Source organism: Amborella trichopoda, chromosome 1, assembly GCF_054954075.1.
Source record: "Amborella trichopoda isolate Santa Cruz 75 chromosome 1, AtrichopodaSantaCruz75HAP2 v2.0, whole genome shotgun sequence".
In the NCBI taxonomy this organism is placed as follows: domain Eukaryota; kingdom Viridiplantae; phylum Streptophyta; class Magnoliopsida; order Amborellales; family Amborellaceae; genus Amborella; species Amborella trichopoda.
Window position 1 is genome coordinate 58,046,535 of NC_142336.1, and position 57,381 is coordinate 58,103,915.

The 57,381-nt window shown below is 35.3% G+C and overlaps 3 protein-coding genes across 6 annotated transcripts; 2 read left to right on the plus strand and 1 right to left on the minus strand.

The window, feature by feature from the left end:
• Window positions 1-16,960: 16,960 nt before the first annotated feature.
• On the plus strand, window positions 16,961-28,169 carry VHA-A (vacuolar ATP synthase subunit A). Its single transcript, XM_006850850.4, has 20 exons — window positions 16,961-17,262; window positions 18,652-18,778; window positions 19,113-19,168; window positions 19,292-19,348; window positions 19,645-19,756; window positions 19,912-19,949; window positions 20,033-20,134; window positions 20,303-20,359; window positions 20,459-20,530; window positions 20,660-20,761; window positions 20,848-20,910; window positions 21,013-21,145; window positions 22,473-22,579; window positions 23,087-23,281; window positions 23,381-23,467; window positions 24,872-24,976; window positions 25,158-25,255; window positions 25,531-25,609; window positions 25,878-25,966; window positions 27,702-28,169. The coding sequence occupies exons 1-20, from the start codon at window positions 17,185-17,187 to the stop codon at window positions 27,814-27,816; spliced, it is 1,872 nt and encodes a 623-aa protein (XP_006850913.1). The 5' UTR covers window positions 16,961-17,184; the 3' UTR covers window positions 27,817-28,169.
• An 8,676-nt stretch (window positions 28,170-36,845) lies between these two features.
• On the plus strand, window positions 36,846-43,918 carry LOC18440711 (glycosyltransferase BC10). 4 transcript variants are annotated; one of them, XR_016042013.1, is made up of 11 exons: window positions 36,846-36,970; window positions 38,424-38,925; window positions 39,135-39,242; window positions 40,099-40,199; window positions 40,300-40,376; window positions 40,624-40,714; window positions 42,244-42,324; window positions 42,598-42,657; window positions 42,779-42,901; window positions 43,057-43,095; window positions 43,384-43,918. XR_016042013.1 is itself a non-coding variant. In XM_006850849.4 (11 exons), the coding sequence occupies exons 2-11, from the start codon at window positions 38,542-38,544 to the stop codon at window positions 43,510-43,512; spliced, it is 1,188 nt and encodes a 395-aa protein (XP_006850912.2). In that variant the 5' UTR covers window positions 36,846-36,970; window positions 38,424-38,541; the 3' UTR covers window positions 43,513-43,918. The 4 variants fall into 4 exon arrangements, 3 of the variants coding, with proteins under 3 accessions (XP_006850912.2, XP_088704915.1, XP_088704911.1); XM_006850849.4 differs by having other exon boundaries at window positions 40,300-40,371; XM_088848789.1 differs by lacking the exons at window positions 36,846-36,970; window positions 38,424-38,925 and having other exon boundaries at window positions 40,084-40,199; window positions 40,300-40,371.
• Window positions 43,919-52,576: 8,658 nt separating this feature from the next.
• On the minus strand, window positions 52,577-56,776 carry LOC18440710 (Pentatricopeptide repeat (PPR) superfamily protein). The gene has a single exon (XM_006850848.4). It carries the CDS (start codon window positions 56,630-56,632, stop codon window positions 53,357-53,359), a length of 3,276 nt encoding a protein of 1,091 aa, XP_006850911.2. The 5' UTR covers window positions 56,633-56,776; the 3' UTR covers window positions 52,577-53,356.
• Window positions 56,777-57,381: the final 605 nt, after the last annotated feature.

Below are 57,381 nucleotides of genomic sequence, written 5' to 3' on the forward strand. Positions count from 1 at the left end.
TCCTATAAAGATCGCGTATTTTTACTGATCTATTCAAAAAGTCACAGATTAAATCGTTTTTTAAAAAAGCGCTGATTTTTTTGAAAAAGTTGTGATTAAATCGGTGACTTGCTAACTATGAGCCAGACCCCAAAACCGGCCAAAACCAGATCGGCCAATGCCAGGTTCAGATTTGGCCAACTGGTTCCAAGTTAGACCGACCGAGTTTGCGAACAATGCTTTTCACTTAACAAAGATCAAACGGATATCTATTCTAAATTCATCGGTTTAGGACTTTATTGAAAGATGATTTGCTTTTGATGGTTAATGAGGTTTTAGAGATGGATGTTTTGAATAGAAAGATTAATTCGACGTTTATTGCTTTAATCCCAAAAAGATCTTCTATTTCGGCGATTAGTGACATTCGTCTTATTAGTTTGTTGGCCAGCATCTAGAAAATCATTTCTAAGGTGTTAGCTAAAGATTAAAAAAGGTTCTACATTTGTTGGTTTTGGGAACTCAATCAATCATAAGTGGGAGGATGATTATGGATGAGGTCTTAATTGCTCAAGAATGTATTCACGCTAGGAAATAAAGTTTTGATTCATGTATTCTTATTAAGCTAGATATGGAGAAGGAGTATGATTGAGTAGAGTGGAAAGTGTTGGATGAAATTTTAAGACAGATGGGTTTTGGGATCTTATGATGAAAATTGGTCGTTGGTTGTTTGTGACAAGGTGACATTCTTTCCCCCTTTCGTTTTACTCTAGTGAGGGAAGCTTTTAGTCTCATGGTTAGAAATGTGGAAAATATGAATTGGTTTTGTGGCTATCAGTTTAATTCAGAAAGCATGCTTATATCACATTTACAATATGTTGATAACACTATTATTTTTTGTGGGGCTCAGTTGAATCAAATTGTATACATCATGAGGTTTTGAGATGTTGTGGAGTGACTTTGGGTCTGAAAGTTAATTTTGGGACGACTTCAATTATCGGGGTGGCACGTGATTCCCACTTAGTGAACTATTTCGTTGGGGTTATGAATTGTAGAGTGGAGTCGTTCTCTTTCCCGTATTTGAGTATGCCTATTTCATATTCTAGATTGACAAAGGAGGTGTGGGACCTGTCATTAAGCGAGCAAATGTGAAGTTTGATTTGTGTATGGCTAAGAATCTGTCTCTGGGGTGGAGAATCACTCTGATAAAATCTTTACTTTCTAATTTACATGTTTATGAGATGTCTTTATTGTTGATGCATGCAGCTGTTATTAAAAAGATTGAGCAATTAATGAGGAATTTTTTATGGGAGTCAAATGGCAACAATAGAAAGTGTCATCTAGTAAGCTGGAACATGGTGTGGTGTGTACACCTAAGAGGGAGGTGGTCTAGGCATTCATAGGCTTAAGTTGTCAACCAGGCACTTATAGTTAAATGGTGGTGGCGAGCTTTAGAACCGGAGGAGCATTTATGGAAACAAATAGTGGCTGCAAAATATGGAACTGATCCACTTAACAATTTGATTTGCAGAGGCAGAGGTGAATCGCGGCAGTCACATGTGGAAATCGATGAGCTTTATGTGGTGAGTTACACGAGGTGGTCTGTAGGGAAAGGTGAGGAGATTCTTTTTAGGCATCAGAAGTGAAGTGGGCTTCAAATTGACATATCCAGACCTATTCCAAAGTGGGCTAAGGTTAAGCATATTGGGGAGTTGAATGGAGGAAAAGCTTTTTGAACGTCATACAAAGATTCTGCCTGTGGTCTACGACCAATTAACTGATTTGTTCAAAGTGCTTGCTTTCAAATGTAGCAGTTGACGAAGGTATTTGGAAGTTTGAGGCTGATGGGGTGGGTGTATTTGCTCAAAGTTTTTTGGAACATCATTTGTCACAGTATACAAGGATTCTTGCAAGAATGATAAAGAAACCTGCGCTCATCTAGTTTTGTTCTGCCCATTTGGCATTGGACGATGGATAAAATTTGAAGTGAAAATGGTTATGCCAGGCTCTTTGATTTAAAATTTTGCTTCAACCTTCTCAAAAGTGGGAGGGATGATAAAGGATATATTTAGAGGAGTGACTTTTGATGGAGTTTTGGTGGAGATTCAAGGATTTCGAAATAAAATATTGCATATTCTTTGGAGTTGGTTCCGTGGTGGATTATGGAGTTTTTGAAGTAGAATTTTTCCCACAATTTGGCAAATATCATATCTTACAGGGCGTTAAAAGTAAGAGCAAAATTCAGATGGCAGCCTCTTCTTGGGCGATGTTTAAAGATAGTTCTTCTTATGGCAACTCATGGAATGCAGGAGTGGGAGGGGTCTGTAGAGGTTCTAAGGGTTTGATCGTCTTTTGCTATGCTTGACCGTGTGGAGCTGTCCCCTCCAGTCATGCTAAATTGGGTGTTGTGTTGCGAGGCTTGTTTGTATGAAGGGAAGGAGGTACGGGGATATTTTAATCATTGAAGGAGATTCGATGAATGTTATCGATTAGTATTCACAAATTTGTAACTCCCACTTAGATCTGTGGTTACAGCTGATGGAGTTAATTTTTTCCATGGTGGTTAGCTTTAATCATGTATATGTCATTTCAAATGATTTGGCTAAGACATGGGTTCTTTAGTTGTTGCTTCTAACTTGTTTTGAGCTATGTATCTTTATGCTTTATCATGGAATAAAAAGTAAGTACTCTATGTCAAAAAATTAAAATAAACGAGGCCGTCATTCTTAACCTCCTACATTTCAAAATTGAAAAAGTACAATGTGCCCGAAAGATAAAACATAAGAAATGCAAATAGTATATGGTCCCTTAGGAGTAATTTGTATATTTGTTTCCTCCGTGGCCAAGAGTATTTTTAGATCCCCAAATTTTGGGGATGCGACGAACTCAATCTAGCAATTAACCTATCTTCTTACTAAAGAATTAGAAGAACTCAAATTTGCCCTTAGATCTGCCTAATAAAAATCATGCCCTAGGATTATACAGTGACAGTCCACTTTACTCGGACTGTCAGATCTAGGTATTCAGACACTCGAGATATTTTTTTAAAAAATACCTTCAATAAGAACCCCCAATCTGCCTAATAAAAATTATATCATAGGACTATTATACAGGCTATCTAATTTCTTGGATTGTTAGATCTAGGCATTTAGGTGCCCAACCCAAGATCTTTAAAAAAAAAACATTAATATCATTATTCTAAGGAAAAAGTTTATATAAAGATGCAATCTTATAATGTAGATTTACGGATGCACCTCAGAATTCCATCAGAAAAGGTAGTTTTAATGTTAAAAAACCTTTTGATTGATCATCTCGACATTGAGATGTATGGGCATGAAAAATAAAAAGATTTTAAGTATCAGAAATAGTGCATTTTACAACATATTATCTACACCGTCCATTTTCAAGATTTTCATATATTTATAGATTTACTTGATTTTAGTCATTTTTGAAATTTAAAAATTGATAATTAGATATAAAAATAGATTTTAAGATAATCATAAAAACATTTTACATCAAAATTATATACCATGATAAAATTTGAAGGTGCACCTTACCTCTACACCTACGGATGCATCCTTAGGCATACTGCACTTATAATATATATTGTATACTTTCTCTTTTTGAAGGTTGAAGGTCATTTGTCTTTGGAAAAAGTTCATAATAAACAACTTATATTATACTATAGAAGTAAATTTCACCTCAAATACCACCAAAAACAAAAAGAAGGAAAAAGATTGTTTTGATGTTGGAAGGCCTACTAATTGATCATCTCAACCTAAAGATGTATAGATATGAAATGAGGATTTTAAGTTTCAAAAATTAATGTATGTTGTAATATACTATTTGGACCGTTCATTTTTAAGATTCGGTATTCACTCTATTTTTTGAATATTAAATTCTATAATTAGGAATCAAAATAGATTTTCAAGTCATTGTAAGATTTTTTATACCGAAATTGTATCTTCCAACAAAGTTTAGAGACGTGCTTTACTGTGATTATTTACAGTGACCACCTTAGAGAACCCCTCCACCCATTTCCTTTTCATGCTCAATGTGGATAATAAGCATGCCAATTCCAGAGGGTAGCCTAGTCTTGCACCATTAGTTTTTGACAGATTAGGGCTATGACTTTGTGGGTTGAGCCCCAGTCAGGGTTATTTTTAGTGGACCTGATATGGCCTGTTCATCTCCCCATTCCCCGGGGGAGCACACTGTCGATTACTCCCTCAGACATAACTCAAATTGTGGACTTGAACATATAATTTCCCAAGATGGAATAGAGACTGTCCAATTTTTGAAGGGCAAGATCTAAGTGTTAAAAAACTCAAATTTCTAAATCTTTCTTTTGAATATAACTATTTAATTATTTTTACATGATTCCTAAATTTCAGATAAAAAAAAATCTTCTCAAGTTAGTCTTCTGACTGAGGGAGTAAGCTCACAGTGTTACTCCTGCAAGAGCATGGTACATTTCGCTTTATATATTTAGTGGACGAAATCTAGGCACTTGTCTCTCTCTAACACACACCTGCATAAGCAAGACACAGCAAGCATCACGTGTTCTTGCGTGTGACTCCCTCGGTCGCACACTACCATTTACTAACCGCCGAGTCCCTTTCATGTCCCACTTAAATATTAACATTTTTCTATGCATCATTTTAGGAAGGTTCATGGATAATACCATCTAAGTATTGACAACGATTGTTTATATATAAGAAGTGCAACCTTTCTATATTTTCCTTAATGTATGGTGATTATCCTGAGATGTGAATGAACGGCTGACCAATTATAATGTCATGCTTCTACATTGTTTTATTTTTAATTTTTTCTACAAGCGTCCACTTCTCTCTTAAACTCACACCAGAAAAAATATAAAAAAATATTCTCGATAAAATAAAATAACCAAAATACCTTTTAAAGTTTCGATTGTATTTTGGTTATTTTATCTATTGAAAATATATTTATATATATTTTTAATAAAATTCATAGAATAAAAGCTAAAAATAAAATATTCAGAAACGTCAAATCTAAATGAAACGATAAATATCTTATTTGATCTAAATTAGACTGCTGGATTGGGGGGAGGGGGGGTTATACAACTTAACCTTTCCCATATAAGAAGCCATAATATTGCAAAATCGTTTATTCTTAGCTCTCTTGTAATATGTATACTAGTGAAAAGGGACGAAGTTCACACTTCGGAAAATATCATACCAGTTAGGTGGAATATGTGCTTGGACTAAATGCCACAACTCAAGCGTGATCTCTCCTTTTATTAATTAAATGCCAAGACACAAACATGATCTCTCTCTCTCTCTCTCTAATAACATGTTTATAATTCCATTCATGGGAATGTAGAAGAGAGTCTATATAACGTGGTTGGTTAAAAAACATTTTAGGTAAGGTGTCAATTCTACACTATAAAAGGAAGTGCACTTAAAAAACTCATAAAAAGATTGTTTTTATGATACTCGGACCTCTAATTGATCACCTTAACCTTGAGATGTATAGGGATGCTAAAATTCACCTTAATTTCCTTTTCTATTGCCACCAGTGGATTTAACCTATAATTAAAAATACCAAATAAATTATATGCTCCCACAAGAGCATATAGTACACTCAACCCTCGGCTAAAATCCTATTTAGGACGAAGTTTTTGACGTAAAATTTTGGGGATGTAGCCTCAGCCAAGACAAACCTCCGGGTCCATTTGCAACAATAGTGTATTAAGATTTAACATAGGCTGTTCAATATTTGGATTGACAAATAAAAGCCTTTATCTTCAGATACTCGATCAAGATTCTAATACATATCAAGAAAACTCTCCTAAATAGGTTTTCTGCCAAAGGGAATGAGTCTCTATTTTGCTAAAATGTCATGCAATCCAATGTAATCAAAATCAAATTGGCTATAGCCCCATGGTGAGATCTCTCAGTCCATTCTCATCAAAGGGTAGGAGCTCAAATCCCTACTGACTTACCACTTTTTGATAATGGCCTAGGGTCTTGGTAGTAGTATTGTTGAGTCCCATGGTGAGATATATGACTCCATTTTCTCATCAAAGGGTAGGGACCCAAATCCCATTACCACTTTTTTACTTAACCAGAAAAAAAAAACCATGCTAGCCACCAAATAAACAAGGTCTAATACAATTAAAACTAGTCCAATTGTTGGTCGAATCAATTGGATCTGATCTTTAAAAGAGAAAATATCTAAGAGCCCAAAGCCCCTTACAAGATCATTAAAGAGGTCAAAATATCCAAGTAACATGAGATGATTTACTTTTTAATTTGAGTTTCACTTGAGCACCTCATCAAAAGGTATCATAAAAAATTGCAAATTGTTCACGGTAGAATCCTTAAAACTATTTGCTGAGTGAGGGAGATGACCCCATTTACAAATAAGTGGTTCTTAATGAATAAGAATCAATGCAAATTTGAATCAAGAATCAATGCAAATTTGAATCCACGACCCCTCTTCTCGTGATCTAGGGCCGCCCTTGCCGAGATATGGAACCAAGTTAACTGGCCATGTTTAATCATTCAACGAGAAGAGTGTTTTCTTTCATTTTTTTGGTAAATAATCACTACGGGTTAGACTCTATAGAATTTAATGAATCATTTTTTTTTTTCGTTAGGGGAAAACTGAACAAAAAATTCTTTCATCATCATCAATCAAATCTCTGTTGGTGATCCATGATTCTATTTTCTTACCAATCCAATTGTGACTCACATTTTCTTTTTTCATCAATAAAGAAAATCTATAATATGGAAGCAAAGTGCAATGATTTATTGATGACTTAGGATGCATGAGAAAATTTTATCAAGTGACCCAAAGGGGACCCATTCTTACTCGAGGCGAGCGAGAAGAACGTCTACTGTATCCAATAAGTATTTGGTAGGGGCCAGTTTCGACGTTCTATGGATTCTTTAATAGGCCTTCTTTTTTAAGAAAAAAATATAAAAAGGCTTTTTATTTATGGTACAAGGAGGTCATAATTATATTTGTCTGTTGTAATTCAAATTGCGTGAATGATACAAGGAGGTCACAATAACACTTGTCCATCGTATTTCAATTACGTTGTTGAAATAATATCATTGATTATTCTCAAAGTTCAAAAAATATTTTTTGAAACTTTGTGACACACTCAAAACCATCCAATTTAACTTTTAATGGTTAGGATTGAGTGTGACCTCCTTGTAATAGTGATAAATGGTCTCAAAATATGCAATCTCTCTTTTAAATTAACTAGTTCATGAATACGTTTTATACTATGCACTTTATGCATACTTTTTATGGCACTGCTTGATGAGGTCCTGCTATTATTTATTTATTTATTTATTTTTTAAACTTAGGTCCGGCTATGCATTACCCAATCCCAATTTTTCTTCCCCCTCTAATGTAAAATGCAGTTGAATGTTACCATGCTGATATGAGACAGAGAGAGAAAGAGAGAGAGAATGGAAAATGAAGTAGAATGGTATGACGCTGATGATAGTGAGAAATGGAGAGCATATTCTCTTATTCAATAATAAAATGCTGAGGTTCGTATAATGTGTAAACTTATATTATTGAAGTGAGCGCACCTCAAAACTATGATGAAAGATGTAGTTTTGGTTCTGGAAACCCTTGTTATATCATGAATTTTTTTTGTCACCATTGGTTATGAAATTTAAAGTTTTAAAATGACGTAGATAGAGAAGATCTACAAACAATTAAAAATTTTGAAAATGGATGTACTAGATGATGTGTGATAAGATTTACAATTTCCATAACTTAAAATACCCATCAATTTAAGAGTTTTTTAGCATCAGAACAACCTTTTCCAATGGTTTTTTGAGATGTGCCTTATTTCAATAGTATAAGGTCAGCATTTTATAAAAATAAATAAAATTCATCAATAAAATTGAAAATGAACCTAGGGATATTCAGGGCCTGTTTGATAACATGAACTGTAAATTAAAAGTTCCTCTTTGTTAGGAAGAAAGAAATTACTATAAGAAGTTCTGGGTTTTTGTGTTTGATAATTTGCTGAAACGTTAAAAAAGTTCTGGGTTTCTATGTTTGATAACCTCATAGAATGTTACGTTGATATAAATAGATAGTGCTCATAACGGACAAAAACTAAATTGATACAAATAGATGGTGCTCATAACAGACAAACTAAATTGATATAAATAAATGATAATCTCAACTTTGGTATTTTTCTTATGTGAAACTTAAAATTGAGCATAACTGACTCAAACTAAATATTTTCGGCTATAAGATTGCGATAATGGGAATCATGCCTCAAAAGTGTTGTTGACCAAAATTTATAAGATATCAGCTAGCTAGCAAGTCAGCATCCATGATCAAATATATAATCTAAAGACATTCCCAATATACCTTTAAGAATCTAATGGACATGATTACAATAAAGCATATAAAAATGAAGAAACTAATGAAAATGCATCAATGAAGAGATCTCATCTTATACATTAAAACGGTCAACTTTAATGACTAGCACACATAGGCCGCCCCTTGAAAACGTATGGCAGATTTAGTTAATGAATGCAAAAATACAACATTTTTTTTTGTCAATTCTCGCTCAAAATAAGAATTATAATGATGGATAACCTTGCCACATTGCCGCTAAAAAAAAAATTAAAACACCTTCTCCTCATTATTATGGCTCTAAATTATAACCAAATAATTTGCCCCAATTCATATAAGTAAATAATTTCTCCCCTTCCAATTTGTGTAAAATAATGCGAATATAGATATCAAAATCAATTAATAAATCATCTTTTGCAGTAAATACATAATCAATGATGAATCAATAAACAAACAAAAGTCAGAATTCCCCTTCACGGTGATGACTAAGCTTCAAGTTCTTTATTTTTCATATAAGTAGCAGTAGCTCCAATAATGCCCATAAGCCATAAAAATTCAATTTTATTACATAAAATTTCCTATCACTACTACGATACCCTATCACCTCCCACTATATTGAATCAACACCATCAATTGTCAAACTAGGGTTTTTTCTCGAAGCGCAGAAGTTATCAGCAATGAAAAAAATAAAAAATTCAAACAGATCATGCACAATTGCATTTGGGAAATTTCTCAGTGAAAAATATTTGCCAGAGTAGACAGAACGAAATGGTAGTAACGCACGACAAGTAAAAACCAGAGGTTAGATATTTTATGAAGGCCAACAATTCAATTAAAAGAAGAAAGCCATAAAATGATGCATCTAAATTAGAGCTATAGGTAAGTCAGATAAAGCAAGTACATGTGAATCGCTACCTCTAAAGCTTGAAGCTTTCAGATGATTTTGCCCAAAATATGGAATAGAAAGCTCCAAGTTTCAATGTATGACGTGATCACTCTCTCTCTCTCTACAAATGAAATGTAATCTCACCGGAAACCGGAGCTCATCAATGTACTAGCAAACCTTCCACCATCAAAAAGTTGCTGCTGGGTGTTGCAGGAAGGATGAAGAAAGGCTGGTTGTTGCAAGCGAGGAAGGAAAAAGAGAGGTTGACTGTTGCAGGCCAGAGGCTGGCTGGCTGTTGCCAAGAGAGGGGTGAAGTTCTTAAGGCAAAGGGCGGAATATTTTATCGGGGGAAGAAGAAATAACAACTTCCATTTTCAAGTTCTGTGGTTTATCATCTAACTTTTTATAAGAATAAAAGTGGAACATGAATAGTAAAATGAAGTTATCTTTGTATCTTGTCTTTCCTTTTTTTTTATCAAACACCCAATATGAATAGTAGCAGTTAAAGTTCCATCTTCCGAGAACCACCTTCATGTTATCAAACGCACCTTCATGTCACATCAACTTGGCCAAGAGACCGAAAATATTAAAAGATGGTTGATGGGTACCTTCAAAACTAATGTCAACGATTCAACATTTTCGATAGATTTTTGAAGTGCATATGTGATTCTACATTTTTTAATGTTGTAACCTTCTACAAACTTTTCTCTTCATGGGTGCGGTTTCTACAGGATGCAGCTTTAAACAATCCAATCAAGGCGCACCTTAAAAAATTCTTTGTATTATCTTAAAATCTACTTTCATACCTAATTACAAAATTTTAAATTTCAAAAATGGTTAAAATCAAGTATATCTATAAATATATATGAAAATCTTGAAAATGGACGGTCTAGATAATGTGTTGCAAGATGTACTATTTTCGGGACTCAATTTTTTTTTTTTTTTTTTTATATTCATACATCTCAATGTCGGGATGATCGATTAAAAAGTTTTTCCAACATTAAAACAACATTTACGATAGATTTTTGAGGTGCATAAGTGATTCTACATTTTAAGGTTGCAACCTTATATAAACTTTTCCCTTCAATAAATTTGGATAGATGATACGGAATGTTTGTTTGGCGCGAAATAACTATTTGAGAAAGTTCTTTCCCTTTAGATTATCGCTTTCTCATGTTTGTTTCAGTAGGGTAATTATTAGATACTGAAGTGGTCGGCAAAGACAATTCCTAGCGTTTTCAGTGTGCAGTACATTTTTGTGAGAAAGCTGCTACCTACCTCTCTATCTATGAAAGGGCTTTCGTAGGTGATAGAAAGCTATCTTCAGGAGCAAACCTTCCCATGGCCTATGAAAGAGCTTTCTGATAAAACGAATGCCACCTTCGTAAATGTATTTCACGTGAAATAACTCCCTCATGTGATTAGGTGCGAAAGTTTTTTCACACCAATGGATCTCAACCATAGTTAAGAAATTGCCATTTAATTGGTGATTTTTTAAAAAATTATGTGTTTTTATGGAAACAGTTTTAAATGGCGACTTTTTTAAATGGTAAGCAAAAAATTGTGTGATTTTCATAAACCCGTTTAAAACGGGTTTTTTCATAATACGATTTAAATTAGGGAAAAAAAATCGTATCCTTTTTTACTCATATTTTTTTTTGAAAAATATTTTTTTTCCTGTTTTGTCTATTGCATCCATTGCTACTTTCATGCTTTAAAAAAAAAAAAGTACTTAAAAAAAAAAACTGAAATATAAACTTTTATCCTCACTGTGTTCTTCAAAGCCAGAGTTGCAGATTTACGATATGAACTTTTTTTAAAACTTAATCGAATAGATGCAAATTTCAGTTGTCTTTCTGGAAAATCATTGTGTAAATGAAATATTGTTTATAGCAAATCATCTTGTAAAGCAAAATCATTGTGTAAAGAAATCGTATACAGGCATATTGTTGTGATAATTGTTTTTATGAAAATACTGTTCAAGCTCAAAGCATAATTTTTCCACTGATGAAGCAGAGAGTGTGACTACAGGACCAAGTAATCAATATTTTGTTTTTGATTGTGTAAACTATAAACTTCCAAGAGCAAGCAATTTTCCTAAATCAGCATCATATCTTCCTTTTTTCTCTCTAAAAATCAGTTAGCGCCTCTTCTATGAGGGTTCTTCCTTCTCTCTCTAAAAATCAGTTAGGGCCCATTCCATTAGGGTTTGTGAAAACCATTTTCTTCTTCCGTCTTCTCTCCATAAACCCCAATGGATATGAGTCGAGCCATGTTTTCTTCTCTCTTCTCTCTTTTTTTCTAATCTTCTTCCTTCTTTTATCGTTCTTCCTTCTCTCTCTACACAGTAAACACATGTAAAACCCAAATTTTTACGAACTTCTTTTCAACTAAAGAATTTTATAAAACTTTAACCATAGTTATGGAGTGACCATATCATAGTTAAATAATTATAATGAGAAAACAAAATCATATATTTATTTTTTGGTACCAGCTAAGTAGGAGTTATGTTTAAGTATTTAATAAATAAATTTATAGTATACTTGTCACCATACCATATTTAAAGTACTTTAATGAATAAATTTATATAATATATTTGTTTTTGTATGTAGTAAGTAGGTGTGATGTTTCTTAAAGTATTTAATGGGTAGATTTATATGGTACTTTTTTTTATATATACTAAATAATGATATATTTAATATTGGATGAGAGTTGCGAGACATCTAAATTAATTGACTTAATTATATTAATCTAGTAAAGTTTTTATAGATGAATTAATAATTGATGGCTTTGACATAAATTTTATTTTTTTAGAATTTCAAAATTTCTAATATTATAAATTTATCCAATTTTTTGAGCCTAATCCGATACATTAGTGATTTCTTTGTATGAAGTATTTTTTATCCAATTTTTTAAAATAAAAACGATTTGTTTCCGATTTTATGGTGAGCCGATTTATTGATAGTCCCCGACTTGCTAACTATGGTCCCATCGCCTTTTTTCACGCCAATTGGGAGCCACCTGGTGCGAAGAAATTCTCACACTTAATTACATGGCAGAGTTCTTTCGTGTGAAAATACTTTCACTTAAGTATTTTCATATATTCCAAAAGTGCCCATGTATTGAGTTTTCTTGTACGTATTCATAAATATGTAGGTTCATGCATCGATTTACTTGGAATGAATGGATTCATTTATAAATCAATGGTTCGCTTCAAACGGGGTCTTAAAGTTGAAAGTTGAAATTTGATTTTGGCATGTTTTGTAAGATTGAGACAATTTTGAATATTGATTTATACCTTTTTTTGTATAATACATGCATTAAATAATTACATAAGTTTTTATGAGTCCGTTACAAATTCATGCATGTTTTCAAGGATTTTAAGACCCGAAGCACATCCCAAATCTCTATAAATTAATTTCTGCCTCAAATCTAGGAATTTGGAGCTCCATTGTGTGGACAGTGGACCTGATGACCTTTGAATAATTCATAATAAACGGTCCAAAAAAAATCGTAATTCATAATCACTCTTGTCTTTTAGATTTCAAATTGAGTAGTTATAAGCATGTTATTGACTAAACTCCAAGTTTAAGAAAAAAATTCTCAAACTTTGTGATGACATTGATAGGTGCATTCAGAGATGCATGTGGTTTGTATGAGGTTGAAGCCATAGACAATCAAAGCAAGGCACACATTCAAACCGTGTCAAAGATGTCGTTTCAACACTAAAAATCATTATGATGCCTGCAAATTTATTTTTATCTCTAATTATAAAATTTGAAGCTTAAAAAATAGTGTACATCAAGCATATCTATGAACACTTGAAAATCTTAAAAATTGACGATCTAGATAATGCATCACAAGATGTAATATTTACAAAATTTCAAGTCCATTTTTTTCTACGTCCATATATCTCAAGGTCGAGATGATTGGATTTGAGGGGTTTACAGCAGCGAAACAACTTTTTCCTGTGAATTTTTGATGTTCACCTTGGTTTGATTGTTTAAGGCTTATATAAACTATTTCCTTCAGGGATACAACACAAAAAGGCTTGTACTTAGATTGAAAATTTTGAGGCTTCAGCTTTGTTTGGAGGCATACCATGAATGCAGTCCTGATTATGGAGACCTTTCTATTTGAGCCTTCTTGCCCAATGCATTGCACCGGGCCCTCTCTCTCTACAACCGTTAACACTAAAGACGTTACTTTCTTCTCCCAGTCTCTTTCTTTTTATCCTAATGCTATTCTACTTTAATCCCAATATCTCTCTCTCTTTATTTTAGTCTCTCTCTCAAATACATGTCTCTCTCTTCCTCTTCAAATTTTGTCCTTCTCATTCTCTCTTCACTTTTTTTTTTTGGCTCACTATCTCCCTCCAAATTTTGTCTCTTTGCTTCCCTCAAATGCATCTTACTTCTTAATCTATTCTCTTGTGCCATCTTAGACATATATACATTCTCTCTCACTCACTTTTCAAAAAAAATTTTTATTGAATCTTTTTTTTTTTTCTTCTAATTCACTATAAGTCTTATATTAAGAAAAAAGAAAAAGTTTATGTAAGATTGAGGCCCTAAACAATCAAACTAAGGCATACCTCAAAATTTTGTTAGAAAATGTTGCTTCAATGTCGAAAAAACTTCATATTGATCATCTCGACCTAGAGATGTACAAACATGAAAAAAAAAAAAAAAGGATTTCAAGTATCGGAAATAGTGCATGTTACAATATATTATCTTGACTATCAATTTTAATTTTTTTTCAGGCATTTACTTCTTTTGCTCGATTGGCACCATTTAGTGGGCTTTTAAGTTTTCATAATTAGAAATCATGCCCTTAAAAAAAATAAAGCTTTGTTTTTTTTTTCAAAAAAAGTAGACCATCAATTTTAATTTTTTTTTCGAGTATATACTTGTTTTGCTCAATTGGAACCATTTTTTGGGCTTTTAAGTTTTCATAATTAGAAATCACACCCTTAAAAAAATAAAGTTTTTTTTAAAAAAAAAAAAGATAAGTAGCCTTGTTAAAAATCAAACAACAATCTCTTCTAGGCTATTATTAATAATTGATTGCATGCATGTTGCCAGCATTGGACGAGAAATCATTCATATAATATAAATTAAAATACTAAAAGAGCATATTTTAGTAGGGGGAGTGGATTCTGTCAGCCTACAAGCTGATTGCTACAGTGTCAGCCAATGACCCAGATTTAATGTGGGCTGATCTAACGGTTACAATCTCATTTCGTATTTGAATTTTCATTTTTTTTCTACGATTCCAAATCATTTGAACTTTTAGGCATTCGTTCTTCTCATCAAGGAGCACCTAATAAAAATATAAAAAAACATTATTCATAAATATAAATTGATCAAAATACCCTCCAAATGTTTCGAAGGTATTTTTATCAATTTATATTTTGTAAATTATTACTTTTTTATATTTTTTATATTCTTTTATTTTTTAAAAATAAAAGCTTCAAATTTCAAGTAATTTGGATTTGTAAAAAAAAAGAAAAGAAATTCAAACATAAAATGATATCGTGACCGTCAGATCGGTCCAGATTCAATATGGACCATTGACTGACATTACAGCTATCAGCCCGTGACCTGACGTGATCTTTTCGCTTTAGTCAGTTATCAAGTATCTTAGACATAGTCACCTCTCTCTCTTTCATTAATAGATAGACATAGTCACCTCTCTCTCTTTCATTAATAGATTGAGCAAGTTCAGGCATGCAAAAATGTCTCATAAACTTCTATTGAGTCGGATACACCTAGCTTTGAGTGAGGGAGGTCAAGAGTTTTTATATTTAGATATTTTTTAGTATTTAGAAAATTGGAATGGGCCTCTACCCAGTACGTATCTAATACTGACTCTGCCGGTCAGTCTAACAATTCTAAATTGTACTTAGCGACAATTTACTAAGGAAATTAAACCAATAGAACCACAATGATTTTGCGGAGTCTTATCTTGAATATTCCACTTCATAATTCCAATATGACTCGGCCGGTTCCACATCAAATTGGTGATTTTTGAATCACTAGCTAGGGTTCAAACAGTGGGCACTAGTATAGGGCGGGCTAGGGCCAGCCTTGGCCCTAGCTTGATTCTGATCCCCAAGGGATTGGCCCAACCCGACCAAACAGGCCTTGGTCCTCTCAAGGCCAAGCCGACCCAAAGGGAAAAAAAAAAAAAAAAAGATAAATGAAAGGGCCAGGCTGGCTCGTTTTGGCCGGGAACAACCCGGCTGAGCCCTTCCCTTGCACCACATTTTATCCTTGCACCACATTTTGGGCCCGACCACCAGGCCCATTGTCACCCCTGCACTAGTGTTGCTATGTTAAGAGAGAGACTAAGATCATTTTTGACATTTGAGCAAAAGCCGTGAGCACAATGAACCTGCAACAAAAAATGCGATACTGCGATGTTATGTTAAGTGGTAAAAATTTCTTATTAAATATCTATTTTTACAAGTTTTGTAAGAGAGAAATTCGATAAATTTATTTGTAACCAACCGATATAATTTTCTATCTATATTTTTAATTATTTTATCATGGGAGTCATGTGCGTTTACTCGAGGAGACACGTGATCTCCAAAAATATAAAAATATATCAGGCCTACCACAATCATTATTATGAAAAAAAGTTAATTTTGAGCTTACAAATATCTATTTTGAACTTTTTAACATCAATATTAAAACTTCAAATATCACAAGTTTTACATTGTTTTTCAAACCCCAACAAAAAATTTATATTTTTGAAGAAGAAAAGCAATTGTTTGGTTTTAAAACTTTTTGTTTTTGAAGTTCAAACTCTATGTCACACCCCAAGCCATCTAATTTAACAACTAATGACTATGAATAATTGTAATATCCTCGTAACAAAGATAATTGATCTCGTACCACTCAATCCGTAGTTGCTCACAAAGTCTAGGACATATGTGTCGTCTCCAATAAAATGGAAAAAGATAAAGAGTTGTTTGGTGTTGCACTTATTCAATTATTCATTTCAAAAACTCGGATTTTGGATCTAAAGTTTTATAAATGAATAATGTCTAGCGCCACCACAATCATGAATAAAAAAATTAAAATATATCGTTTTAAAAATTGCTTATGGACCTTTTGTTTTAGTTATTTAAAATAAGTTATTTTAAATTTTAAAACCTGTTATTTTTATGAAATTTATTACAAATTTGTAAATTAAATCCAAACTTCTTTTTTAAGATGGATATTAGAAAAGGGACCACATTTAATCTTTTTTTAGAATAATATGGAATGAGGCATTTTTCCAGCAAACAATTTATAAGAGGGAAAACTTGTGTGTCGTTACTGAAAAACGCAAGGGTGTATTTTCTCAAAAAAACTGAAAATGGAAAATAAATAAATAATAAGAAAAATGTTTTACTGGCTACACCGTATTTCTATAAAAAACGGTCCAAAGGTATAAAAACATCATTATTAAGGATGGACTCAAATAGGTGGTCCATTTAAAAACAGGCTTAACTAACTGTCTAAGTATTTCTTAATTCAATTATTATTTCTAGTTTTTATTTTTCACCATAGTAAAAGATTACATATTCCCTAAAAGTTAGGATTAAAGTATATTTAAAAAATATATTTATTGCGAAGCACGCATTTTGCTGGCCGCATAGAAACCGTATATGCAAAGTCCAAAACGGTAATAAATGAGAACATAAGTAGGCAGTAATAACCTGGTTTCACCCTCGACTACATAAGGGCACTTCGAGCCCTCTTTCGCCCTCTTCTCCCCCACATTCTCTCTCTCTACAGATTTTCTTTCTCTCTCTGATCTAACCTAATTTTGATTGGATTTTTCTCATATTGGGGCTTTGATATCTACTCATTTCCCTCCATTAAATCCCATTTTTTGGGGTTTTTTTTTCTCGTTATTTAAGCCTCAATTTTCTGGTTTTTAAGCAATTTTTCACAATGCCTTCTGCATATGGAGACCGAATGACCACCTTCGAGGACTCAGAGCGGGAGAGCGAATATGGATATGTTCGCAAGGTATGATTTTGTATTTTTTAAGATGTTTATTTCTTGTGTTTTCTGGTTTTTGTGTTATTATTCAAAATTTTGCGGTGAATTTGCATTTTTGGAGATTAAAATTTGGGAGAATTTGGTGTACTTGCACTACTTGAGGTAGATCGGTGCCCATTCCTGCTGTTCCACTGATTTAATTTTTGCAAGTGAAAGAGCTCGTCAAGATATATATTTTTTTATTTTTTTTATTTTTTTTATTTTTATCATTATCATTACTATTGTAATTTTTGTTTTTTTGAGGTGCAGGGTCATGTTTTTCAGTTCAGGACTTTTTGTTTTATATTTAATTTTTTTGATAGTTTGGGATTAATTTTTACTGTATTATTGATCTATTTTATGGTTTAAAATTTAAAGTATGAAGCTTTTAGTATACCACTGGTTACATTTTTTTTGTGTTCTTTATTTGTCAAATTGACACTGATGATTCTGTAAATCTGTTTTTGTTTTTTGCTTCTGTTTTTTTTTTTTGATCTTTCCTGCATTTTGCTAGTGTTTATTGATTAAATTGGGTAAAATGAACAAATGTTTTTTTTTTTTTTTTTTCTTATTTTCATTTTGTTGATTTTGGGTATGATGCATCTGCTAAGTTGTTCCTTTCATCTATGGGTAGTGCATGGGTGGATGGTTTTGATTGTTTCATCCAAACATGTATTTTAGAAACTTAATCATCCATTCCACAGTGGTGGTACTGTATTTTAGTTATGTAATTAATGTGTCTCATGCAATTGGGTCTTTGGATTTAAGTTTGTGAGAATGCCCCCGTGTTTTAATAGTTTATGTTCTTTTTTCTAATTCCTTTTAAATAAACTTTATTTATAAGTTATGATTTCGCAACGAAAGGATTTTGAAGTAAATCCATTTGCTTCCCCTTAGACACATGTTATTCTTCAAACCTGAATTACTTTTTTTTTGAGATGTTATTTCTCTAAACTAAGTTCATTTGGTTGCACATGTTATTGCTCCAGACCGAGTTTATTTTTTCCCTTTAAACACATGTTATTTCTCGTAACTATCTGTAAACTGATTTCTATTGGGATTTTCTTGACAAAGTTTTTATAGTTTGAAATTTCCAAAGTTGAAAATCTGAATTTTATTTTTTAAAATGAGATTTAAATGCCAATGATATCAAGGGTTTAGTACGAACTTGGATTGGGAAACAACCCATTGATGAAAGGCAAGTGGGAAGATCATTATGCATTCTATTTTAGACTTAACCTTTTTTTTTTTGAACTTTAATTGAAAGAATACTATACTTGAAATGATCCTTGCCTTTCAATCCCAAGTTACTTGTTATTACATAATGATAGATGATCTTTCTCCTTCTTTAGCACTAACAGGTGCATTATTTTACAGGTGTCAGGTCCTGTTGTGGTCGCTGATGGAATGGCCGGAGCTGCTATGTATGAGCTTGTTCGTGTGGGTCACGACAAGCTCATAGGGGAAATCATTCGACTTGAAGGAAACTCTGCTACAATTCAAGGTGCTTGATTGGTTTCCAACTTACCCATGAGCTGCATTTTCCTTTTGTTTGATTCACAGGCCTATCTTTCTTGTTATTTATCTAGAGGATGAAATCATTTCTGATAGGCTTCTTACTTTGCTTAGTTGGTCATTTTGATTTTCTTTTTCTTCACTTCCCCTTTCCCTCCAAGTGCTGTAACTGGAGTGGATGCTTTCATCTTGTTGAGATTAGCTGTTATATGTTTTATACCCTTAACTATCCTTGTTATGGTTTGCTTTTTTCTTTTTGATTTGTATCCTTGATATCCATGGTCAGTATCCTTGATATGGTTTTGCTGCTTCTATTTTTGCAGTCTACGAGGAAACTGCGGGGTTAATGGTGAATGATCCTGTCCTGCGTACACGCAAGGTATAGGGTCAAATTCTCCACATTCTGTCTTAATGCTTGAGTGGAAATTGTTGCTCTGAGAAATGGAGGAAATTTTACTGGTCTTTTAATTTATGTTAATGAGAAAATGTGTTCCTCTTGCAGCCTCTCTCTGTGGAGCTAGGACCTGGCATCCTGGGGAACATCTTTGATGGAATTCAGGTTTTATGATGATCTTAGTTGTTACCCATTTTCAATTTCCATGATTAGATATTTCAGCTCAGTTACCGTTTGAATGTAGTCTTGTAGTATAGTTCTCTATCTACTTGCAATTGCTGTCTCTGTTAAAGCATAAACCGCATCCTGTACTCCTCTTATAGATTACTAGTATGATCGAGATCTTTGTGCAACTCTTTTGTTCTATATATATGCATTGCTTAATGACTCAATTCATTGCATACAAGTGGTGGTTTAATTATTTACTTTGTTTTGATGTTCGTTTCTCTATTTGACTGCAGAGGCCTCTTAAAACTATTGCCAAAATATCTGGTGATGTCTATATACCCCGTGGTGTGTCCGTTCCAGCCCTTGACAAGGATGTCTTGTGGGAGTTCCAGCCCAAGAATTTTGGTATATTTTACTAAAAGTTGAAGAATTTAACTCTAATATATGCAAGTGACATGCTTTGGTATTTGTGCAATTGGAAAAGTAGTTACTATCCAGATGGTTGTTTTGCTAGTGCCTGCTCCTTGGCCATTGATTGGTGATCTTTATACTTGTTGCAGCTGTTGGGGATCTTCTTACTGGTGGTGATTTATATGCTGTAAGTTTGTAACATTTGCTCTTCTCATGTTGTCTTCATTTCCATTCTGGGCATGACCTTATTGTTTCTTTACTTCTTTGCAGACCGTCTTTGAAAACAGTTTGATGCAGCACCATGTTGCTCTTCCCCCTGGTGCAATGGGCAAGATATCTTATGTTGCTCCAGCTGGTCAATACTCACTCAAGGTTGTATGATGATTTACTTGTTATACAAGCTGTTTGGGCACCATGACAAATGACTTAATCTTTTCATGTATAAGGGTTTATTCTACTGGTATTCTCTGTAAAGGACTCTTGTTAAATACGTTTTACCCTCCTCTGGGAAAAGCTAACACCTTTGTTCTCTGTTGATAGGATATCGTGTTGGAACTGGAGTTTCAAGGTGTAAAGAAGGAATTCACTATGCTCCAGGTAAATTGCGTACTTGCTCTAATTGGTGTTTGAAGGTATGTTTGGTCATATGGAATGGAATGTTTATTTGTCACTGATTTGTTGTTAATACTGCTATAGACTTGGCCTGTTCGTACGCCAAGACCTGTTGCTGCCAAGCTTCCTGCTGATACACCCCTCTTGACTGGACAGGTGATAGCTGGCTTACCCTACAGACACACATAAGAAATATTGATTTATGGCACCCTATCTGCTATTTTTTTTGTTTGTTCAAAATTTTCATTGCAATATTCATATGTTTTTTTCCTTTATTGGCTGCAGCGTGTACTTGATGCTCTTTTCCCCTCGGTCCTTGGGGGAACCTGTGCTATTCCAGGTGCATTTGGCTGTGGCAAAACAGTCATTAGTCAAGCGCTTTCAAAGGTAAGAGTGGTCTCTTATGTTTGATCTATAAATATCTGAATGCTGAAAGATTCTGAAGTTGTTGATTATGATATCTTTGTTTGCAGTACTCTAATTCAGACACTGTGGTCTATGTTGGTTGTGGGGAACGAGGAAATGAGATGGCAGAAGTATGTATTTTACCGTGCTTATCTTTTTGTCATTTAATATGCTTATATTTCTCTGATTTGAAAATTTGAATCGTGGATTGACATGATTATAAAATCATTCAGGTGCTTATGGATTTTCCCCAATTGACAATGACATTACCTGATGGGAGGGAAGAATCTGTCATGAAGCGTACAACACTTGTGGCTAACACTTCAAATATGCCTGTCGCAGCTAGAGAGGCATCCATCTACACTGGTAGGCCATCTAAACTATATATATATATATATACACACACACACACACACAAATAGAAGAGACTAAAAAATTCCTATTGGCAAAAATGAACAGAGTTTTCGCCCATAGGCTTGGTGCCGTCCGATTTTTTGGATGGCGTGGATTAAAGACCGTCACAGACTTAGCATGTCCATGGCGGTCTGTCACGGACATAGCAAGTCCATGATGGGATTTTTTTCACGCAAATTTGAAGCAAAAAATATGGGGAGACCGCCACAGCTCCTGTAGGTCAGTGGCGGTTTTTAGGCAAAACAGTCACGGACATAGCATGTCCGTGAAGGGGGCAAAACACTGTAGCACTTCACCTATAGGCATTTTTAAGACTTTTCCTATATTTCTATATATCTAGAAGCTTAAAAATAGTCTAGGTTTTCTTTCCCACTGACGCATTCGAAAGCCGCTAATTATTTCTAAATAAAAAAACGGGTTGGGGCCTGTATTCCCCACTGATCTACGCAAAAAAAATGTGAAGTAACATTCTTATTTCAAGCAGAATGCTGCTTTGTGGCTATAAAAAATGTATATGTTTGGTTGCCTTTATTAGGGATAGACTCTCATGATAATGAATTATCTCAAGAATTTCTAGTCATGTTGACTGGATAAAAGTTGATGCAGCACATATTTTCTCCATGGTGAGCATTGGAATATAATTGAGGATGTTGTGAGGGATTTCTTTTGGAAATTATTTTATTTTATATTTTTTTATATGTTTTTGAAGTTAGTTTTATTCAGAACTATTGTCTAGTGCCTCTTTCTAGCAGTGCCAAGCGATTTGTTTCAACATTTTGGTATTTTGTTTGAGACTTGTTCTTTCCCTACACAAGCCATGTGTAATGATATTTTATCTGAAGTCTCCTTGTCATCCTTGTACTCAGTTATGAGGGCTTTATATCCAAATCTTTGGGTATTCAATCATTTCCTTTTTTGTTACATTGTTGCAATTGTTGGGGTTAGATATTATCGACCAATTCAAATAGTATGGCCTTTCGCTGATCATTAATGAATGTCACTTTGTGATTGCTCAGTACTCTTAAGGAGAAATAATTCAGTGTGAATGTACTGGATGTGTGCATCTTTTAATGTAGAAGATTGGATACTATCCAAGTAGATGTATACTGTGGAAGTAATGGCAATGCTCTCCTCATGGGCCAGACATGACTTTCTTTTTCTGGACTTGTACATGAGATGGAAATTTGAGTTTTCTCCTGTCTGCGTTATTTTACCTTTTCCTCTTAAGCTTCTAGATCTTTTTTCTATTTAAACATAAAAATTCTCTGTTATTTTTCAGGTATCACCATAGCAGAATACTTCAGAGACATGGGATATAATGTTAGTATGATGGCAGATTCAACCTCTCGTTGGGCAGAAGCCTTGCGTGAAATATCTGGCCGTCTGGTGATTATCTCTTTCATACATAATCCTTTATTGATAGAATTGATTCATTATATTCTCACAATCTGCGTCATCATCAAGGACAGTAATGTGCATCTGCCATTCTTTTGGAGTCAATTTCTAGCTCAAGTTCAATTTCTTATTCTTTTCCTTTCCTTTTCTGCTTGGAATATACATGTGTGTGTGTGCTGGTGTGCATGCACATGTGTGTTCGTTTTTTAGGCCTCCAAGACTGAAGGTTATTTGTTTCAATTTTTTTCTGATAATTCCCAGCAGTTTTAGATTTATAGAATAAAAAGGAAGGGGTGTTATACTGTTCATTATTCAATTTATCCTCTAGGTTCAAGTGAATCAGGATCCTTCCAAATTGAGTGATTGATATTCCTCCTTGTGCGATCCATATAACAATCATAACACATGATGTAGCAGACCCTGATGCAGGATTTAATTTCATTTGGAAATTGTGTTCTCCCTTTCTAAATTTTAATTATGTTTTCTGTTTCTTTTTAGGCTGAAATGCCTGCTGACAGTGGGTACCCAGCTTACCTTGCAGCACGTTTGGCTTCATTTTATGAGCGTGCTGGTAAGGTGAAATGTCTCGGTCGACCAGATCGTACTGGTAGTGTGACCATTGTCGGTGCTGTTTCGCCTCCTGGAGGAGACTTCTCAGACCCTGTTACTTCTGCGACTCTTGGTATTGTTCAGGTTAGCCAAATTCCTTGCTGGGTCTTTTATGTAGTTTGTGAATAAAACGCATGATTTTCGTAGTAAGCACCATTTAAATTTGTACATGCGAATGCACAGGTTTTCTGGGGTCTAGACAAGAAACTTGCTCAGAGAAAACATTTTCCTTCTGTGAACTGGCTGATTTCATACTCGAAGTACACCAAGGTGTGTTCTAACTTTCATTTATGTGCTGAGGGTTCTGTATTTTTTAAGTACTGAAAATGATATTTAGTACAGTTCTTGAAAAAGGGAAAAGTCCTACTTATTTTCTAGGGCTCTGTTCAAGTTTGTAATTGTTCTGTAACCCAGTGTTCGCAAAACCGGCCGATCTAACCGCTAACCGGCCGGTTAGATCGGAACCGGCCAGCGACCGGTTCCGGTTTTGGCCGGTTTTGGTGGTCACCCAGTATTTTAAACTTTAAATAGAATAATACTTCACATTCATATCAAATATGTTGGAATGGTGTATTGGTTAGCTTTGACGAGTGGTGTTTATATTATTCGGGGTTCAAATCCCACCAACAGTATTTTAAAAACCCATGAATTAGCCAGCAATTAAAAACCCATGAATTAATTGGTTCAAAAACCATATGCTTTTTTTCTTTTAAAAAACCATGAATTGGTTAAAAAACCATATGCCATTTATTACTTGATCACCATTTGATAAAAATAAGGGTTTATATTATATATAATATAATTTTTTCTTCATTTTTTTTAAGAAAAAAATATCATTTTCTTGAAAAAAAGATCATTTTCTTTAAAAAAAAAAGATAAAAAAAGAAAGATCATTTTCTTTAAAAAAAAATAGTTGGTCAAGTCGATTTTTTTAAAACTATTTTAATATTCTTTACATTATGGTAAACATTAAAAAATATTTTGATCATTGATACTCACTTTTATATTTTCCTAACTTTTCAGAAATTTTTTAAAATACCCCTTGGCACAAATTGACTCGTTAAAATCTATTTTTTCATTAATTTACAACTTCATTTGAGTGTGTTTTGTTTTAATCACTTTCTTTATATGTTTTTCATATTTTAGTAGATTTTTTTTTCTTTTTTATTTTTTAACATTTTTTTAATCGTTCCGGACTTGCCCGGTTAGAGCGGTTGAATCGGCCGGTTTACCGGTTAGGCCGGTTAAATCGCTTGTAGGCCCATGTCTAGTTAACCGTTCCGGTTCGATTTTGCGAACACTGCTGTAACCTGATATTTTTTAAAAAATTGGGGAATGGGGATGTAGCTCTGAATGTATTAAGAAATATAGTTACCAACCAAGGAAACAACCTTATTAAGAAATCCCATTATCTTTTTGACATGAAGTTAAACCATTCATATGTTGTTCCCAATAGTACTAATGCCATGCCATACTGATTGAGTATGGAAGTTGGGGATACGTGCTGTTTACATTGTGTCCCATGTTCACTGAGACAAGACTCCCACTTCACGGTAGCCTAGGCATCTGAAGTTGTGCATAAATTTTATAACTATTATTGGTCTTAATTTTATCTTATTTTAAATTATTTTGGATTTCAAGATTTTTTTAATTGTCATGTTATTCATGCTGCAGGCTTTGGAGTCTTTCTATGAGCGGTTTGACCGGGATTTTATATCTATTAGGACCAAAGCCCGTGAGGTGCTCCAGAGAGAAGATGATCTGAATGAGATTGTTCAGGTACTTACTTTTTCTAGCTTTAAGTGGTATTTTTCTTCTGGCTTTGTTTCAGCATCTGCTTTCATTTGTATTTCTCAGTGATCCTCTACATCTATTAACTGTCTTTTCGTGATTACGAGATTCTATCGGTTATGAGGTTCTTGACGCTACAACCATTTGAAACTTCTGCTCAATGTTTCAGCTTGTTGGTAAAGATGCCTTAGCAGAGACTGATAAGATTACACTGGAGACTGCAAAGCTTCTAAGGGAAGATTATCTTGCCCAAAACGCTTTCACACCGTAAGTTTAAGCTGAAACATCGGTTGTAGCAAGATCTGTCTGGTATATCATGTTTTATTTTCACTGGGTCCTGCGCATGTCTTGATTGTGACCTGTTGGAAAATGAACTAGGAAGTTCAACCTATTGGAAGATGAACTAGGAGCGTTCACTTAAAATAGATGAGATAAAATGTTATGAAGATTGTGGTCTTTGTATGTTAGTTTATTACATATATATTGTATACTAAAAGAATAATGCACTGGGCACCCTAATTTCTTTTGTTTGTTTTATGCAGATATGACAGGTACTGTCCGTTCTACAAGTCTGTTTGGATGATGCGGAATATTGTCCATTTTAACACATTAGCCAATCAGGTAATTCTATCTGCTGATTTGTCCTAGTTGTAATTCTTATTTCTAGTTGCCTTATAATTTGTAGTTAAAAAGTTTTTGCCCTTCTCTTGCCACATGCTTGGAATAGGTTTCGGAAAAAAAAAACGTGGACATACACATGCAAGCACAAAGAGAGAGAGAGAGAGAGAGAGAGAGAGAGAGAGAGAGAGAGAGTGGAATGTTCCTATTCCATTTGCTTTTTCATTCGTTCTTCGTGATAATGAACACTCACAATAGTACTCTTTTGCAGGCTGTGGAGAGAGGAGCTGGTCCTGATGGCCAGAAGATCACATATGGCATAGTCAAACAACGTTTGGGTGACCTCTTCTATCGATTAGTGTAAGTAATATACATTGCTTTGTCTTGCTTAAGAAAAATTTCTAGACTTTCCTGATAGGAAATTGGGGAACTTAGGATTCCACATTTGGTCTGATAGCAACCCAGTTTAGACCACTTATAGTGTGCTTCCCTAGGAGCACACCATGCACTGACTCCCTCGAGCAAACGAGCTACTTAGGAGGACTTTTTCCATCTGAAATTTGGGGATCCACTTCAGAATAACCAGATGTTTTAAAAAGAAAAAAAGTTGGACTTTGAGTTTCCAAACACCGATCTGATTGTCCAAAAATTGGATAGTGTCTTTTCAATTTTGGAATGTTATGTTTTCAGGCACATATAGTGTGTATGATTTTGTTTTATTATATTATTTATTTTTTAAGTTCATTATTCCGGTTGGTAGCTTGGTTGAGGAGATTAAGTGCCAAAACTCAGGGTTCCTAATAATATACCTTTGCTGAGTGTAAGTGAAGTGGAGGAGTAGGAGAGAGATCTTTCATGATGTACATCTAGGGCTTTACCTGAGGAAGTCAATGGGCAATATGCTCCTGCAGGAGTATATATTCTTTTGGCTTAGTTGATGATGAGTATACCATAAAGGAGGAAGTATATATATTAACATAGCTCGTTTATGGGACATGGCGGTATCCACCATCAAGTCTCAACAATGAACAGTGGAGATTAAGGGTGAACTCCCTCCATAAAGTACCATTAGTCCCCACTCTGTTGTTGAGAATGAGCGAGGATCCAGCAATTTTTTACCATATACCATACAGAAGCTGTGTACTGATACTCCCCTTCCAAATAATTGTTTAAAAGTCCTGGGTATTGATAATATGACTACTATAGGAGTTATCTCAAAAAGCTGCTCTTTATATCTTGAAAAACATTGTCATTCTTCTTCATCAAAGCTCAAAAAAGAAAAAAGGCTCAAGGAAGGCCATCTAGGCTTATTAGACACACAAGGTGTTTTCATGTGTAATCACGTTCTGTAGTATCACGAGTTCTGTCATAAAAAAACGCATTAAACAACTAGGGCTGTTTTACTGTTAAATTCAAATTTACTGCTCATTGGATTATTAGCGTTCCTTTAACAAATGACCACTCTCAACTAGTAGAGTTGTGGGATTTCTTCTATCCATATAAAGGGTGTTTAAGGTTGCAATCTTAAACAATTTAAGTAAGGTGCACTTCCAAATTTTGTCATAAGATGCATTTTTGTGTCGAACATTTCTAGAATGGCCTGAGAATCTATTTTCATCTCTAATTTTCAAATGCTAAAGTGGTTCAAATCAAGCAGATTATAAACAAATCAAAATCTTGAAATGGATTGTCCAGATGTCGCGAGATGTACTACTTTTGGGACTTGAAATCTTTTCTTATTTATTGCTATGTTCATATGTCTCGATGTCAAGATGATCAATTAGATAGTTTTCCAACATCAAAATAACCTTTTCCGATGGATTTTTGAAATGTAACTTAATTCTACAATATAAGGTGTTAACCTTATGTAAATTTTTGCCCTCTATAAATGGCTGGCGTTCTTTTTGATCTTTTTCTATGAAGTAAGAAAATATGTTGTAAAATTCTTAAATTGAAAATTTCTGACAACCCTATTTTCTATATTTAGCTATTTTAAGCATCTGAACGATTCTTAAACATTTTCGTATCCAAATTCTGGCTTACACGGCCACATGTATGGAGAAAGAGACTGTTGTAATTTTGGAACAAAATGCAGGTCACAAAAATTTGAGGATCCTGCTGAGGGAGAGGAGGCACTGGTGAAGAAGTTCAGCAAGCTGTATGATGATCTCACCGCCGGTTTCCGTAACCTTGAGGATGAGTACCGTTGATTTACTTTGGGTGGTAAAGTACTGTTTTGTCAGTGGGCACCATGCCTTTTTGGAAACATTTTGTGTTTTCATTTGTAGAAATCAAATGGACCACACTCATATCGGCTTGCGGTCCACGCAAATCGGCTAGCCCTTCTCTTGGTTTAGTGTCCGCTGGCATGCTCTGCCTTATTATTTCTTTATTATTCAAAACAATAAGGTTTGGGTGTGTTGTTTTACTTTAAGTGAAACGAGAGTGTTCATAGTGAGATTTTGATGTGTAATATTTGGCAGTTTCTTGCACTTGTGGCTACTATTTGTTTTTTGTGATTTAGTTTGATTATGTGGGTTGGTGAATGTATTGAATTTCTTCATGGTGCTCCTTCTGGATGGTATCTACTTGGTAAGATGCAATAGCCGTTCTTTTATCATTTGCAAGGCAATGTCCAATGCGCGCACACACACACACACACTGTGAGAGTATTGTTGTTTGGACTTTTTGTGATAAACTTCTAGAGTTCAAATCTTTGACCTCCATCACCCATATGGATGTCTGCAAATAAGCTGAAGTTTAGAAGACATCTGCCAATACTATCCGGAGGTTTTTCTTATGCCGTCCACTGATCCTAGCAATGGATCGTGACGGTATCCTGTTTTGAGAAAAGTCAATGATTTTTGCCTTCCCCTGCTATTAGATGTAAAATCGAGCGGTTGGAAGTATATGACAAGTATTCATGAGTGTTTTAGAATAATGTCATTGGCTGTATTCAAAGTACAAAAAATTATTTTTGAGCTTTGTAAAGAGAAAATGACATTGGGTTGGCAACGGGTTGGGACGAGTTTGGGTCGACCAGGCTTTACATGGACCCCAGTCAGGTCCAATTGACTTGGATACTGTTCCAACTCGTACCTGATTCTAGAAATTAAAACAAATGAAAATTTAATTTATGCATTACATAATTTATATATTTTATATTGGGTCCCAAACCTAAACCTGGACCTGACCTGATAGGGTCCATGTCAATCCCGAAACCAGACCCGACCTGGTTTGAGTCTGAGCGTTTGACCCGGACCCGACCAGTTGGATCTAAAAGACGGGCCCAGGCCCAGACCTAGACTCTGTTCGGGGACCTATGCCGATTGCCAACCGTAAACGACCTATTACCGCCTGATTCAATATCTAACGGCTGGAGGTAGTTTTATATAAAATTACTTATAGTACCTCCTACCTTATGAATGCCCAAATTCTGATTTAGACTAGACATTTAAAACTAGAAGGGGGGGAAGTTGATGGGGAAAATTGAGAGGGACAAGCCACAAAGAACATGTGCAACTGGCTGTCCTTTGCGGAGGTTTTGACATTTTGTCTAGGCTTTTTCTCCCATGTTCTCTCAACCCCAATAAAAGATTCTGATCTCGATAGGCAAACTCCTCCTCACGTGTTTTTCGTATTAAAAACCCACTAGTTTTAATGTAAACAAGCATCCCTTGCTCCCACGGGATCAGGGAGGGTTTTTCTTTCTTTTTTTCCTTTTCTGAAAGGTTTGGATCCACCAAATAATGACTAAGTCATTTTTTTACACCCAGATATTTTCATCCAAAGATCGGATGCCTTGTTCAATCTTGGAACTCCATCCTTTTTCAAGAACTATCCAGCACATGGATAACGTGATTTGATTTATTTATATATTTGTTTGTTTTTTAAGTTGATCGCAAGATTTAAGAGGTTACATCTCAAAATTGGTCCTAAATGTACTCCTAACTTGGGTTTTGTCTGAGGGAGAAATGAACACTACACTCCAGCAAGAGCAGCAAATTTCACTTGTTTCAAGCCTCTGTCTCCAGTTTGCTTTGATCCATTCTCGTAAAGCAGGGGAACCCCAATGGAATATTCTTCTCTCTCTATTGGCTGAGACTATAGAGAAAAGGAGGCCGTCCTCACATTTCCTTGCTATTTCAAAGGAAGTTTGACATAGAGGATCATCTTCCCCAAGGCAATATTTATTCCATAAAATTAGTCAGAGTGAGTTGGTATGGTTAATGCCTGTCCTAGTTCCATATGGTGGTCCGAGAGAGAGAGAGAGAGAGTAGGCGTTTTCAATACCCCATCATTTTTTTCTTATAGAATTTCAAATAGCCATCAAATGACATGAAAAATAAATTCTGAAATTTATGAAATTACATGTGGGATAAATGTTAAATAGTTCAACTTTGAGATGCAACTTCTTTTTTTTTTTTTTTTTAAAATCACATTAATAAATAAAAGAAAAAGTTTATATAAGGTATTAACCTTATACTATAGAAATAAGGTGCACCTAAAAAACCCAGCAAAATAGGTTGTTTCGTCACTAGAAGATTCTCCAATTGATTATCTTGACCTAGATATATATGATATGTAATAAATAATGAATTTCAAGTCCTAAAAATAGTACATCTGTAATACATTATCTAGTCCATCCAATTTCAAGATTTTTGGGTGCTCATTGATTTGTTAGATTTGTACCATTTTTGGAGCTTTCAATTTTATTTTAGGGGTAAGTTTTGGTAATGAAAATACATCTTTTATTGAGATTTTGAAGTGAACCTTACCTTAATTGTTTAAGGTTGCAACTTTATACCCATAAATAAATGCTCATGTTTTGAAGAACAAAATGTACGGCTATTTTGGATATCTTTATTTTTCTTCTTGGTAAGTTGATTGGAGTTTGGAAAATTTAAAAATCGAATATAATTGGTTATCAGCTTCTAAACGCCATGTGGCTGCCTTAATTTCATTGACATTAGTTTGCCAAGCATGCTAGGATCATCTTAAACTCAAAGTCAATGACAATGATATATAAGTTAACGTGTTAGCCAAACCTTACCAATAGTCCACAATTTTTTTATGACAATATCACTGAGCTTTTATTAATATAATGGAGAAATACAATGAATTACACAATTCAAATATCATTAACAATCAACTAATCCACTCGCCTACGCGTCAAATTGTCAGCTAAAGCATTGGCTTCACTATATATATATATATATATATATATATATATATATATATATATATATATATATATATATATATATATATATATATATATATATATGGTTGAAGGACTGTGGGAGAGAATTGCAAAGATCCATAGCCTCTAGCTGAGGGTGGCAATGGGTTGGGTGTGGTTGGGGTCCGGCTGGACCCCGATCCAGACTCGAATGTATTCGGGTCTAAAAGTTGGATCCATACCCATATCCGTCAGGTCTAAGGTTTGGTCGGGTCCATTGCCACCCTCACTATGAGCTTCTTTTTTTGTAGCATACAATGGTGAACAACAGATAACTAATTTTTGAGGGGTGGGCAATTAGAGAGAGAGACATTCGAGATCCAGAGAGAGAGCTATGTTCCGAAGAAACTGAGAGAGGAAGAATTGAAAAGAAGAAAGATAGCGATGGGGTTTGGCCATTTGAGAAACTAAAAAAAAACAGAAAGTATTGAAACGATTTTAGGGTTGAGGCTTTGGCCTATGGGTTAAACTAAAAATTCAGATCCGGGTATCCGGCAGGTTGGGTATAACAGGACCCATACTCATATTTGGGACTATCCAAATATCCTTTATTAAACCCGCGGCTCCAAAACTTGGACCCATACCTGGACCCATGTCGGGTATACCCTGCAGGTATGGGTCAGGTCCGGCTCCATTGCCACCCCTACCTCCAGCCATAAGGACCTAAGCCGCTAAGGAGGTGAAGAGACCTTTGTGCACCTATTGATTACATTTTAGGAGTCTCCTCCAATAATACAAGCAGTTGCTAATTGCCTTTGATGAATCAATTTTAGGCCTTAATCATAGCATAGAACTCTGCTTGATTTGCATATACCCAGCCAAATGGCTCAGCATAGGAAAAAAATAACAGCCCCATTGCAATCTTTAACAACTCCATCATATTATGCTCGTCTCAGGTTCCCTTGTGAACTCCCATCATAATTCACTTTTATGCTTCTCGATGGTGGTGGCTGCCATATAACTTTTGGGGGAATCTCAACCATGTGAAACTTAAAGATATGTTTTAAGTTGACCTTTATATCTACCTTAAAGATACCTTCCCCTTCTTTGCGATTGAGAACCATTCCCACTCCTAATGGAAAAATTTTCCGTTTAGATTCACTTAGCTCGAAATAACTTTTCCAAATGTTCTCTTGTTCCTTTCTAGCCAAACCTCCCATACGATAGCCGCATGGAAAATCCTTGAGATACTTCTCCTCACCTTTGGTAATCTATCTATCTCAAGCGCTATCAAAATGTCCACCTAGTTTTGAGACAGAGCTAGAAGAAATCCAATCATACCAAAAGCCCAAATCCAAATGGAAGAGGTAAATGAACAATATTTTCCAGTTGCTAATGACTTTGCCCTTGATAGAGCAGAATGGTGGAACAAAATTCATATATCCGACCCAAGTAGTTAAGATAAGACTCAAATGATAATAACGATGCTAATGACTTTGCCATAGGTGACATTTAAGCGCAAAAGCCCTAGACATACCCGAGTTTTCCTTTTGTCATACCTTTCATTTTTTCTTATCAAAGCTCTCCAATTAAACTCAGACCTTCCCCATTGAATTGAGGAACTCTGGCTTGGACTCCTGGCGAGTAGCAGTTTTTTTAAACACTGATATACACTTTTTCTCTTTCTCTCTCTCTTTTTCATTTTTCTATTTTTTATTTTTTTTTGAAATACTAAAGGTGGAAATGGAGCTTAAGCATTATGGTTGGGCGCATGCCCCACTAACCCCCAGTGCTATTCCCCTGGTGTCACCTATTCATGTCTCTGAAAATGTAGGGACCCTCCCTTTCATAATTTGTCCAAGTAGAAAGGTAGACTTTTGGTGGGTAGCAACTAACAAGCTATGGACCTCTCTCTTACTCGAGTTGGTGAATGCAAATTGAAAATAGAGAAAAGAAAGTTCCAAAATTGGCAGCAAATTAGTTATTAAAGTGGGTAAATATTTTTTCAAAAAGTTTAAGAGGTTCTATAGGTTTTATTAATATGCTCCTTATTTAATGCATGTGCATAATGCAAGTACTTACCAACGGAAAAAATAAAATAAAATCCTAGAGCAATTTGAATTTCTAATAAATAAATGAAGAGATGGTATAAAATGAGAACATTACTTTTGGTACAAAGAGGTCACAATTATTTATAATCATCCAATGTGAAATATAATAGCTTGAGTATGTTAAAAAGTTCGAAGAAATTTCATTTGAAATTTAAGCTTGGTCAATGGAATAAATGCAGCTACCCAATTTCACATCTTATAATCAAAACTAATTGTGACCCCCTAATGCTAAAAGCAAATGATATCATTGTAAGCAAATGATATCATTGTATTCCTTTTGGTAAGGTTTCTGTAAAGGAAAACATTGATAGCAATAGGACAATCTGAATCAAAACTAGTGTGCCTCCACTTTTGAAGGGAGAGATTTGTAATTTTTGGGAAATTTTTGAGAATTATTCGAGCTCTAACTAGTAAAAATCCACCGTTTTCTTGATTTGAGGTTCATTTTGAGTCATTTCATTTTAGAAAAATCTTCATTCAAGCTGTTTTTGATAGAAGTACAAGGTTTACAGCTCTATTTCTTGAATCAAAGAACCAACTTTCCGAAACTGCAAGATCCAAAATTGAGGTTCTCGATTTTGAACTCTCCAATCTTTTTGATTTGCGGTTTTAAATCCAGGATACTGTTATGGTCAAACTACAACAAGTACTTGCTCAATTTTTAGTCGCTTTGTGTAGATTTCAATCTCTTTGTTTGTATTTGTTTTTCAAGGAAAAATACTTTCGGTTTTTTCAAAATAATAGAATATTTTCACAAACCTATAAACCCATTTTGAATAAATTTTGACTTTTTTTTGTTTTTTTGTTTTTTTGTTTTCATTTCACTTTGAGCAGCTCTCTGACTCGGATTTGGCTTTCTGACTCGCATACTCAATTGGTCGAGTAGGCCATTAGTTCATTTTCGGTGAATACCAGGAAAAACATTCCAAAATTTCCAATTCGAACACTAATAAAATTGTAAAAACAAACATATTATAATAAATTAGTGATTTCTCTTTCCAAATTTCCAGTTCGAACACTAATAAAATTGTAAAAACAAATATATTATAATAAACTAGTGATTTCTCTATCCAACTTTAGCATGCTAGGTGTATTGGGTGTGATGCTCTCAACACAAAGCCTTGGTCCAACTAAGATTATGATTATGGGTGAAAGTGAAACCAATACAAAAAATTCACTTGCTACGTGCACAGACAGTGAGCAAAGATTTATGTGCAAACCAACTCTCTCTTTCATATCTTGAGATGAAAACCAACTCTCTCTCTCTCTCTCTCTGTCAAATCTTGAAATGAAAACCCCCTCTCTCTCAAATCTCAAAATGAGCACCATCTCTTTCCCTCAAATCTTGAAAAGATGTCCAATTGTCTCTCTATCCTCCAGCTCTCTCTCTCTTTGGGTCAAAACCATCTCTCTCTTTTGGATTGTGAATGAAAATGACTCTCTCTCTTTCTATCTTATTAAATCTTGAAGTCAATGTTTAATAAAGCAGTTAGGTGACCAATTCCAGTTTGGATCGATTGGATTGGCAAGCCGGATAGTTTTTGAATTTGTTTGGATCGGTGATAAAAAAAAAAAAAAAATATAAAATAAAATTAAAATTAAAATAGAGGTTTATGGAATAGAGATTTAAGGTGGACCACATAAAACATTAGATAAATTTAAAAAAAGCAGAAAAAAATAAAAAAAATGAAATGGAGGGTTTTAGTTAGGATCAGATCCAAACCATTCTGGAACTTATTCGATCCCGACCAATTCCGCATCCAGATTAACCACTCTGATGGAAAATTGCGAAGCTCTAAAACACTGCTTGAAATGAAAACCAATTCTGTCTCTAGTTCATGAAGTACAAATCCCCTCCCCCTTTCAAAACTCGTAAAACATAAGGTCCCTTCAAATATTTAAACGCTCTTAAAACTTTAAAGCTAAGCTTATATTTATAATAATAATAATAAAAACGCTCGAAATGTAAGCTTGCCCTATCCACCATGCCTCCTTGGTGGTCAAAACCGTAATTCGGACGAAGGAAAGGGTATTATTGATGTTTTCCGAAATTTAATGACTTGAGTATTAGCTCAGGCCACGTACCCCGAATTTATTGGCTGATTTCTTTATATTTCATTCATTGAACAAGTCGAGAATTCGTAGGTTCCGGGTCCGTAGCTTCCGAGCAACGAATCTCTGACCATTAGTATCGAATTCCCAAAATACCCTTTCTTTCTAAAATGATTAGATTACCCTTAATCCAACAAAAAGTTGCAAAAGAGACAAAAAAAAAATAGAAAGAATTTACATAAAGTGGTAGCCCTATCGAAGTACACCTCAAAAATTCACCAAAAAAAGAATGTTCTAAGTTGAAAAACTTTCCAATTAATCATCTCGCATGGTATAAAGAAAGATAATAATTTCAATTTCTAAAAATAATTCATCTTGTAGTAAATTATTTGGGCCATATCTTTCAAAATTTTCAAGTGTTTGTAAATATGCTCAATTAGTACTATTTTTAGAATTTTAAATTTCACAATTAGGGTTAAACATAGTTTTTCAAGCCATTGCAAGGTTTCTTATATCGGAACTATATCTTCCGATAAAATTTAGAAGTGCACCTTACTTGGATAGTATAAGGTGAGCACCTTATACAAACCTAACCCAAAAAACGAAAACATTTACTCATCATGGCCTATGTGTGTAGGAAACATCAGAGCTTTAATCCCACAGCCAAATTAAATTGAGAATTATTGAAAGAGAGTTTTAATCCTTGGATTGTATGTCAAAGTGCAAATAGAGTACAATGTATTTTCATTGTGTACAAGACTCTTTGGCTTAGAAGATAATACATAGACTAGTTGTATTCCTAACTAGGATTTAGTCACTGTGTACAATATAAGTTACAAAGCTATCTAGAAATGTGTCTCAGTGTTTGGCATAGAATGTGTCTCAGTGTTTGACATAGATATGAGTTTCAAGAACATCAAATACAATATCAACATTCAAGAAGTAAAATGTTCATGGGTCATTTAGATACTTTTATGACAAAATTTTCTCAAAAAAATTAATAAAAAATAGTACTAAAAAATTTAAATAAAAAGTATCTAATATTTAAAATTATGAGAGGAAAGTGTCATCTTGAAAATACACCCAAAAGTGTAGACATGCATGTCCATTTCACATGGTGCACCATATCAATAATTTGGGAAAAATACATCTAATCCAATGGAAATTTCCCTACAATTGTAAATAATTAAACACATTCAAAAGAAATAAATAAATGAACAACTAATCTTTTCATTTGTTTACTTGGGATCCAGCATTGGAACTTTGGAAATTTTATATTCACCTGTATAGATTTTCTAGTTAATAAAAAAATATTTTCGCTTTTATGCTAAAAGAGTATGTGAATTTTAGATTTTTAATTTTTGGGTAGGAGAAAAGAGTTGCTTGTTTCAGGTAAGGTTTTACAAATGTATTCAAACCAACCCAAAAAGTGAAAGGAGAATTATTACAATGAAAAGAAAATAAAAAGAAAGGAAATACAAGGAAAAAAAAACGGGGGTTTCATTCCATGTCAAAAAAAAAAAAAAAAAATGATAAATACCAAAAAAAGAAGAAGGCAAAAGTAAGATACAAAAGAAAAAATAACGCAAAAAAATGGAATCCAATATAAGTATTATTAAAATTCCTGAGGGTATTTCAGGTAATAAATACAAAATGGAAATAAAAAAATAGAGAAAGCAATAAAGAAACCGTTATATGTAAAAAACAAAACCGTTATTTTATATACGACCAAATAACGTACACAGTACGCGTGCTCGTGCCAACGTCCATTAAAATATTACTAAAAATATATTTTTACTTTATCACAAGTATTTTATTTTCAATTATTATTCGTATTTTATTTCATCACAATTTGTATGTTTAAGCTGGCTTTGTGTTCTTTGGAGGAAAGACTGATTTCGATCAGCGGAAAACAAAAATAAATAAATGAAAAGAGAGGGAGTGCGTGAAGCTACAGAGCTCTGTTCTTTTCTCCTTTGAATCTTAGATCTGTTCGCCCTCGAGCCTGCTCCTCTTTAGGTATTTTTGGTCCCTTTTCAATGCATTTCCTCCCTTTTCATGTTTTTGTTCAGTTTCAGCTCAATTTGAGCTTCTCATTGATGCATTTCGCGGGGTTTAGGGTTTGGAATCTGAAGAGTCATGGGAGCTTTTATGATCGTTCTAAATTTTTGAGAAAGTGGACGTGTTTCGAGATTGAATTCTTAATTCGAGGAATTATTTGTGGTTTTGCTATTGTGGCTTGTCCTTTGCTTGGAATTTGCAGGAACAATGTGTTTTGGGATTCATAGAATCAGAGATGGAAAAAATTTGTAGCCCGTTGATATTGTAGAATGGATTTGTGTAAAACTGTAATTTATTTGTAGTTTCTACTTTGTGTGATTTACGTTTTTAGCTGTTGGAGCATTTTGAGGATCTCAAAGCCATATATCATGTGCATTTTACCATAAACTGTCAATTTCTTTTTCTTTAAGAAATAGAATGAGTGATATTTCGAATTCTTTTTTTTAATTAATGATTTATGTGTTTTTCTTGGAAGTTTGAGAATGGAATTAGCTTCTTACTAGTAAATTGTATGGTAGTGCACTCCTTTTTGTGTGTCTTTTTGGGAACAATCATATAAAAACTGAAATGATCTCTCCATTTTATCTCAGAGACTGGTGTTGCTTTGTGAGCTGTTGTTTAGTTGAGTAATTGTTGATTGTTTGTCATAATTCATTTATGACCATTTGAGTATTGGGATGTGAGTTCTTGCTTCTAACTTGAATTCTTTGTTCTCAAACACTAGATTTTATGGTTTGAGTTTGTCTAGAGGTGGGTTGATTCATGATGGACTTGTTCGGCTGAAGTTAAGCTGTTCTCTTAACTTTTTCAATGAAATGTGACCAGAATTCAGTTCTTAATTTACATAAAATCAGTTCCTTAGATCCTTTTCCTCTCATGGTTAGCAAATGTTAAATATTTTTCCGTAGACATTATTATATAATCATCATCAAAGCCTTATCCCAATTATTTGGAGCCTTCCATACAGATTATATAATATAAAAAGAAGAAGCATTTGTTCAAATGGTTAGAGTTTATTTTGGTGTCCTATGACTGCTCGTGTGGTTTGAGTTCTACTTGACCTTCGGACATAGAAGCTGCTTGATGTCTGTTAAAAGTAGCATCTTCGAGAAATATTTTCTTCAAGCATCAGGTGTTTATAATTCTAAATATGCCTTGCATGGTCGTTTCCTTTCAAGGTGAATTATTTGTTTGGCCTTCGAATTGATGGATTAATAGTCATGCTTCTAGGAGTGAATAAACTGTTTGACTTTTCAAGGTTTCCCTTTTTTTTTCAGTTTGACCTGAGTTAATGTTATTTTGGCCATCTTCATATAAACTCTACTTGTTATTGTTTGGATCCTTCTTTCTGAAGCCAACATAAGCCCTGTATTCTGCTTTTACTGATAAAGATTCCTTCATGGGTCTTCAGATTCTGATGTTCTCGGGTTCCCTGGAAGTTGGATTATCATATTTGTAGTTGGTATTCTCCTTCAATGCTTTCAAGCTGAATGGGAAGAAATGTGAGACACAGAATCATGGTGATGTAGATGGCGGATAAGAGTATCTCAGAGCGTGGTGGGAGGGGGTACAAGGAGATGCAAATGACTGTTGCCCAACGTCAAAGGGCTTCAAGGAGGCCCATATGGATTATCGTGTTGGTTTCTATGGTTTGCATCTCACTGATATGGGCATATGCCTACCCACCTAGGCATTATGCAGCTTGTTATTTCTTTACTTCATGTGACCCCTTTAAGTTGAGATTTCCCCCTCCTCCTGCAAGAATTCGCACCGATGAGGAGATGGCAGCTCATGCAGTTATTCAAGATATACTAAAGTTGCCCCCAGTTCAGACCAAGAATGCAAAGATAGCCTTCTTGTTCTTAACTCCAGGTTCCCTGCCTTTTGAAAAGCTATGGGAAAAGTTCTTTTTTGTAAGTTATCCATACGCATATGGTCCATTGCCTATATTAACTTCTTGATTAACTTGATGAATGAATCAGACAAGTGTATATTCTAAAATCATTATTCTGCTTTGCATGTAGGTGGAGTTGAGCTCACTCTTAAGGGCACTGCTTAGTAGTTATCCACAAAATCTAATTCTATTTTGGCATTTTCTTTTTGTTTGCATCTGAACTGGCAGGGACATGACGGCAGGTTCTCTATATACATACATGCATCTAAGAAATCTATTTTGACGACACAGCGTGCGAGCCATCTATTTGTCAACAAAGACATTCGAAGTGAGAAGGTATTCTTGCCTTTCTGGTAATTTGCTGCTTAAATCTCATGTTAAAAATTTGCCTTTGGGCTGTGTGTTTGAAACTTTCGATCTTCAGTTAAAAGAATAGTATGGTTAATCATTTATTCCCATCTCACCTCAGAAATTTTTTACTCTTAACCAAACCATATGGTAGTAATTAATATTAAGAAAACTGAATCACATCTGACATATGGTTCTTTTCATCCTTTGATTATTGAAGAATGCTTCACTGATGTCAGGTTTATAAAATTATAATTATAATAATTTTCTTGGCATTGATGAAATTGTTAGTCATGAAGATGACGTCTGACTATAAATAATTCTAATTCTATGCAGCAATGTATCTGGAAATTTATATTGGAAGCCAATATGTGGGACATTACAACTGGTCAAGGTTGCCAATGCCATTATTAAAGAATTGGAAATGTAAGCAATGAGACCATTTACTTTTGATATAAGGAGGTCACAATTATTATTGACCGTTGAATATGAAATCAGGTGGTTGAGGATGTGTCATTGATTAGCCACAAAGTCTAAAATAAAATTTCTCGAATGTTGCAACACTTTAATCATTGGATCTCACATCCAATGACAAAATGATTGCGACCTCCTTGTACCAAGAGTAAATGGTCTCATAGTATACAATCCCTAAAGAATTTTACCTTCCTACATTTAGCTCTTTTAATGAATATAAGTTGCTGGATTTGGTGGAGTTGTGGGAATGAAATGTGATTTTTGTCTATGCATACATTTTCTTTAATATTTAGTATCATATTTTCCATAGCCTTGTTGAGTTGTTTTGAATGATCTACTTTTGACATATTTATAGACGATACACATGTAGGTCGACTGGGGTAAAATTTCAATGGTTGATGCGGAGAAGAGACTTCTGGCCAATGCACTTCAAGATCCTGATAATCAACATTTTGTGTTGCTCTCAGACAGGTGCCTATGGTGTATAAACTACAACAATATCTCAGGAGCTCATTGAAGTGCTTTGTGGTGCTAACATTTCCTTTTCTTATATGTATTTGTTGTGTTGCAGCTGTGTGCCGTTACATAACTTTGATTATGTCTATAGCTATCTGATGGATACCAATATAAGTTTTATCGATTGGTGAGGCACGCTTCCTGCCTTTTGGCCCATGAAAATCTTTGATTCTTCTTTTACAAGAGAGGAATACTTATCTTCATCATGTAGTTTTGAATAATTTAGGTGTTTTTGCTAGTTAGATTTTATCTGAAACATTTATTTGTACCATTAACATAGATGTTTTAAGAATTAAGTTTGAAGAAAGCTAGATGCTTATCCTGACTGGTAATTAGTGTATGAATTTGAAGATCTATTTGATTGAACTGTTTTACCCAGCTTTGACGATCCTGGGCCACATGGCACTGGTAGATACTCCAATCATATGTTGCCTGAGGTGGAGAAGAGTGACTGGAGAAAGGGTGCGCAGGTATTTTTTCATCTTCTGAAAGAAAATTTGATTTCCCTCTTATAGGTTTCCTAATATTGGATTGGAAGACTCATTTTCTCTTAAGTGAAAATAGCGATATCCATGGTTGTTATGTATTGAAAAAAACACTAAAATATGGAAGTGTGGACTCCGCTCATTTACTTTGCATGGTCTTTACCTGGTCTCATGTGACAACAATCATGGGGATATAGCTACCCGATTCATTAGATATGTGTTGTGTGTCCTTTGAGAAATGGGAAGCATTGCCATAAAATAAAAATTCCTATGCATGCCAGGGTTAGGATGAGATGCATCTTTGCTTATTAATATCACTATTACCACAATGCTAAATCTAGGGCCTATAGAAACTAGGAAAACTGAGATTATGTCATTATCCTTGATACACTATGAATAGTTGGACCTCTATCTAGTCTTCTGCGCCTGTTGAGAGCTCACAAGGTTTTCTTTTATTGTGGTCATATTCTTGATTGTAGTCTACTTTTTATTATTTGATAGAATGTTATCCATTAAATGATCAAGCTAGGACTTCGTTATGAAAACTTTATTTAATTCATCAAATGCCTATTTCAAGTGGACGCATGAATTTGTGTATGCTCCAGCTCAAAGGGAAGTCTTGATGTAATTAACGGATTGGAGGGGCATTTTAGTTGTTATTCTTCTTCTTGAATTTCTCATAGAACATAACCATTCTTATGATTGTGCTGTCCAGTTGTAAATATTCATTTAACATATTATGAGAAGGCCTATGGAGACTTTCCTCATCTTCATTCCTCTAACAGGCTGAAATATACATGCATGTTTCTAACATGATCGTATAACCTGAATGACCATGTTGGACACGCATTAAGGTTTATTCTAGGTTTCCTTAAATTATTGCTTTTGTCAGAAACCTCAATTCTGACATATCTTAGCTCAATTTACTTATGAGGGAGAAATAGAGATCAAGACTACCTGTGCATGCTAATTTTAATGAATATTATTCCAGCTGATACTAAAGTTCTTTTGATTGTTAACTTTTCTGCTGACACTAGAGTTCTTTTGATTGTTGACTTTTCTGCACACACTTTTACATTTTTTAGAGTTAACTTTTCTGCACACATCTTTTCATTTTTGGTGTAGGATATTGGCCGCTTCTATTAATATTCCTCCCAAAAGTGAAATTCATTTGTAGCAATGGGCATGTAGCTATCCAATGAATTGTGATCTTAAGGCTCTCTCTGTACACATTCTATTTTGATAATAATAGAAACTTTATCGAGGGCTGATTTTGGTTTCACATGATTGATTGAACCCTTTCTTTGTAACCTATCTGTAGTTTTAGAATATTCTGATGAATGTTAAGCCACAGTACAAATGTTGAAGAGTTTGGTGTTTTGCAATGTTAAGGTCTTAATACTTGAGAAGTGCTTCAACAGATACTCTCGGCGAGTGATAGATTCTCTATCATTGTTCTTTGGTCTGTTAAAATTTCGTTCCATCCCATGATAAATTTAATCATTCTATTGCAGTGGTTCACAATGAAGAGACAACATGCTTTGTTGGTTTTGGCAGATGGCCTTTACTACTCCAAATTCAAACAGTTCTGCAAGGTACTTAAGTGCTTTACCCATGATGATTGGACATATTGAAGATTGTGAGGACCATTTTTCCCTTCTAATTCAAATCGTGTTACATTTTTCTGGGTTTTGTAATTTTGTGTGGCTCTCTTCCACTTTGGGGTTGCCATGTTAGGCAAAAGATTTGTCATTATCATCTGTTTGAATTACATAGTCAGTTTGACGAAGTTAATGTTTTGAAATGGTATGCTGATATTTTCTGTTCCTTTTCAAATAATATGCTGATATATTTTTTAATTGTCACAGCCAGGTTTGGACGGCCGTAATTGCTATGCTGATGAGCATTACTTGCCAACATTTTTCCATGTGAGCGAGTAGACTATTTTCATTGTAGGCTTAACCTAATTATTTATAGAAATATAATTTTGCGTATAGCTTCTAAATGAGACTTTAATCAAAGCTCAAACTCTTCTTGGATATCCATCAGATGGTGGACCCTACTGGGATTTCCAATTGGTCCATAACTCATGTAGATTGGTCTGAAGGAAAATGGCATCCAAAAAATTACAGAGCTCAGGATGCTACCTATGAACTGCTGAAAAATATCACGGTCTGATATCAACGCTACCACCCCACCTCTCTCTCTCTCTCTCTCTCTCTCTCTCTCTCTCTCTCTCTCAGTGTTAGTAATTCTTATAGCATGTATTGCGTATAAAATTCTTGTCATTCATTAACTTGGTCAGCTGATGTCAATATCATTTGCAGTCTATTGACGAGAGCACACATGTTTCAAGTGATGAAAAGGTATGTTTGAGTATGGCTCAAGACTTCTTGTTTAGTAGTAAGCTCCATATAATTTGTATCTATTGATGTCTCTTCTCTCTCTCTCTCTCTGGGTGTATGTGCCTGTTGAACTTCATAGACATACTAAATGTACTCCTTTTTCCTGTACATAACTAGCTTCAGTATTCTGTCCAATCATTTTTAGGTAGGAGATGTTTTTGTTATTAATGTTCAAAATTTGTGGTTAGTTGTTTTTCATTGATGGATCTATCCCCCCTCTGAACTTCTTCCCCTCTATTTGACTTGCAGAAAGTAGTAACTAAGGATCCATGCTTGTGGAATGGTGTGAAGAGGCCGTGTTATTTATTTGCAAGAAAATTCTACCCTGAAGCATTGGATCATTTGCTGCAATATTTCTCCAATTACACAACGATTTGAATTACTCCTATCTAATTCTTTGGTTGGCTTCCGAGTTCAATCCTAGGGGTGTATGTAATATATTGTTGCGGTGAAAGAAAAGGAAGAGAAAAGAAAAAAAAAGGTAGGAAAAAGAGAAAAGAAGGGAACAAAATAAGTTCTAAGAGTTCTCTCTCTAATTTGATGAAATCAAGAAGCAACATGGGTGCAAGCCTTCGAGCTTTTCGGGTGGCCGCTATGAAACTGACAGAGTCTTTTGCTTTGCTTCCTCTTGGTTATGATTATTTAACATGTCCCATTCTTTTGTTTCTGTTTCAATTTTAATTCCTTGTGAACAATTGAGTTTGTGTCAGGATTTGCAAATTTTGGTACAGTTGATGAATTTCCTAATTTGATTGATTTAGTGTGAGTATTGTTTTCCCGGCTCCATCCCCTTGTTTCTTGAAGTGAGTTAATTTCGTGTTTTTTTCCTTTGGCTTTTTGTTCACTTCAGTAAATTAATTGATTGCATTGTTCTTTTTCTTTTTTTGGTTTCTCCCATAATGTTGATGCTGCAGTTTCCTTCTCTAAATGGTCACCTGATCTCTTAAAAGGCCAGTTCTCGTTATTGGATGTTTATACAAGACATGTTATTCTGTTTTTTTGTTTTAAATGTAACGTCTAAAAGCATGATTTTTCCGCCCTTTTATTTCTTTTTTTCATCCCTTTTATTTCTTTCAATTTTTATTTTTCTCATTTCTATTTCACATTTTAGAAATCTGTGAAGCCTAAAGTGTAACACCTAAAACATCTCTTGTGAAAGAAGAATTAACAACATAAACATCAAGCAAACTAAATGTTTTTGTGAAAAATGGAAAACCAAATCATAAACTTTTTACCTTATGAAACGATGCATGCATATCTGGTAAGTTACTTGAACCAAATGGTCAATTTTCTGGATGTTTAACAATCACTCAAATAAGTAGCCGCTTTGGAGTTTTACGAATTGAGTAGGCAGTTGTCAGCTCTTGCGTCATAGTCTTGATCAAAAGTATTTTCACCGTGGTTTTCATATGCGCTAAACTGGAGTTTCAAGATTAAGGAATAAAATTGGAGTTCATTTCATCATCATCCTCCCCCTCAGAGTTTTTTCTAACTATTTAGCGTTTGTTATACGAATCCTGGTCTGTCATTATGTTTTATTAAAGGCCATATTCTCACTACTTCTAATTACGTCTTTTTTTACCTATTTTTTACCGTTTTTGAGCATTCCATTTGGACTAACTCGTAATTCCTAACAGACACTGTACTAGGCTTGCCCTATACATGGTCAACCCACCTAAGTCAACTTTATCTAATCTTATTGCCTATTGGTGCCACACCTAAATTCTTTCGAATGTATTCATTTTGAATTCTATCCCTTCTTGTCTGTTTTTTTTTTTTATGGAAGGTTCAGAAATTTTATTAATTTAGAATGAAATTACAATATTAGACATAGAAGTATCAGAAAGGAATGATCATCCTTTAGCAAGAGAATCTTCCATCAAATTAGTTTCCCCATACAAATGAACAAAAGAGACAGAAAAAGTGGAGGAGAGGTCAAAAATCTGAAACAACAAAGATTTGAATTCCTAAAGTAGCATTTGATCCCCTTTGCACCTTTTAATGACATTGAGGGAATCCCCTTCAAAGATGTACGAACATCCCAAATTCCTCTCCACAATGATACGCAAACCAAATAAAAGAGCAAAGAGCTCTGCATAATTGGCAGTCCGCACCCCAAGTGGCCCTGTATACGTAAAGACCACATTCCCCATCCAATCTCGAAGCACCCCTCCAAAACCAGTTGGTCCCGGGTTCCCTAGAGAGCTACCATCGAAATTAAGTTTGTAAACCCCAGGTGGTGGAACCATCCATCTACCTTTAGGCCTACATTTTAGGAAACCCAAATGGAATAGATTATTTAAGTTTCTTCTAACATCCACTTCAGATATATCTTGCCGTAGTAACTGAAAGATGTAAGCAAATAGAGTGTAAAATCCTCTCCATAACTTTTTCAAAAGGCATACCAAGCTCTTCAAAAACTCTTATGTTTCTCTCTTTTCAGATTTCCCAGAGAATGACACCTCTAGAGATTTGCCAAACAACAGACTCAGTCCGTGGTAAAGTTACCGACAAACTTTGTAGAACCCCTACTACTGAAGTAGGCATTACAATTGCTACCCTAAGCTTCTCAAAAAACCATCTCCATATATGACCAGCAAAAGGACAATGGAGAAAGAGATGATCACCAGATTTCCCATCCTCCTTACACATAAGACAAATATTAGGCAGAATTTTCCCTCTCTTAATGAGAATATCAATCGTGAGCACCCTATTTTGGACTGCCAGTCATAAGAAGCCTTGCATTTTGAGAGGTTAGGGCAATTTCCACATGATAGCTATTTCAGGCATGGACCACCTCCACCTCCCCTATCGTGGAGAAGCAGATGATACATTGACTTTACCGAATAAATCCCAATTTTGTCAATCTCCCATACCACCTTGTCAACAACATTATGAGGAATATATACCTTATTCAATAAATTGAGTAAACCAGAAAATTGAGAGAAAAGCAAGTCAGAAACTCTATTATAAGTAAGGGTAATATTCCATACAATTTGACCACCTATTCGAACAAAACACTTTGAGACAGTAGCTTCGGGATTAGCCATCCTTTGAAAGACCATAGGAAAAAGTAATTTCAGTGGATAGTCTGCAACCCATTTGTGGTGCCAAAAAGAAATCTTTCTACCATTACCTATGAATATCTCGATGAATAAAGCTTTGACATGCTTGAATTGCCCTCCAGCCAGCCAACATACCCCTAACTCTATTCCTAGTCCCCACCCACATACCAAACATATCAGTCCCATACTTCGATGCAATAACTTCATACCAAAGATGATCTTTAAGAATAAGATTCTTCCACCACCATTTACACAGCAAAGCTTGATTAACCATTTTGATTTTTCTAATACCGAGCCCCCCTTCCTTTTTGGGCGTGCACACCCTACCCCATTGAAGGATATGGAATTTTTTTCCCTCCACTGATGACCCTCACAAAAAGTTCCTCATCATAGTCTCAATTTTCCTGGCTACTGATGTGGGGATCTATAAGATAGACATTTGATAAATAGGCAAATTTGACAAACACGCCTTAATGAGTGTAATCCTACCCCCAAAGGATAGATATTTAAACTTTCATAGATCAAGCTTGACTTGGATACGTTTTGTAGGATTTTATCCCAATCCACAATGGGACACCTCCACATCACGGCAGTTTAAGCCCACAACACTTGTTTTTCAAATTAACCATTAGACCTAAGGCAACTTCACAGCATTTAAGGAAAGTGGCAATATTGGAAACCTGAGACCTTTGTGCTCCACAAAACAAAAGGATATCATTAGCATGTTACAAATGGAAAATACATGGATCTCTATTAGGCATTTGAAAGCCTGTAAAGTGTCAATTCTTCATCACATTTGTAAGGATCAAATTAAAGCATTCCGCATAAATAGTAAAGAGGAAATGGGAGAGAGGATCCCCTTGACATGGTCCCCGGGTAGCCTTAAAAAACCCAATCGAACTCCTTTTATACAACATGGAAAAGTTGGCTGAGGATAAACAACTCAAGATCCATTGTCTCCATTTTTCACTAAATCCCACATTTTTTATTATTTTTAACAGAACATGCCATTCCACCATGTCGTAAGCTTTTTCCATATACAATTTAATAACCACCCCAGGGCTTCCATTAATGATCCGAGAGTGAATGCACTCTTGTGAAATCATAATATTGTCAGAATAAAGCCGATTGAGGACTAGAAATGATAACGGGTAAAACCTCCTTAAGTCTATCAGCCAAAACCTTAACCACAATTTTGTAAAGACTCATAAGTAAGCTAATCGATTTAATATCCCCCAAGGTAGCAATCACATACTTCTTTGGGATTAATGCGAGAAAAGTAGAGTTCACTCCTCTAAAAAGGGGTCCTTTCCTTAAGAACCCCTTGGTCATTTCCAATATCTCAGAATTAATCAAATTCTAGAACTTGTAAGAGAAGATTAATGGGAAGCCATCCGGACCATGTGCCTTATTGCCCAGAAGAGCAAAAACCACTATTTTTAATTCATCCATTGAGACATCCCTATCCAGGATAGGAATGAGATTAGGTGGGATAACTCTGAAACCCACTTGACTTAATGTAGGAGTAAATTTAACTTCCGAAGCAAAAGAAAGCTGAAAGTGATTGATAATAGTTTGAGCCATGCCCTCACTATCCTCCGCATCAACTCCATGGACAGCCAGCCCAGAGACATCATTTTGGCGCCTCCTGGCATTCGCAATAGCATGGAAAAATTTAGTATTCAGATCCCCCTCTTTCAGCCACTTCACCCTCGACCTTTGTTTTTAATACACCTCTTCCACCCTCCTAAGCTCTTGTAACTCATTCAATTTGGCACTTATCTCCCCAGCCAACTCATCAAACCATGTCCCAGTTTGTTGCATAACATGGTCTGTCACCTCAATAGATTGTAGCACTTCATCAACTTTTCTTTTAACGGAATAACACTTCTCCTTTTTCCAATCCATAAGCTTATGTTTAATATTCAACAGCTTCTTATGAAGTTGGAAATCAAGAGACCTACTGACAATCGAATTCTACTAAGTGTTTTTTATAAGGTCTAGAACTTCCTTTTCCTTTAACCAACCAATTTCAAATCGAAAGGTTTTGGACCTCCAAAGCAGACCTTAGAGGTTAACAGTATCGGAGTATGATCAGAAGAAAGTCTAGGGAGTGCTTTAACAGAAGCTAAAGGGAATTTTTGAATTTTTCAGACCACTCAGGGAAAACCAGGAATCTATCAATTTTAAACATTGAGAGATGAGAAATACTCCCATTAGTCCAAGTAAATTTCGCACCTGTAATGGGTAAGTCAATAAGAGCATGGTATTCTATGAATCTATTGAATAGACGCATCATCGAAGTAATTGTTCCCCCAGCCGAGCATTCTTCCAGCCATCTGGTAAAATTAAAATCCCCTCCAATACAGATTGGAAAATGAAACTGAGAAGTAACTTCAATCATATCCAAGAGAAAACTATATTTCTGAGTAGAAGTATGGGGACCATAGACATTCATAAGGCCCCATTGAAATCAGCATTAGGTCCCATAAAACCAACAAGTATAAAAAAGTCTTTTTTTGACAACACAAAAGGAAGGCAAAACAATAGGATCGTACAGATTCCAAATACCACCAGACATATCCACTAAATCAATACCCACAAAATCTATTGCTCCTTGATCCCAGACTTCCCTGACCCCAGAAAGAGTAGGGCTCGGGAGTGTAGTTTCTTGCAAAATGAGAGCAGTAGGTTATACTTGTTGACTAAAAACAAGACATCTTTTTTCCGTCTGGGGTCACCCGGACCCCTTACATTCCAAGAAAGAAAAAATATTAAGGAAATTTAGGAAGGGAAGAACTTGAGCCATCGTCCCTGGGTCCAAAATAGACTTCTTCAAGCAGCATAGCCTCATCCATGGACTCATCATAAGCATCCTTCGAGGAAGATGAAGAGGAAGCAACTTTAGTAATTTGTGCATCTCGAATAATAATACCAGCAACAGTAGAACATTGACCTCGCGCCACCAACCTTGCAGATGAGCGTGTGCCCTTTATTAAGCTTTTACCTTTCTTTTTCTTAGCTTCCATATCCTTTGCATGGGTCGAGTTCCCAGCATCCCCACCAGTATTATCCTGTTTAGATTTTTTCTTGCTATCGTCAGTGGGGTATGATTTCCAGCTTTGATTTTATCCACAATATCTTTAAAAACAACCCCAATGGGGACATCGAAATCCATCCCACTATCAAACACTATCGAGCCCACAATTTTCTCTACTCGATCATTCTGAGCTTGTTTGTCACAAGCCACCAAAGTAGCCATATCGTCACTCTGCGACAACGCATCATAAGTAACCTCCATTGTTACCCTAGGCTCTGTCTTTGACAAGTGAAGGAGTAGAGGTTGCTCCTCACGAATCACAAAGATTGGGGCAACATCTTCTTCTTCCATCGTTGCCACGAACTCCTGCTCCTCCATCTGTGACAGTGCTTCTCCCTCTGGTAAGGCAAACACTGCGTCTTCCAAGACCACATCTTCCACCATTGTGCATCATCATCCATCACCACGAACGCTATTGAGTTTTTTGAAAGTGGGTCAAAAAGCAACCTCTGTGGCACACAATTCTTCCTTCCTGCACGACGGTGCCAAAATGGGCACATGATTGCCAAGATTGCGAGCACTACTTGGACAACAACCACCGATCGAAGCTTCTGCACTTCTATCAGAGAAGCCAACACCTTAAAAGGGCTTAAAACCACCTTTTTCTGCCCTGTTGATTGAAAGGCAGAAGCCAAACTCTGCACCTCCTTCATCATCGGGAAGAAAACACCGCCTTCATGGTCATGCCAAACGGTTCTAGATGGCGTTCCTTAGCAGTAACCGCCAATCCCAAGATATGCGCCTCATTCTCCTAACGGCTCGATAAATCTTCATTTCTAGCGCCATCATGACAACCCAAAACATTTACAATCTCTGGTTGTACTACCTTTGGTGGTCCCTCATTAGCCCTTCGAGGACCAGCATTAAAGTCAACAACGGTACGCTTAGAACCCGCCGAGCAATAAGTAAAACGGCCCACCGAAAACCATGCTTCCGAATTTTAAAATTTTGAAACTCCCTTTGCATATTCGTAAAATTTTGGGGTCCTTCCCTCTGCAACTGGTGGGAATTCCTCTTTTTCGGCGTGACCCTACTACGATAGACCACCTTCTGCCATCCAATTTTTCCATCCATCTCATTGTCAACCTTCTACAAATCTGGATGGTTACAACTTCTCTCTGCAGATTCTTGCTCCATTGAAATGGAGAAAATTTCTTAACCCACCCGTAAAGTCAAAACTTAGGAATGAGCGCCCCCTACAATTTCCAGATACAGACCCTAACAAATTGCAGATCAACCCCATTAAAGGCCAACTTATCAACATCACAAAACTTGCCACACTTGTTTGCACCATGTACAAGAATACCCAGTAATCTGATCTACAAGCTACCTTTTTGAAGATAAGAACGATGAGAATCAGGTCTCCAAGGATCAAGGGACAAAAGCTTCCCCCTAATGCGAACAAAACGGTTCTTCAAAGCCATGAATGAATCCTCCTTAGAACGAAGGAAGAAGATGATCTTGTTCTCCCCCATGTTTTTAACTCTTGAAGGATAAGATAAGCTCCAACTTCTTCTAGCCTAGTCAAAAAGGCCAAAAATATCGGTTGAAGGGGGAGAGAAAGAGCCTACCATTGGGAACTGTGCACCTGACAGAAGACCTCCTGCCAGATCATACCTAATAGTGACCATAGTCGCGCTATCTCCCCCCTCAGCATCTCCATCCCCTTCAGAGACCATCTCTCCTTATCTATGTGACTTTTCTCTTTCTTTCTCTAGATATCTTTGTACCTCCCCTCTTCAAGAAGTTTTTCTATCCCTTCTTGTCTTATCTTGCTACTCATCTAGCTCAACATTCTCATCTTAAGTACATTTATCTTATGGTTATGTTGCTTCTTCACCGTCCAATATTCCACCCCTAAATTGGTGTCAAGACGAGTGGCTTCTTTGATGTAAAGATCTTTAAGATCTCATTCCCAACTCTAAATTGTCTAGAGATGACCATGCTCGCGAGATCCATTTGTAGATGGCATGATTAATGTTAGCAGCGTGAAGTCGTTTCTTATCTTGAGTTTGAAGACAAGGATGCCATCTTTTTTTAGTGGACATGAGAGATCGTGAAGAAATGATATCTGATTTCAACGGGCAGGACAGTCTCCACTTCATACACCAAGATGCATGGAGTCATGTATTTCGATGACAAGTGATATGTTCGTGGCTTCAACATGATCATTCCCTTGTAGGTAGTAGGGTGTAGAGAATGTACATAAGCTATATGATATGTAGAAGTGATATCAGTGAAAACCAGTAGCATGGTTGGTTAGGCTACCTGGCTACTGGTAACCGCTAGGGAATTTGAGCTTGGTCGGTAATATTAGCACATACAATATACCATTTCATATTGAATCGCCTATTATGACCAAGAATTGGTACGACTTTGAGTGATTCCCGATACTGAACTGGCGCTTTTTTAATCTGATAAAGGCCAATATTCTAGATCTAATTTCTCCTTGTGGTATTCTTAATTAGGCATCTTTTCATATTGTTACCACATGCAAAATTCTGATTTCTAGAAATAAAAAGCAATATTTGCAAAAATGCATGGATTTGGGGTGGTTCTAGATCCGACCATGGGCTTTTTAACTTTGGATCCGGTTTCTATGCGGCCAATCCCGCATAGGTTGAAATGCGGGCCACTTCATAAATCTATTTTTGAGATGGATTTTAAGACTTAATTTTTAAGGACATGTAATCTCTAACATGGAGATCATGAATATGAATAAATAAATAAATTTTAAAAACTGGAAATAATAATTCTAATAAGAAAACATTTGGACCATTGGTTTCCTTTGCTTTTAGATTAAACACTTACTTGCATCCATCTTTAAGATGGATGCTTTACTCTTTTTGAACCGCATATGTAGAAATGTGGTTCAGCCCACATGAAACAATTTTCCTTGAAGTTTATTTCAAGGGATTGTATACTATGAATGAATTTACCTGTGATACAAGGTGATTACAATTCCTTACAACCATTTGATATGAAGTTTGATAGCTTGGATGTGTCACAAAGTTCATGAAAAAGTCTTTTGAAGTTTGAGCTTGGTCAATGGAATAATTGTAACCATGCAATTTCACATCTAATGGTAAAAGTTAATGTGAAGACCTTGTATCAAAGGTAAATGGTCTCATTCTATTATTTCCCTTATTTCAAAGAGGTTTGTGGTTGTCGCGGATTATGTACCAAGCAACCCAATTGCATTGGAGAGACAATCCTCAATTAGTTGAAAAAAACGTTGAAAAAAACTCTGATGATGATGATTTAAAATAAAAGAATCTTTGTATCAAGTCTTAGTCCTACTTATTCCCTCTTAATTAAGTTCAACAAAAATACCATTCAACACAACCCATGCCCCTCTCTCTCACACACATTGCCCAACACTTAAAACGTACATAGGAAACTGATAATGTGTATGAATTTAGCGGTAATCGTAACCTCTCTGTATATTCCTAATAAAACTAAAGGGTTGGACTGGCGGTGAAGTGGGGAGTCTCGGTCTTTTGACTTTTGGAGAGCTATTCAAATAACACTGAAGAGACCCATATATGGGGTAACATTTGCTTCACTGGTCTCTTGGTTTCTCTGGCTTGCCCTTGAACCTTCACAACCAGCAATTAGCTTGAATCATGAGGACAAATACGTCTGCAAAGTTTCCATAGGAGACTGAAAAAGATATTTGATGCTAAGAGATACATAATTATATTCCCTTCCCTTGATTTGGCGGTCAATTTTAACAATAACCGTGGGAATTTAAATAGATGTCTGGAGTGTATATATTCATGTGCCCCGCACACCCCATCAAGGACTTGGGTCTGGTTTCATGAGTAGGAACCTGATGTCTGGATCTAGGTCGACCAGTCCCAAATATAATCTGATAAAGGCAGCAGTGAATCTTTAATCTGTTTCCCATTTTGGCAATCTTTTTGGTCCTTCGCTTAATGAATTCGCATGTTGATGCTATACATCACCCTATGGCAACAAGATTGATAATATAACATGGTCAGTAAATTTTTTTAGACCATGGTTAGAATCCAGTTTCATTCTTGATCATTCATTTTCACTTAAAGCTCGCAAGCATTTCTTTCACTACTCTAGTTGTTCCTTCTTTGTCCCCTCTTGAACAAAGTGATGAGATGATGGCATAGTAGGTATCAAAATTAGCTATTTTATCATCCTCATGCAATCTCGGCCTTGGAGTTTCTAACCCAAAGTTCATGTATTCCAAGCCTGAATCGAACTCCATCAGATGATGGGTAGCTCCAGTTCCAAAATCGAACTTCTCGTTTTCCCTTCTCGAAGTTTCCTTCTTCCACAGTTCATTAAGCTTTGGGTTCATCACCTCCCTGTTTCCATTACATCTCTTGGAGGCTAAAATCATGGCTTCAATTTCAAGTAGAAGCTCAGTGGCTTCCTGGATGTTGCCCTCTCTGCATAAAAAGCTCAAATAGCTCGAAAGATAATCAGAATCAATCATAACATCAGCTTTAACACTATCCATGACTGGCTTATTGTTGAGCATATCCATGACAATGCTCCTTGATTCCTCCTTCCTCCCTTTAACAAAGAGACCCTTTATAAGGCTCACATAACCCAAGGAGTCAGGTAAAATCCCCCTCCCCTTAAACTCATAGAAACACCCCAATGCACCTTCCATATCACATTTCAAATAAAAGCCTTTGATCAGTGCAGAAACCGTCACACCGTCTGGTACTATGCATTTGATCTCCATATCACGAACCAACTTCAAGGACTCTTCCATCATGCCTATTCTGCAATACCCATGTATCAATAAGTTGTAAACAATAGTATTCGGTGAAATTTCCTTTTCAATCATACTTTTGAACAGCTGATGGGCATCTTGCAACAACCCTTCTCTAGAAAGAGAGCGAATCAGGATTGAGTAAGTAATGATAGTGGGATGCACACCCTCTTTCGCCAAAGAATCAAAGAGCCTAAAAGCTTGCACCAGACAGCCTTCTTGACATAGCCCATTTATCACCGAGTTATAAGTATATATATTTGGAGAGATCCCCTTGTTTTTCAAGCTGGCACAGAGATCTAGAGCCCTCTCTAAAGATCCTTGCTTGCAAAGGGCATCAATTAAGATAGAATAGGCAACAACATCCAGTAAAAGGCCCCTCTCTTCAGCTTTTGTGACAAGAGCATGCGCTTCTTCCACTCTTCCTTCTTTTGTCAGTGCATTCAAGAGTACTGTAGAAAGAGCCAATTTCAGACCATTGCTTGTCATTACATCATAGAGCTGAATAGCTCTTCTCACATCCTTCTTAGACAGATAAATTATGAGTAGCCTGTATATTTTAGGCTCAAGAATGCCATACTCTTTGATGAACCTGCTCAAAAATAACCTCACCTTCCCGTTCTTTCCCCTATTGAGAAGACCTTTAGTTATGGCATAGTAGCTCTTGTTGGATACAACCAAGCCTTTCCTCATCATTATTTCAATCACCTCCAATGCCTCTTTAAAAAGCTGCTGCTTACAGAACCAACAGATCACACGATTATACATTAAGGCTTCTAACCCAATATCTAACTCCTCTAAATGTCCAAGAAAATCCAAAACTTCTTCTACTTTGCCTTCCTTTAACAATGCCTTAATCAAAACCTTGTAAGTAATGGCATCAGGAACCAAACCTCTGTCTAAAGCTTCATTGAAGATTTCAGCTGCCATCATTACCATTCCCTCTCTACATAGCCCCCCTATAATACAGTTATAGTTAACAATATTCAGCGCTAAACCTGACTGTCTATATGCATCAAATATCTTAAGCGCATCAGTTATTTTTCCTACATTACAACAACCATGAATCATAATACAATAAGTAATGGAGTTTGGAACAAGATCCATTTCAGATAACAGCCTAAATAATTTAAAAGCTTCATCAAAGCTCCCAGCCATTGAAAGAGCCTTGATTAGTGCATTACAAGTAACCAGATCAGGTGAGACACCAGCTTCTTCCATTCTCCTCCTCACTCCCAATACACCCAACATATCCCTTTTCTTCCCATACCCATGGATAAGGGTACTACATGTACAATTATCCCCAAAAAAACCTCCTGAAATCTCAAAAGCATCAGAGGTTCTACCTCTAATGCATAGAGCATTAATCAAAACATTGTAAGTGATAACTGTTACATCAATTCCCTTAATTTCCATCTCCTCCAGCAAGCAAAAAACTCTTTGCCAATCATTGTTTCTGCATAAACCATCTATCAAAGCTGCATAAGTAATCTCATCTCCTTGCAAACCCAATTCCTCGAGCTTATGAAAAAATTGAATTGCAACTTCTAACATGCCTTTCTTGCAAAGACTATCAATAATTGATGTAAAAGACACCATATTTGGCCTAATGCCATTGTTCCACATGTCATGTACAAAGCCCGAGGCTTTTTCCACATTCCCTTCCTTACAAAAACCATCAATTAAAACAGCATAGCTGATCAAATCGGGCTTAAACCCTAATTCTACCATTTCTTTATGTTTTCGAAAAGCCCCCATTAGATCGCCATCTTGAAAAAGCCCAGATATCCAAATGGTATAAATAACAGAATCTGCAATCAAACCTTCTCTCTCCATTCTCAAAACCAATTCCCCAACTTCTCCGACTCTGTTTTCTTTACAAAGCAATTCCATAGCCCGGGCATAAGTTGAAGCATTCAGGTTAAAGCCTTTTCCCAACACCTCCTCAAAAAACCCCAACCCTGAATTGAATTTTTTCACCGTAAAATAACCATCCAAAACTGCGTTAATTACCAAACTATCAACAATTACACCATTTTTCACCATTAATTCAAATACTTGACGGGCCTCATCGATTCTATGCTGATAAATTAAACAGACAATCAAGAAATAAAACCCAAGAGAACTGGGAAGAATACCTCTCTGAATCATGTGATCCTTAATAAAAATCCAAGCTTTTTCAGGATCATCACCTCTACATAAGCCTAAAAAGAGCATTTTCTGATAAATTTCACCAATGCAGGAAAACCCATTGAGTTGGGTCAAGAAATTCTCTGCTTCTTTGAGCCTGCCCATTTTGAGAAGGCCCCAAAAGAGCATTTTATGTGTATCAGAATCAGAGGTGATACTGTTAGCACAAATCTGGTCGTAGATGTGCAGAAGAAGTTTATAATGGTGGGTTTTTGAGGCATTTTTCAGGAGTTTATTAAAGGATTTTGCAGTGGGATTGATACCAATTTTGATTAGGTTCTGAGGAATTAGGGTTTTGGGTTTGGACTTTTCAGTGGAGAAATTGAGTGAAAATTTTGTTTTTGAGGGGTTAAGATATCTAGTCCTTGAAAAAATGGCACCCATTAGACAACATGGTTTGCATTGTACCACTATGTTTATAGGCTTCTTTTGTGGTGGACTGAAAATTTACATTTGTATCGAATTATCAAAGGAAAAAGTTTATAGAAGGTTGCCACCTTAAAATGTAGTATTACCGTGCACCTGCAAAATCCATCATGTTTTGATGTTGGAAAATCTTCTAATTGACATCTCAACATCGGGATGTATCAATATGAAAATAAAAAAAGATTTTAGGTCTTAAAAATAGTGTATTTTGTAGCATATTGTTTGGACTGTCTATTTTGAAGTTTTTTATATTTATGAATCTACTTGTTTTGAAACATTTTTAAAATTTAAAATGTTATAATTAGATATCAAAATACATTGTCAAACCATCCTAAGAATTTGTAACACCAAAATTTTATTTGTGATAAAATTCGGAGGCACCCCTTAATTTGAATGTTTAAGGTTGCAACTTTATGCAAACCACATCTAGTATCAAATTTATCACACACACAGATTGAAGGAGTATAGATAATTTAAAAACTTGAAAATAAGTGGTATGGATAATTTGTTATTAATATGCATTATTTTTAAAACTTAAAATTAACTTCTTTTGTATTTATAAAATTTTGAGGTTGAGATGATAAATTGGAAGGTTTCCTTGTATCCGAATAACTTTAATTTTTTAGATCCAAAATCCATATGTAAGATGGATTTTTGAGAGAGAGCTCATATAAATAGATGAGTCTCCTGACTCATGAAACCTTATT

Bases quoted from the DNA above. Each gene is read 5' to 3' on its own strand.
- VHA-A (XM_006850850.4), top strand. From the start codon at position 17,185: ATGCCTTCTGCATATGGAGACCGAATGACCACCTTCGAGGACTCAGAG. The intron at 19,349-19,644 runs GTTTTATGATGA...ATTTGACTGCAG, and splicing joins ACATCTTTGATGGAATTCAG to AGGCCTCTTAAAACTATTGC. The intron at 22,580-23,086 runs GTGATTATCTCT...GTTTCTTTTTAG, and splicing joins GTGAAATATCTGGCCGTCTG to GCTGAAATGCCTGCTGACAG.
- LOC18440711 (XM_006850849.4), top strand. From the start codon at position 38,542: ATGGCGGATAAGAGTATCTCAGAGCGTGGTGGGAGGGGGTACAAGGAG. The intron at 42,902-43,056 runs GTCTGATATCAA...TATCATTTGCAG, and splicing joins AACTGCTGAAAAATATCACG to TCTATTGACGAGAGCACACA. The intron at 43,096-43,383 runs GTATGTTTGAGT...TTTGACTTGCAG, and splicing joins ATGTTTCAAGTGATGAAAAG to AAAGTAGTAACTAAGGATCC.
- LOC18440710 (XM_006850848.4), bottom strand. From the start codon at position 56,632: ATGGGTGCCATTTTTTCAAGGACTAGATATCTTAACCCCTCAAAAACA.